General features: G+C 34.5%; 1 protein-coding gene, 1 long non-coding RNA gene and 8 other non-coding genes across 15 annotated transcripts; 5 read left to right on the top strand and 5 right to left on the bottom strand.

Moving 5' to 3' along the window:
* Window positions 1-6: 6 nt before the first annotated feature.
* Window positions 7-471, top strand: LOC108366802 (uncharacterized). Its single transcript, XR_001848158.1, has 2 exons — window positions 7-243; window positions 306-471. It is a non-coding gene; the product is annotated as an uncharacterized LOC108366802 (long non-coding RNA).
* A 530-nt stretch (window positions 472-1001) lies between these two features.
* Window positions 1002-5467, top strand: Camp (Cathelicidin-like antimicrobial protein). Of its 6 annotated transcripts, none has more exons than XM_017621281.1 (4): window positions 1002-1556; window positions 3674-3776; window positions 3832-4629; window positions 4711-5467. In XM_017621281.1, the coding sequence occupies exons 1-4, from the start codon at window positions 1410-1412 to the stop codon at window positions 5262-5264; spliced, it is 1602 nt and encodes a 533-aa protein (XP_017476770.1). In that variant the 5' UTR covers window positions 1002-1409; the 3' UTR covers window positions 5265-5467. The 6 variants fall into 6 exon arrangements, with proteins under 6 accessions (XP_017476770.1, XP_017476771.1, XP_017476772.1 ...); XM_017621282.1 differs by lacking the exon at window positions 1002-1556 and adding an exon at window positions 3226-3304; XM_017621283.1 differs by lacking the exon at window positions 1002-1556 and adding an exon at window positions 3306-3388.
* A 12486-nt stretch (window positions 5468-17953) lies between these two features.
* Window positions 17954-18025, bottom strand: TRNAD-GUC (transfer RNA aspartic acid (anticodon GUC)). The gene has a single exon. It is a non-coding gene; the product is annotated as a tRNA-Asp (tRNA).
* A 342-nt stretch (window positions 18026-18367) lies between these two features.
* Window positions 18368-18439, bottom strand: TRNAD-GUC (transfer RNA aspartic acid (anticodon GUC)). The gene has a single exon. It is a non-coding gene; the product is annotated as a tRNA-Asp (tRNA).
* Window positions 18440-18912: 473 nt separating this feature from the next.
* Window positions 18913-18984, bottom strand: TRNAD-GUC (transfer RNA aspartic acid (anticodon GUC)). The gene has a single exon. It is a non-coding gene; the product is annotated as a tRNA-Asp (tRNA).
* Window positions 18985-19427: 443 nt separating this feature from the next.
* Window positions 19428-19499, bottom strand: TRNAD-GUC (transfer RNA aspartic acid (anticodon GUC)). The gene has a single exon. It is a non-coding gene; the product is annotated as a tRNA-Asp (tRNA).
* Window positions 19500-23119: 3620 nt separating this feature from the next.
* Window positions 23120-23191, bottom strand: TRNAM-CAU (transfer RNA methionine (anticodon CAU)). Its single transcript has one exon. It is a non-coding gene; the product is annotated as a tRNA-Met (tRNA).
* Window positions 23192-23556: 365 nt separating this feature from the next.
* On the top strand, window positions 23557-23628 carry TRNAM-CAU (transfer RNA methionine (anticodon CAU)). The gene has a single exon. It is a non-coding gene; the product is annotated as a tRNA-Met (tRNA).
* A 982-nt stretch (window positions 23629-24610) lies between these two features.
* TRNAM-CAU (transfer RNA methionine (anticodon CAU)) lies at window positions 24611-24682 on the top strand. The gene has a single exon. It is a non-coding gene; the product is annotated as a tRNA-Met (tRNA).
* Window positions 24683-25766: 1084 nt separating this feature from the next.
* On the top strand, window positions 25767-25838 carry TRNAM-CAU (transfer RNA methionine (anticodon CAU)). Its single transcript has one exon. It is a non-coding gene; the product is annotated as a tRNA-Met (tRNA).
* Window positions 25839-59580: the final 33742 nt, after the last annotated feature.

The raw sequence follows: 59580 nt of genomic DNA, 5'->3' as shown, positions 1-59580 counted from the left end.
ACGTCAAAACCGTCTGGTAAGTGTGTTCACAAAAATGTTTAAAACCGTGTACAATTGTTTCCAATAAAAACATATGTCGTTTTAGGGTATTATGTACATGCAACAAGACGTTTATTCCAAAATACTAAGCAACATTATGAACGGCGATAACAAGACTACAAAAATGTATCTTAGGTTGTCCTCTGCTTCGTTTCGAAAAATTGTAACTCACATTCCCATAAAGCGCCACGGATGGTCAGTGGAGTACGAAGTCATTTGCTTAATAAAGTCTTCAAATTATTTATATTGTTCTTACTCACTTCCAGCCTTCGTTGCTGTTGGCGTTCTTTGAACTGAACCAAACATCCTTGTCAATGCGCTTTTCCAGAAGGATTCTGCGTTCTGAACTGCTCCCTGTAAAATAGTATTTTTAATTAAAAAAATACATAACGCCTTTTCATATGTAAATCTGAAATTAAATCTTACAAGTTATATAGCTTTTATTTATTTTTTTTGCCGGCGGGACCATGTTCTTTTATTTCCACTCGCTTTTGTTTTCTTTAATTTATGTTTATACGTGCGTTGTTCGTTTTTCTTCTTGATAATGCTTGCTGTCAAATTTTTCACTAGCCCTGCCGTATCAAACATTTTTATTCACCTCATAGCTGTCAAAAATTTACTATCCAGAGAACTTTTCTATCAATTGGCACAGGCCCTAAACTTATTGATGGAAATGTCTTATTTACGCAACTAAGGGCCGGTTACTCAATGTCTGGTTAGTACTAATCTGCGGTTGAACATCGTTATCGACGTTACCGACTCCCTGTTATATGCATGGAGTCGAAGACGTCGATAACGATGTTTAACCGCAGATTAATGTTAACCAGACATTGAGTAACCGGCCCTTAGTGCAAATTCGGCATTTAACCGTGGTTGCGCATATTTGACATTTCCATCAATTATAGTTTAGAAATAAATGAGACTCATGATTTGATCTGATGCATTTCTGAACGCACCCGTATTTGTAGTGCATTTTGGTTCACCGTCCTAAAATTAGGAGAAATGTCGGTACAGCAGAGCAGCAGCTGCTGGTAGTGCAGTGGAAGAAGCAGAGCATAAAGTTTTTCGGTCCTAGCAATGTGAAATTTTTGGTGAAACAAGTGGAAAAAGAATTTGCTACAATTTAATTACAAATTAAATTATGGTTAAGTAGCCGCGATGAACCGAAAAGCCAAAGAATTGTGAAAATCTATTAGTTTGTGCAAAAAAGTGTGCAAAGTGCTCTAGCTGCAACAAAAGAATAAATGCATTAATTGATAGTACATACATATTTTAGCGCTATAGCTACATACATCTTTGTGGCTCTATTGAAATTCTAGGGCATAAAATCCTCTTAAAATATTCATATGCACATATAAATTATCTAAAAAATGGCGTTGACTGTAGTGAAATATAGAAAACCTGCGGCGGGTGAAAGCAGCGCGTCGGCGGCAGCACCAACACCACATCCTGCGATATTGATAAAAAGTAAATTGCAACCAGAATCGCAGTCGCAACAGCAACAACAACTTGCAAAGGTAAATTGGCCGCGACTCCCAATCACAAAAAGGAACACAGTGGATTTAGGAATGGGAACTGCTAAAGTTTAAAATTAGGAGATTTTTCTTAAATTTTCATTGCTAAAAAATTCTCATCGGAATGAGATTACATATGCATATTTGCATGTTTGCTATTTTTAAAGTCGCGAAAATGCCCTTGCTGAAGTAGCAAAACATGGTTTGAGTCTTTGCTAAGTTCATACGCAACAGAGTTGCCGCTCTACATAAAAGACTATTGATTTTTTTTTTTAATCATACCGGTCGAAATCGTAATTTTTTCTGTAAAGCAAAAGTTTTGACAAAGTGGTAATTGATACGCGATACAATTTTATAACATTGAAATTACTTTTAAGTTTATTTTTGGTAATCTGAGAAATGATATTCCTAAGCAGCTGTTTCGTTGTGTTGGATAGAAAAATTAGTAAACATAACGAATTTTAAATAGCAAGCTAATGAACTTAGCCCCAAGTTTCGGTAAAAACATCAAACAGCTGATTGCAGGCAACCGCCTTTCATACATATTATCAAGCTTGCCACCACGATACATTTTGTTCCAGTCACGACATAGTCTGTCCAAAGAGTAGCAATTTTTATGGATTATAGGGCCCTGTCTCACGATCAATATATATTGATGTGATGCAAATATCGCGATATTTACTGATCATGTAGCATGCAATATTGATGGATCTTGATCTATATCGCAAATTTCTAGATATTTAGAAACGTTGTTCTTGGATTGCAAAACCGTCAATAAATATTGAACGTGTAGCATTTTCAAAACGCGACCCATTTCGTCAGTACATCTACTCTCATAACGCCGACATCGAAAACGTATGCATTCTGATTCGCTCTCGCCGCTTAAAACCATTCAAAACAAATTGAAAATATTTAAATTAACATTGGAAATTGTTGTTGGATTATGGAATGCATTATATCGTCGCTGGAATAATGAAATAGTGTAACATGAAAAGTATAGTTTTCAGAAAAACGAGTTGGAAGTTTTTATAAACCATTACAAACCATACAAATACAATTTCGTTTTTCGGGAATAAATTAGTGAGCCAAAGATATATTTAAGAAAACTAAAGATTTTTCAATGGCTGCGTTTCTTTATACATTCCGGATAATCCCATTTCACAGCCGGAATAAACAGAATGCGTTTGAAATATACGTCAACATATCATCAGGAACGTTCTAAAGAATAAATAAACAAAAAAGTTTATTCCAAACGTTCAGAATGAATAAAGAAATACAGCCAATATATTAAAGGATTGTCTATCCAATGGCGCAATTATCGAATAATAGTGTATGTGGCATTTACACTGTTTCTTTATTCGAGCGACGATATATAAATGATTTGGTAAAAAATTAAAGTATGTTCTTGCGATAAATATTGAAGGTGTAGCATAGCAGGGGGTGGATCATGAAGCATCAATATGGATCACGACACTGGATCGCGATCCGTATTGATCGTGAGACAGGGCACATAATTCAATCGGATTCCAATATGGTTTCCATTTGATTAGATTCGTTAAAAGATTTTGGAAATTTTTCTCCATCCGGCAATCTCAAATATTTTATTCTAAAGTATGGCAACACTGTTTTTTTAACTAAAGGTGTGAAAGAGAACATTATATACCTGAATAGAATTTAATTCACAAATTTCGCTGACAACGCGTTGCATTTTCATTTTTTCACAATCGTGCTAATTCCAGTCTTTTAGCAAGGTGATTATCAGTCATAAAAATATTTGGAATGCAAACACTTTAGCAGAAAATAGTTAATATTTAATATAACAAGAAGGCTAGTTCGTAAGTAGTATTTAAATCTTGTGAAGATATGTGAGGCACTTGGTTAAAAAGCGTGTAACTTGTTGATGGCGCCCATTTGTAAAAGGCGAGGCCATGGCATAAAAAGCATTGAATGATGTTTTATTGAGATTATAAAAACGATACAAATTTGATTGGATAATTTTTGGTGACGCCAAATTTTGATAGCATTTCCTGGGGTAACTGCGCTCAGAGTGTAACAAGTTTTTCTCCTCAATTTCTTGTATAACATATTTGATGCTAACTAGCTTTAATTTCGACTTACAGAAATCTATAATAAAATTGGGAACTGGCACAAATTTGATAATCAATAAAATCCCAGCAACTATAAAGCCTGCAATTATGAAGCGTAGCAGCACATCCTCAATTGGTAAGCTTTTACGATATGATATCTATAGTTTTTATCTACAAGCTCTTACTTTCAGAAACTGCATATAAATCGCCCAAATATTCATTGCAAACTATTGCTAGCGCGGGCACGCCACTCACCAGCTTTCAATGGCAGCAGACTATTGGTGGTCCCGGGGGTACAACTATTACAACTACACCAAGTAAAAAGCAGCAAATTGGCGCTGCCATTAGCTCGCTGCCGCCCAATACAATTATACAGGCGACCGGCGGTGGCTCATCATCGCATAGCAATAATGTCCAAACCAATGGTGGCATTGGTTCCACCATTACATCGGCTAGTAATGCAACCACATTTAATGCGGTCACTTCGCTAGGCACAACCTTGCAGGTGCGTCGTCCCACTTTTGTTATAAAACGGGAGCTACCCAAACGCACTATACGCTGTGTAACGCTTGAATTGATTGAAAAAAATCCATATGTACACTTGGGTGTGCTTTCTAATCGTTTGCCATTGCTGAAGAATGTTATCTGTACTACGGCTGATGTGCCACTACTCGATTGTTATGTCACTCTTAAGAAGCTACGTCAAAATGAGGAATTCGCTTTACTATCCGAATATTTTGAGCTAAGCGAAACTGAAGCTCAGCAGATTTTTGCACGCACCATTGTTAAGTTGGCTCGCTATTTGCGTTATTTGGTGCGTTGGCCCAACAGCAAAAAATACTATGATCGTCATAAAAATTTGCCTTTTGCATTTCGTCCAAATTTATCGCATGTACAGTCGTTGATAGAATGCGTTGAGACGGATATCCAGCAGCAAATTCAAAATGATTGTAGCAATTACAAATTTATTCTAAGCATTACGCCAAATGGTGAGTATAAACATACAGACATGGTATGTACATGTTTTGAACAAATTAAAATAACACAAGTGTTAACCAAATTTTCCACAGGCATTATTTCATACATTTCCGATGCTTTCGTCGGGCATCATGATGATTTGACTATATTCACTGCATCAAATTTTCAAAATGTCATACCGAAATACCTTTCATTGGTCGCCGATCCCGGCAAAGGTATCCGCCGCAAGCGAAAAATGAAGCCCGTATCGACAAACACCAACAACTCTTTGCAATCGACTAGCAATGCTGAAACCGATTCTACAACCGATTCAGCAGATGAGTCAGCAGAAGATATAGAAATAGATGACGATGATGATGGGCAAACACTCAGCCGATATGCCGCATCGCGCGTGGCCGCTGAGTTGGCCTCCCACCAGACAATGAGCATTGTAAATAGCGAATTGACTTCGCGTAAGGTAAAAGACTTCACAATTCCCACGATGCGGGTGCGTGAGCCGGTATGTCGTCTGCAAATACGACACATGATCTACTGTCTGAGAGAATTCAAAATGCTGCAGCCATATGCCATACAGGAGCCAATTATATTTCAATATCTTAATGAGGTATTAACCGTAGCAGCTGCACTCACAAATCTTCAGAGATAGAAGTATGGCGAAAAAATGATTGGAGCGTAGTTAGAATATCGGTTAAACAAGAAAGAAAAGAACGATCCAAATAAATGACAGGCGTCTGCAGGTGAAAGTTTACTGCAACGCTTCTGAATTTACGCTTAATGGTTTAGAGAGAGTAGCTTGTCGAAACGCATGCGTTGATGGAAAAGGTAAAATTAAGTGAATTATTTGAGAAAGCCCAACGCTTTTCAAATTAAGTTTTGGCTTAACGACAAACTTAACTATCTCGCCTCATTAAAAAGAGTTTTATTTTAAGGTATCTAGTTTTTAAACTATTTCTGACGACTGCATTGTACATTTGCAAAATTGTCGATATTCATTATAAAGAAAAATATTGTAATATCAGCGCATATGTTTGCTATCGCTCCTATATTTTCATATACATATTTAAATTATATAGCACCTTGCAATATTAACAATGTAACGTCAAGAGTAAGCAATACGCAGTCGCATTAATAATAAAATATAAACATTAAATATGTATTAGTTACGTATATGTATATTAATTAATATAGTTATGCACATAAAATAATTGTGTTTTTGGATTATAATGAATCAATTAAATGAAGAAAAAGTTTTCAAGAAAACTCTGTGGCGAATCCCTTACATTTGCTATTTTCTAGTTAGTACATACTTTTTTTTGTAATTAATCTGTTTTGCGTAGTATATTAGCGCATAGTCAAAACCAGACATCAAAGCATTGTAGACCCTTTTTATTTACTATTTTATAGTTTAGTTCATTAAACATGCATATTTCATTTAGTTCTTTAATTTCATTAAATTGATTCTATTATTACTTTTGTGGCGTAATAATAATGGTGATTTCGTTTCTTCCAAAAAATGTTGCTCTTACCCGGCGCAAGATGTGTTTGATGTTACACTCAACCCTGTAAAAAGGTATGATTTTGCCTTCCTGTCCTTGTCTAGCGGCCTTATTTCATAATATTGTCATTTTGAACAAATATCTGATTTTCAGGTCAACCATCTACCCTGACGAAGCTTCAGAGAAGCTTCGACAGTCTGCTCTCCTTCTCTGCGCATGCAACCGCTATTGTCAACAACGTACAGAGCCGCAACAAGGTCCTCAAGTCGCTAGCCGGCAGTACTTGGGGCAAAGACAAAGAAACGTTGCTGGTAACATACAAGGCAATAGGCCGGCCGGTTTTAAATTACGCAGCACCAGTGTGGTCGGCGGGGACTAGTAGGACGCAGTGGATGAATCTGCAGACGACGGAAAACACCGCACTTCGGACAGCGACCGGATATGTCGCCAGAACATCACCTGCATAATGAGGCGAAAATGCTCCCCATAAAGGAGCACAACACAATGCTCTGCAAGCAATTCTTAGTAGGAAGCCACAGACGTAGCCATATCTATAAAACCTAACGGACGAAGTCCAGAGGTTCATTAAACAACCACTGGACCCGTCAGCTTGTCGACAGGCTTTAAACGGCATTCACAGGGACGAGACGGAGCTTCATCTGCCTCGGGAGACTAGAAAAACAATAGCCCAACTTCGCTCTGGCTACTGCAGCAGGTTAAACTCGTACCTGAGCAGATCAGACACAGATATGCCAAATGAGTGTCAGGCATGCGGAGAGACTACCCACGACTCGAAACATCTCTTCGTATACCCGGGCTTCCGTTGGTTGAGGTAGACAACAACGACTGAGACCGATTGACCGGGTTGTTGTAGCCGCTACAACAACAACGAAGCTTCAGAGGGCAGAGAATGTGCCTTTTTTGCCTTAAAAGAGTGTGACATTTTAAGAAAAGAAAACACAATTTTTTTCACCCTTTACCCTTAATTTAGAATCGAACACGAAGTGAGAAAGGGGCAATCAAAAAGCGCAATTTTTTGGTAGAAACGAAATCACCATAAGTATTTATTTTTAGCGATGTTTTTGAGCTTTGAACCACCATTTGTTTGTTAGGAAAAATGAAAAAAGCAACAAAGACCAAGCGGTAGAAGTTTGCGATGTGAAAAGTCAGTAACGCTAAACCAATAATTTAATTAGAGTAATTTTCTTCATAAATTGTATTTTTATTTAATTTTTTATTTTCTATTTATTTCTTATGTTTATTATAATTTTTTTTCCAACTAATAATTTCGATAACAGTCATCATCTACTATTTTTTTACAGCATAAACTCATTCATCTCCGAGTTCTGCTAACAAGCTGTAACTCCTCCCCATAAACAACACTAACAACAACATCAAAATTCATTTTACTAGTTATACGAACGTTTTTGTTATGACCGCGAACGACGCTAATTTTCCCAAGAAAAATGTTGCAGATTTGTTTGTAATTGTTTGTATGCCACCCCAGCCATTTACGTAAGTTTTTGTTGTAGTTGTTGAGAGTAGATATTTTATATTTTTTAGATAGATATATACATATGGGGTATTCACAACGGTGCCATAAGTGTCGTATTGCTGTATGTCGTAAACTTACTGTTAAGGAAACTTAAAATTTAACAGTCTGAAAATTCATAATATGACTTATGGTGTCTTGCGAAGCTCCTAAATTTATTTTTAGCCGTTTAAAGTTTACGACATAAATAGTACGACACTTAGGACACCGTTGTGAATACCCCAGTAGCTTTGCTTATTTTTGCTATTGGAGTAACCGGGGTATTTTAATTTAAAAGAACGAACATTTCATCTGTTCTGAATAACTGAATTATGTGCAATACAACGTGCTGTTTATTAATCATCTTATCTTATTATCATCTTAATTGCTATTTACCTAATTCAGCTTTATGAAATTAAATTCAGCCGCTCCTAAATGTAATTCAGCGGCGGTAAGCGCAATTTAGCTCATAATGGAAGTAATTCAGCAACATGAAATTCAATTCAACCAAATATAACCATATTTTTTAACATGAATTATTTATATAAAACTTTGCGAAGCTCCATAACATGGAACTAAGCTTCATAAAAACAACCCTATGCAGCTAAAATCAATGCAGCGCAGCTTAATTCAATTCAGCGCTCCTTAATTCAATTCAGCGCAGCTAAATGCAATTCAGCGCAGCTAAATTCAATTCAGCGCAGCTAAGTTCAATTCAGCGCAGTTAAATTCATTTTAGCGCAGTTAAATTCATTTCAGCTCAGTCGATTTCAATTCAGCGCAGCTTAATTCAATTCAGCAACTTAAATTTTTAGTTTGAAGACCCCTTATATTAATTTATATTTGTTTGCTTCCTATTTTTAGTACTTTTGTTTTGCCATCACTTTCTACGGATAACAGCACAACGTTACTAGTCCTCTTTTTCTACTCGATCTCATTTGCTTAATTACTGCAATATTACGCAAGTATTTATCTACTACATCAAGTGCTCGCAATTTTTTTTAATCTGATATCTAAACAACTGCTTTAGCCTTAACTGACTGTCGCCATTAAGCAACAGTCGCCGATTTGGACATCCCTTCGCCATTTGCACAGTTTCGAAAAGTTTTCTTTCAAGTTATGTTCGCATGTATGGCTCTGCACGGACATACTTGCATTTAGAGTTCAATATGCGGGCGATTGTTTACCGTTTGCGAATGCCGCTGCAAATCGGTATATTCGCAGAAAAGTTTTCAAAACTAATTAAAACGATAAGAAGTTCAGGAGGGAAAACATTAAAAATAATGGGACCGTTTACTGATTTCTTGGTCAATCGGTAAAGTTTTTTTTTTTCAAAAATTATCATTCATTAAAAAGACTACAGGTATCTAAAGTAAAAACTGATAGAAAGGATAGGAAGTTGATTTGGATAGTTGTTAATTTTAATATAAATTTTTAATAAAAATTAGATCTTAAGCATCAGTAAATAATTTTAGTTGAATTAGAATGCACTTAAATTACATAAAACTATAAACTGAAAGTTTGGAACAGTCGCGATTTCCTTACACCAAATTCAGTTTCGCTACAAGCATAATTGAGCGCATCAGAATAAATTTAATCGCATTTCAGTTGTTAAAAAACGATGAGTGCAACTTCTAACTATATTCAGCCGCCTAACAATGATATTCAGCAATGCAATATTGCAGCAAATCAATATTTTTTCGCGCTGAATTGAATGGAAAACGCAACGCTTAGCGCACCAATTTAGGGACGGCTGTAAAGGGTAACGCAGCTGCAGCATTCTGGAACTGGATTCGCTGACTAGCGCTTTATGCCCCTATATTTGTAATTAGCTGCACTCAACTCAAACTTACCAAAACCAAAAGAAGTTCAGCTCTCTAAGGACCCTAAACCACATTCAGCGCATCGAAAAAATTTAGTTTAATGAATTCGGTTGAACCTTATACATATACATATATTTGCGCATTCAGCTTCATTTCAAAATAATTCAGCTTTTTATATACACAATTCAGCGCAAATATTACATACGTAACTTCTATTCAGCTAATTAAACTCTTAACTAACTGCATTTAAGTTCGAAAAAATTTAAGAGTAGTAAGATTTTCAGCCCTCTTTAGGCTTTTAAGTACATTCAGCTACACATTGCATAAGCTGAATTGAATTCTGAATGCCTGAAAAGCGGTGAATATCTGTTAAACCTGGTAAAGTGTCTGCCAAGGCGAATTAATATAAGGTGATAGCAGGAGTACATAAACTGTCAAAATCTGTAAGAGTGTGTGTAGAAATTCAAACAAAATTTTTCAATTTGATATCAGAAGCCGTGCGGCGAAACACATACACAAAATCAGCTGAGCTAGTAACACCACCTTATATAAATTCGCCTGGTGTCTGCCTTAAATTGCTTTTTCGCAATTTCACTAATTTTTTTTATAACTTTTTAAGTTAAATTACTTGCACACTTCGTTTAATAAATTTCCCACAGCATTCGCCACACAAAATCCTTTCTGAATACAAGCTTTACCTATGTATCTTGATATGCAACTGCCGCCATATGTATGTATGTATATATATCCTTACAAATACGTATGTATGCATGTAGAATATCACAAACTTCACCGAATTCGCCATTGTATAGACCGGAATTCCGCGTGCGTACACATTTCACACTTTGTCTTCGCTGACGTTCGTCAACTTGCCACTCCATTTTGTATGGAGTTGAAGGACATTTAACAATTTCATTGGTTTGCTATGGAAATTGGAAGATATTAACCATACATATGTACACACATAAGAGCATGTTATATATATATATATTTATTTATTTATAGAGTCCATTGTAACTGTTTATCGCGTAGGGAATTTCCGTGCGAATGATTTTTAATCCTGTCGAGGCACAAGAGTCAGGATTCACTGTATATTTGTACTATATACATATTTACACATATAGAAATATGTACATATGCACGTGCAAATATTTGTATGTCTCCGCATACATTCATCCTTTTATTTTATTTTGCATTATTACCACGAAACAACAGACATAAAAGCTTTGTCACTCGCATCACAATGCAATGAAATGTCGAAATTCGTCAACTTGTCCATTTGACGGGGAAGAGAGGTACAAACAAATACAGTGACTTTATTCCCACTTTTGTTGTAAAATATCCTCATCCGATCAATATGCCATGCCGCCTAAAGGAATTCACCTGTTCGTGGCATAACAGCGTAGAGGACTGTTGCCTGCAAGTGTCGTCGGTATTTTGGCGTCGTCGGTTATAGCCTGCATTCGTTTCTGAAACAGAATAGGGGTAAGGGCGATTGACGTCCGCTTTGTATGATTTGAAAACGAAGAGTTCACAATGTCTTGGCTCAAATCCGCGTGGAGAACTGTACGAATGCTTTGGACTAGGACCTGTCGCAGCATCAACGTGGATTAAGCCCCACTCTCTGCGCTCTCATGATTTTAAATGTTGCGGAACGCCCGAAAATTCCACGTTTCTTTTCTGTGTCTTTATTGTGTGCTTTTTCCTGGATCGGGGTTTCTGTAAAGTGTTTGGTACACCTCATCTTGAATACTGTTTAGACTATTCTGGAAGAGGAAGTTTTGTATTCCTAAGCCGATACAAAGTCAAATCATATGATTAACAATGACGAAATTTTAATCTATAAAAAGACAGAAATTGTGAAAATATTAATATCGATAACGATAAGAATGCCGTATAGTATATTGAAAAATAACAATAAACATATTTGTAACTACAAAATGTCGGCAACGGTAATAATATAGACAAAAAAAAAATCGATGACTATAACAATATCTATAACAAAATAATGTTATCGATTAAAATACCGATAAACAGAAAAATGCTATCGGGAATATTAGTGCGACATCGAACCTCAGCATTAGAAATAAATAAAAGCTTGTAAAAAACATGTTGGCATAACTATGTCGTCCTTCATTCTTTGCAAAGTTAAATAAACTATCTACTCTCATTTGAAGCTTTGCGCGTATTCTCAAGTCTCTTTTACTAATTTTATGCATTTGTCCAACATCTTTGCACACTGTCCTAGGGTTCGTTCGCTTGTGCATTGTTTCAATGAAGTTGAACAGCAAAAGTGCCGATTGCGAGGTGGTTTAAATTCACATCCCTATGAATTTGATAGCACAGATTACATTGTCCATTGTAATTACGTGCGTTTGTATGTAACCATATATGTACATACATATGTACAATTGAACATATTCATTTATCTTTATTCATTCCTTGTAGCGAAATTTGAACAACCTCAATTGAATTTTTTTTACATGTTTTAAATCTGGTATAAAACTAATCCGGAGAAATGTTGGTTAACAACAGCAACGATAAAAAAAAATCGAATTGGAATACAACTTGATTTTAAATTATACTATTGTTTGTACAAATAAACTTTGTTTCCATTATTAATACTATATTGACACCTGAGTGGAAGATCGATCTATCTCGGCAGTCAGTTCGAAAGCGCCCTATCTCAGAATTTGATCGAAGAACGTCTTACCTCAGCTGGCGATTCAAAAACGCCATTTTTTTCACCAAATTTTCAATACATAGGGTAGGGTGTTTTTCTATAAAATTCTGGAGTAGGGCGTTCTTGAAAAAGTTTTTTGATATAGGGCGTTTTCTAACTGGCTGCCGAGATAGGTCGATGTTCCACTCAGGTGGCGATATGTAAGTTCATGTACCTGCTGGGTATACATATGCTCGTAAACGCATCTACATATATGTATAGGTATATCTCAGTGTGAATATCCGAGCGGATTAATACCGATCACCACCAAATAACACTTCACTGCACCTCGCACATGCAACTGGCCAAGAGGAAATCCATCTCCTCCATGCGTTAATGCAAGTGAAGACAGTCAATTGAATTAACGGCGCTTAAAGTATGTATGCATGTGTGGTACATTCGAAATAAATCAAAATATAGCTGATATTGTCTTCTGCTGCTGATTTGCATTAATGAAGTTTGAAATTAATGAAGTTATTGCAAATTTTAGCGAGTATTATTTACGGATAGCTGTCATCAATATTCTGCATAGTGTCGTTTAAAAAATAATATTATTGCTCGTGAGAAAATGTCTCTCAATAGCCATTGATAGTTGGTTCGTGCTGTTCAGTTTTCACACCACACCAAGTTATTCAGGCTATGCGACTTTCGGTGCTCAAGCCGTAATATAAAACTTATGGCTAAATAGAGCGCTGAAAGCCTGAAAACCGGTGGACACATAAAAAGTTTGCTTTCCAAGCTTTCACCGCTTTATTCAGTAGTTTTTAGTTGTAGAGAGTGCAGACAGAATTTCGGTCGCAAAAATCTCATATGTAAATCACGTTTACTCGAAAATATGAGAAAGATATTTGCACCTCTTAGCGTTTCATTTTGNTCGCAAAAATCTCATATGTAAATCACGTTTACTCGAAAATATGAGAAAGACTGCCTTCCCATCTTCCCCTGGATTACATTTTGCATCTCTCAGCGTTTCGTTTTCCATATTTTTAGGCGTCTCTATTAGTGTAGAAAGATTTTTGCGATCAACATTTAGCGTAACGATTTCTAGCATCGCACTGACGCGCATACGACATTATATCTTATATACTCGATCGTTTTTAAGTCAAACAAATTAAGTCAAAGAAATCGTCAGTTGACTCAACGAGCTAAAAGCTCATTCCAGCTTGGAGGTATGCTGTCCATCCTAATCTTAAATATCCGGATCTATACATATGTTGCCGAGTCACCGAACTCGAATAAAAATTCTTCTAATAATATATTGGCGCTTACACATATGTTAGTGTTTGGCCGAGCTTCTCCTCCGATTTGTGGCGTGCGCCTTGATGTTGTCACACAAAGCGGAGGGACCTATAGTTTTGATTGTATTTTTATGAATGTGGAAGAGCGAACTGCTTACCACTACACCAGGATGCATACATCCTACATAAATATATCGATAGGTATAGCGGTGAATAGTGATATTGATAAAGAGAATAAACAATTAATTAAAAACAAATTTAAGACAAGCTTTTATTTATTAGTGAATAATGAATAGGAAAATCGACCCGGTACCATCTAACGGCTAAATTTTTTGTTGACTTATTTCTTTTCTTTTAAGTAATATACGTTCTAAATATGAACCAAATCGGACCATAAATACAGATTTTCCCAATATCTCGACTACTGCGCCACCTATCAGACAAGATTTTTAAATATGAACCATATTGGAACATTAAAAGTTTTTTTTCCCAATATCTGAACACCTGCGCCACCTAGCGGACTAATTCATTTTCAATATTGCATTGTCATCGGGTTCTGAGCTAAGTTTGCTCATCGGAAAATTGGTTGAAAATTGATTCCATAATTTGATTATACACAGATGAAACTTAAGAAAAGCTTGTAAAAATACCGATGAATCATAAAGCGAAAAAATGCTAAATAATAAGGACTTTGAACAGCAGCCAAGGTAAAGAAGGATTATCTATCTGGAAAAGGTAGCGTGAAAACAAACCCGACTGTTAGTAGAGTTGCCACTTCAATAAAAATTTAGATGCTGTTTTCTCTGTAAAATTTGGTTTGGAAGAAAAGTGCTGAAGTTGGAACAACTCTGCGCTCTGATGTTCTCAACTTGTTGGAAGGATCAGCCATAAAAATATAAAAAAATAAATTGGAATAACAATTTATGCATTTGCGCACGCATTATACTGCTATATGGATTGCTATATAGTATATATATACAGAGATATAGTCGTACGATAAGACTTTAATTCAGAATGTAATTCAAAAAATTGTGAAGTCAAATCTGATTTCATTCGCCTACACAGTCCTACATACAAATAAACATAAAATGCAATTTATATGTAAATCGTGAACTTATTCAGCTGCAGGTGACTCGAAAATCATTGCAATGAATGCATACAATTTCATTTAAAATACAAAAGAAAAAAAAAACGGACACCAGCTGCTGCTTTAAAATGCAATTAATTCGTTCACCTTTCCACGTCACTGCTTCTGCCGCATGCACACCTACACACTTGGCCCCAGCGCCAAAGACACCTTCCGCTATTAAAATCTACGACGTATAAAAATGTTAAAAAGTATGCAAAAAGGCAGCAATTGCAAAATCGAATTCAGCGCTGAGGAGGAGCTTGCATTTCATAGCATACATTTAGGTGCAGCAAAGCACATGAAAGGCTAATCTCCGACGGATTGTGCGAAGGAGTTTTTTAATTTAAAATGGGACAAAGCGCTGACCCATACGACTGACGGCACGGCACGGCACGCCTTAGAATATGCTACAAAGTGTCACACAAAGCGCGAGCGTGAGCGCGGGCGCTGGCATTGCATGCAATAGCAGATAGGAGTATAATGCATATTTATAGGAGCGAGATTGTGAAAATAGCATTCGGCAAATTGAATGCGAATGCGAATGCTAAGGAAGCTACTGTATGTATATGTATTTGCATTGAAAAAACACAGGCCAGCAGGGAATTGGGTGTGGGAGATAGCGTGCGGCGGAGCGGTCAGAGCGACCAACCGGGACAGCTGAGCAGATACAATGGCGATAAGCGTTTGTAAATATTTAAAGGCATGCAGCGAAGTAGCAGCGTAAGCGAAGTGACGGAGGTGTATGTGTGTGTCACTTTGCCATTTAAAGCAGCAGAGTTCAAGGTGGAATTGTAGGAAATTTCAAGTTTTACANCAGATACAATGGCGATAAGCGTTTGTAAATATTTAAAGGCATGCAGCGAATCAGCAGCGTAAGCGAAGTGACGGGGGGTATGTGTGTGTGTTACTTTGGCATTTAAAGCGGCAGAGTTCAAGGTGGAATTGTAGGAAATTTCAAGTTTTACGACGCTGCCGCGGCGCCGTGCTCTCAGACGTAAAACTATTTTGTGTGTAGCAGCTCACCTTAACGTATTTATTTTTCTTCGCCTTATATAAAGATTTAGCATACCATCAGGCGCATGAACGCGTAATCCGCCGCATTGGCAGTAGGCGAGCGGCGTTGGTGGCAGGGACATACTATAAAACTTTTGTGCCAAGTTTTTGCATTGCTGCCGCAGCCCTTTTTCTTGCTGCCTTTGCTAGTTTTTCCCTCCACCTCTCGATTTCTTTTCTTTCGCTTCCGTGTGCTTTGTGCAAATTCAGGTGCGCGCTGTGCACACGCTAAGCTGCGTCTGAAAGTCAAACTTGCATTTCGCTTTCTTTTACTTTCTTTCCTTTATTTGCTTAAGCGCAAGTTTTTAGCTTTTCTGTCGTGATTTTTTTCTTTCCATTTTTATTTGCATTGGGTTGCATTGCACTTTTTTCATCCTTCACTCCTCCTCGTTGAGTCGAAATAATCGCATTTGAGGCAAGTTTTTGAAAAACTTTGCCATCAACAGCGATGCAAAGCGAAGAAAAACTAGTGCGCCTCGGGCGCAGCGCGCGGTGAGGCTGCCACTGTGCATGTAAAGCGTAGGAGGATGAGCGCAACTCTTTGCGCTCTTCACTTTTTTTCTACAAGCCAAGAATTGGCTATTTTCGTCCGAGATAAATTCACTGAAAGCCTAATAAATTTACCTGCTTAGCTGATTAAGGCATGAAATAGCGCGTAAGTGCTCGTTGAGTATATTTTTGTACAGCTCTACGGTGGCGGCGGTGCCGCGGCGGACGCGCGCGTTTACTTAATGCATTTTCGCGTAATTAACAGGGCAAACGCAGCGCTACAAAATGCAACCAATGCAGCTTTATGCTTGTTTTCTCTACTCGTCTGACACGCTTTCGCCTCTTACGCTACCTTAGTGGTCCAGTTTGCTGCCGGCTCGTGTACGCGTCGCTTGTGTTCGAAACAAATTTCAATTGCGTGCATGAAAATGCCAAATAAAGTAGAATCAAACATCCCAACCTTCTTCATGAAAGTGGCTGCGCTCCAGCTGCCGACCTCATCTGTCCACCTGAAATTTTAAGTCGCAGACAAATGATCCGAATATATATTTCAGCAAATTGCCAAGATAATTGCAAGGCAACCAGTAAGGTTATGCCACTGGTTGGTTACGTTGGCATCGTTTATGTCATTAGAGTGCTTGTGCATAAAATAGCATCAGCAGCAAACTTGTTAGTCTGTTGCGGCAACCTTTTGCCCACTCAATAAAGACAGCGGCTGCCTGCTTTCGTTCGAAATAGTTTTTGTTTTTTCTTTTTATTTCTTCAATTTTATATTAGTCTACCCGCCATATTATCATGCTGGTCCGCTTTCGCCGCACGTAACTGTCAGCTGCGCGCCCGCGTTACTCTTACACACTTCCGCCGGAAGATGCCAACACTAGCATCGACGACAGCAATGCCAGCTTCCTACACCATTGTAGACAACAGCTGTTATCGTCCTCACTGCCCTTGCTATCGGCCTTGCCGTAGCTCCAGCGCAAGTTTTTTGCCAAGCAACTCAATATTGTGGCTGCTGCATAATTGTTGTGTCCAAGCAAACCCTCCGCCGCCCCATCAGTTGTTCGGCGTGGAGTAGCAGCGCGCCTGAATTTTTATAGCTGCTACAAACTAGCGCCAGCAGCAGAAGTTTTCGCGCTCTTTGCCTGCCGTCAGCCAATAATTCTGGAGCACCGCATAACCCACGCTACTTTGCTTTTTCATTATTTAAACGTCGGTCGGCGAAAACTTTATAATCTGTTAATTATTTGTCTTATGCCAAGTTGGCGAAATTTTATTGCTTCCTTCTGCGCGCACTACGACAACAATACCTCACACTCGTAAAATGATGTGGGTAGTAGTGTAGGTGCAAATTAAAATTACGCAGCGTTGGTTTGGTTTGGTTGACTGCAAAAGTAAAATATCCAGCCAATCAAGAAGAAAAATCGGTACATTAAGACCGTAAAGCGTAAATAATTTATGGCATTTGGTGGGGACAGTCTAATGTGAGCATATGTATCAAAAATATTTTGTTTTTAATTGTGACGTTGACTATGACATCCGGTTTTATAAATACGGTATATTCATGCATGCCGAATTTCTTTGAACCCCGGTCTTTCGCGTGACAGGCGAGGATACTAACTACTATACTATCGAGGATTATTTAAAAGTATTCTCTCAAAAAAAGCCTCCCCCATCATAGCTGAACATCAAAAGGAATTTTCATTTCAAAAATTTAATTTTTGTAAGATACGTAAATAAACTTAAAATAAAGAATTAAACTTTCATATTTTTTCCTTCAGAAAATTTTTAATGAAAAACCATAAAATATATGTGTATTTAAAAAAGTTTACAATCAAAATAAAGTCACCAATTGGACTCCCCGACGGGGAATTGAACCCCGGTCTCCCGCGTGACAGGCGGGGATACTAACCACTATACTATCGAGGATTATTTAAAAATATTTGCTCAAAAAACAACACATTTTATAGCTGAATATCAAAAGAAATTTTCATTTCGAAAGTTTAATTTTTGTAAGATGCGTAAACAAACTTAAAATAAGGAATTCAAATTTCATTTTTTTTTTCAGAAAATTTTTAATGAAAAACCATAAAATATATGTGTATTAAAAGAAATTTTCATTTCGAAAGTTTAATTTTTGTAAGATGCGTAAACAAACTTAAAATAAGGAATTAAAATTTCATATTATTTTTTTCAGAAAATTTTAAATGAAAAACCATAAAATATATGTGTATTTGAAGAGAGTTTACAATTAAAAAAAAAATCATCCTTCTCCCCGACGGGGAATTGAACCCCGGTCTCCCGCGTGACAGGCGGGGATACTAACCACTATACTATCGAGGATTATATAAGTATACTTGTTCATAAACCCACAAAACATTTTATAGTTGAACATCAAATGACATTTTCATTTCGAAAGTTTAATTTTTGTAAGATGCGTAAACAAACTTAAAATAAGGATTTTAATTTTCATATTTTTTCTTCAGAAAATTTTAAATGAAAAACCATAAAATATATGTGTATTAAAAGAAATTTTAATTTGGAAAGTTTAATTTTTGTAAGATGCGTAAACAAACTTAAAATAAGGAATTACAATTTCATATTTTTTTTTCAGAAAATTTTAAATGAAAAACCATAAAATATATGTGTATTAAAAGAAATTTTAATTTGGAAAGTTTAATTTTTGTAAGATGCGTAAACAAACTTAAAATAAGGAATTACAATTTCATATTTTTTTTCAGAAAGTTTTAAATGAAAAACAATAAAATATATGTGTATTTGAAAAGAGTTTACAATTAAATAAAAAAAAAATCATCCTCCCCGACGGGGAATTGAACCCCGGTCTCCCGCGTGACAGGCGGGGATACTAACCACTATACTATCGAGGATTATATAAGTACACTTGTTCATAAACCCACAAAACATTTTATAGTTGAACATCAAACGATATTTCGTCGCTGGAATAATGAAATAGTTTAACATGAAAAGTATAGTTTTGAGAAAAACGAATTGGAAGTTTTTATAAACCATTACAAACCATACAAATACAATTTCGTTTTTGGGGAATAAACTAGGGAGCCAAAGAGATATTAAAGAAAACTAAAGATTTTTCTAATAGATTAAAGGATTGTCTATCCAATGGTGCAATTATCGAATAATAGTGTATGTGGCATTTACACTGTTTTTTTATTCGTAAACTCTCTAAATAAACTTGAAAGAATTAGGATTAAATTATGTACATATTTTTGCCTTCAGAACATTTTTAATTAAAAGCAATAAAAATATGTATACTTAAAAAATTTACAAATAAAAAATAATTAATCCACTTGGACTCCCCGACGGGGAATTGAACCCCGGTCTCCCGCGTGACAGGCGGGGATACTAACCACTATACTATCGAGGATGTTGCCGGAAGCGTGTTCAAAGCAACACTTGAGCATTTGCAGCGATTTAACAACAACAAACTAGCGAGCCAAACAGAAAGAAGAAGAATCTTGATAAGAAGGGATGCTTGTACGTAAGCATTTTTCAAAAGCAAAATAGCAAAAGTTAAAATTGTTATTAATTTTTTAAATTATAATTAAAAACGTACTACAAATTTTTCGATAAAGGTTTGGACCTGCCTAAATGCTTCAGAAGTTATTTGCTTTTTGATATAAGTTTTATAAGATTATTTTGATTGGATTTCTGCAAAATGATAGTGAATCGTTTTGAGGCATTTGAATCAAATTTCAATACATATTCTTTAATTAAAGTGTTATTAAATTTAGGTATGTCACGATAAAAATTATGTATGCCCTAGCTGTGGTCGATGCTCAGCTGTTTTGCTGGCATCCATTTCCTATGGAAGAAGCATTCTTGTTGTTGCCCTCATTGCCCTCGTGCGCTTACTACAATCATTCAAGAAAATGACGTATTCATGCTACCTCGCCTGCATTTCTAAACCAAATAATAAATAATAATAAGAAAAATAATTGAAAATATGGCTGCGATCAACAAATGCGACCATTTTGTTTAAAAAATTTATTTAAAAACCGTGCAAAAATCGTTCAATCATTTCAGTAAAATACCAGGCGAACAGAAATACACAGCGAGCGCTGCTTGAATTTCGTTCAGTTGAAAAAATGCCGCCAACAATAGCCTATAGCTGGCTAGCCATAGCACGAGCAAAGCAAAATTCTCAAACGAATGAGCTATAAATAAGCACCAACAATAATAATGCACATGTATGTAGGTATGCATACATTTATAATACATACGTTTTGAAAAATTCTTTACCGCAGAGGCAAGCAAACAAACACTACAAAATTCATCTACTCTGGCCAATGGCGAGTTTTGGTTAGGTAAACGTGCTCTCAGAATAATCATCTACAAAATGACATGCGGCCGCGCTTTGTTTCTTGTATTTTTTTTTTTGTTGACAGATTTTAAAATTTCCATTGCTGTTTCATTTTCAATAACGAGAGCGTGAGTCACGTTCGCTTGTTGCTGCTATTTTTTAAGTGTGCTACTAACATTTTGTAACCTTTGGTATTCGCCCACCGTACACTATGGAGTAAAAGTAAAACAAAATTTCCACGTGAAAATCGTACTAATAAAAAGGAAAAATGCATTGTTCATCACTTTCTATCCTCGAAAGATAACTACATGTTGACACAAAAGACATATGGATGTTTATTTAAAAGGTTATAACTATTCAGTACTCCGAGGAAATCAATTTTCCATGACCTTTTCTTAAAAATTTGGCTTCCAAATCTAGCTACAATATCCGAGGAACGATCAGCATTAGTTGGCTTAGGTTTATTTTCGAAAATTTAGGCGACGGTATGCATACATATACTTCTTCTTATTTGACTGTAGAACTGTTCGTTGTTTTTGGCCAAGACCTAAAACCTTCTCCAAATGCCTGTCTTCTTTGCGAAGTTGCTCCTTCTGTACTTGGTCCGCTCATTGTGTTCGTGGGCGCCCTTTCTTTCGCTGTCCACCCATGGTTGCTAAGTTGAAGGATCTTTTCACCGGAGCTTTTACTTGAAACATTACATCAACAAATTAGAAGAAATATGTTGCTATCTCATTTCCACGACAAGTTGGGAGTAATAAATTTTTTATTACTTAATTTTAATTATTCTTTTACTAGAATATAATATATTCTTTAATGAATACCGTGTAACCCAAAATTTAAAATTTCGTGCAATATTAAAAACAAAAAATCAACAAACTTACATTTTTTAGAAAATATTTTAGTATGCAATTTTGTAGCTCATTCAATTTTGAATTAGCTAGGACTTAACGTCCATCATGCACGATGATTTTTTATATGGAGAAAATGAGCAACGCTTTCAACAAAAAAAAAAAACAATTGCCAAATCTGACAATTTCTTTTCTGGATCTCCAGGTCTTCAGTTTTTGATTTTTCGCATTGAGATATTTTTTGCAGGTTTGCAGGTTGGTCCGCCGTGTTTCAATTATTGGCGCGAATTGTAAGTGTATTTTTCTTTCTGTCTCAATCACTCAGACTTGTTAGCTTTTTCTCTCGGCTTCGGATTCATCAAGAGATGCTACAGCCCCCTTATTACCGTATATGTTCTATGAACGGAAAGCGGAAGTGATATGTCTAATTAATTCGTCTGTCGAGGCAATCTTTGCCTCGTTTGGAAAGAGCGACATCCAGCAATTCAGAGAACAACCCTGCACCCACATCGTAGTCCATTTCGGACCCGTAGTATAGATTTCCGCTGAATTCTTGTTGATCACGCTGCCTCTATTCCAAGGCTGTCACGATAGGCTGCTGCTATAGGAGTTTTTCATCTATATGAAATAAGGGAAATGCGCTGAAGACACCGCGTTTCTCAGGCACTACCTTTGTAGAGCGTGGTTTGGTTTCAAACTGTACTATCACGACATACCCAGGTGGAAACTTATCTTGAATTACTAGAAATCTCGGAAGTGTGTTTATAGGACTATCTATTATGAAATGTAATTGGAACTTCCGTATCAGCATCGTCTGAACATTAGATCCTAATGGTTGTTTTCATGGCGGAATGACGGTCGATTTTAAGACTTATTTGCAAACTAAGATCTTAGATAAATCGGTTTTGTTCCTAAGAGTAGAACTCCACCTAAACTTTTCAGACGCTCAGCGCAATGTAGGTTTTCAACACTCAATTCAGTTTATAAAAGTTATGGCTGAATAGAGCGCTGAAAGTCTAAAAACCGCTATAACTCCAAAAAACTTGGTGAGGAGATCTACTCTAAGTTTCTCATACAATGCAGGCCAGATCATTCACTTTCGCTCCGTAGTGTACATTCAAATTTTGTTGTTTTGATTAAAAATATACGCTACGTTTTTAAGTGCAGCTATTGGACGGCCTCTCACTTTCGCCCTTGTTTTCGACCTTTTTGTAAACACATGCATGCTCGTATTTGCTTTGCACGTTACTACACACATGATCGTAATTAATTTCCCCTTTTCGTTTGTATTTTGTGTGCAGTCCATTATTCACGTGGCTCTAATTCTCCACAGCACGCAGCTGCCAAGTGATCAGTTGCTATCGAATATTTCTGTTTGCCTGTTAGCAACGTGGATCAATTTATCGATTTCACGTTTTGCGGATCATGATCATCATTGTTGCTCCGAACGAGCCGACACATTTTCTTGGTACTGTAGAGAAGGAAATGGCGTCGCGTCATCGGCGATCGGCGAGCGAAGAACCTTAAAAATATGAGCGATTGCGATATAAAGCGTTGAGTATATGCAAATGAAAAAAATTCACACGACCTAAGAAAATTAAATTAAACAAGAAGAAGTAAGCTCAATTTTAGAGCTGCTTAATAACATGCTATTCGACAACTTTTATATTTCGTTTTTAGTTAACTGAATTTTGCTTTTTCGATAACAAAATAATCTTCACGAGAAATGCACAACAACAGTAATCATACAAACTCATATTCATAGCAACGTTGACTTCATATGCAGTGAGTGTATACAAAAATTTGCTTAATGCCCCGCCGGGAGCGTTCTTCTAGCAGAGCAAGGTTTCGATCCTCGGACCTCTGGGTTATGGGCCCAGCACGCTTCCACTGCGCCACTCTGCTGATTTGCAGATATTGGATTGCGTCAGCTACATTGTACCAAAATATTTATTGATAGATTCACACAAGCCTTCTAAGCTGACGAGGTTAGTGATGCAATACATGTAATTTTTGCAATAACAAAAAGAGAAAAAACAGCACCAGAAATATATATATTATACACTATCTAGCCAAATTAAAATGCTGAGCTTTTATTTTGATAAAAAATATTTATGTATGAAATAAATTAAAAGTAGCCTTTTCTTGTAAAATATTGAATTTAGTTTTTTTTTGTTCGTTTGTGTTAAAATTATAGCTCCATGCACTCGCTACTTTTTATTTCGTCAGCCTTGTGTTTATGTGAGTCATTTGACACTCGCTGCATAACAAGCAGAGTGGCGCAGTGGAAGCGTGCTGGGCCCATAACCCAGAGGTCCGAGGATCGAAACCTTGCTCTGCTAACAAGTCAAATGCGCGGGTGGTTAAAATAGTAAGCTTTGATTATTTTTAATTATTTATAAGCAAAATGCCATAATTAACCCATTGACGAAGATGGAAAGAGAAGGAAGGTGTTTGTAAAGGGGAAACATTATTGTGGGTTGAACGAAATCTTTAGGCAACTTAGTTATTTGTCGTTATTCTTCTATGTTGCGTATTTGAATGTATAATTCCATTGTGATATGATGCATACATACATACATATATACATATCTACTGCTGTCATACATTTCTTGCATTCGAACATTTTTTTTTGTGAAATAAGAAAATTTATTTATTTTTGGTGCCCAAAGTATGTGTACTATGTATGAATGTATTTAGTATTCAAACACTCATTATTTTGCCTTATGATTTATTAAATATTGAATATATATTTTTTGGGGGTGTATTGTATGCCATGAATTGAAAAAATATCATAATTTCAGTTAATTTTTTTAGAGATGAAAATCAAAACTTTTATTAAAGCTAAAGAATTAAAAAAAAAAATATTTGATAAAAACTGTTTATAAATTTTATAATCAAATGATCTNTCGGACCTCTGGGTTATGGGCCCAGCACGCTTCCACTGCGCCACTCTGCTGATTTGCAGATATTGGATTGCGTCAGCTACATTGTACCAAAATATTTATTGATAGATTCACACAAGCCTTCTAAGCTGACGAGGTTAGTGATGCAATACATGTAATTTTTGCAATAACAAAAAGAGAAAAAACAGCACCAGAAATATATATATTATACACTATCTAGCCAAATTAAAATGCTGAGCTTTTATTTTGATAAAAAATATTTATGTATGAAATAAATTAAAAGTAGCCTTTTCTTGTAAAATATTGAATTTAGTTTTTTTTTGTTCGTTTGTGTTAAAATTATAGCTCCATGCACTCGCTACTTTTTATTTCGTCAGCCTTGTGTTTATGTGAGTCATTTGACACTCGCTGCATAACAAGCAGAGTGGCGCAGTGGAAGCGTGCTGGGCCCATAACCCAGAGGTCCGAGGATCGAAACCTTGCTCTGCTAACAAGTCAAATGCGCGGGTGGTTAAAATAGTAAGCTTTGATTATTTTTAATTATTTATAAGCAAAATGCCATAATTAACCCATTGACGAAGATGGAAAGAGAAGGAAGGTGTTTGTAAAGGGGAAACATTATTGTGGGTTGAACGAAATCTTTAGGCAACTTATTTATTTGTCGTTATTCTTCTATGTTGCGTATTTGAATGTATAATTCCATTGTGATATGATGCATACATACATACATATATACATATCTACTGCTGTCATACATTTCTTGCATTCGAACATTTTTTTTTGTGAAATAAGAAAATTTATTTATTTTTGGTGCCCAAAGTATGTGTACTATGTATGAATGTATTTAGTATTCAAACACTCATTATTTTGCCTTATGATTTATTAAATATTGAATATATATTTTTTGGGGGTGTATTGTATGCCATGAATTGAAAAAATATCATAATTTCAGTTAATTTTTTTAGAGATGAAAATCAAAACTTTTATTAAAGCTAAAGAATTAAAAAAAAAAATATTTGATAAAAACTGTTTATAAATTTTATAATCAAATGATCTTCCGAAAGCTACTTAAATTTATAATAAGTTGTTAATAAATCTTTCTTTAGGGAATTCCCGCAATTTCTTCCGCGCACACAAAAATGCTCTTGAAAAATTAAATGCGGGAATTCCGGTAATAGCGGGAATTCCCGTAATTTGTTCACACTATTTAAAAAATTGATCCTGTAGAAAAAAAGCGGGCATTCCCGCTCTTCAATTTTGTATGGAAAATTAAGTGATTCTCTGGTAGCCACCCGCAAAATTTAAATGAAGCCGAACGTGTTAATTTTCTAAACAACGAATAGCATAGAATCCAAAGGAAAATACATCATGAAAACTCTGCGATACTTATATGGCCTGCCATACTTGCTCACAATGCCATTTATTTCTAAAAATTGTAATTTTTACATCCCCTGTGTTACCCTGTGTCATGCGCATAGGGTGCTCTTGCGTTTAGTTTGAATTTATTTCGATTTTCACAAATGTGCCATGCTGTGCTTGTGTTTGTATTCTGCATTTGCCACACTCACGAAACAAGCAGAGTGGCGCAGTGGAAGCGTGCTGGGCCCATAACCCAGAGGTCCGAGGATCGAAACCTTGCTCTGCTATAAAGTGTTCAACACCGTTGGCTGAGTGTTGTTTTTTTTTAAATACTAGTTTTTTTAAATTTCTTAGTTAAAAAAAATATTTTTGATTACCAAATACTATTATGCCAATAAGGAAGTTCACGTTGAACTTTAAATGGCATTGAGCATTAAAAACGAATTGATTAAAAAAAATAAAATAAAACAACCAATTTATTAAGACCTTCCTCACGACACATACAATATGTACACTCACCAGAATGTTTCCCTATGTTTCTTTTTCTTAATATTTGCGAGGTTTTCCGTAATGCAATTTTTTCGTTAATTTTTAATAGAAGTTAGTTCATTTCGCATCAAATGGCATTTGGGAAAATTCGACAAATTTTCACCAAAATTTGTCCACAGCAAAGCGCAATAATCCCATCTTATGCTACATATTGAAATCTATGTAACCAATTTTAAAAGTTCCATGGTGAATTCACACCATTATTATTATTATTATTATTATTATTATAAGAAGGTGGTAGCAGTAGTGAAAAAAGCAAGAATCTCATTTATTTTGTTTGTGCATTTTCGTGGATGTTAAAATACGACACTTCTATTAGAAATTGCTTTAAAATAAAAAACAAAGCAAGTCGCTTGTTGGACATACAAAGCTAGATATGCATATGTACACATAGTATGCACATATTGTAACCTTAATTCACAAAGGCCCCAGCCAACAATTTTTTTTAATATAAAGGAAAGCAAAAATAATATCAAAAACAGTTGTTACAATCTTATAGATCGATGTTGCAACAGCTATCGACATTCTAGAATTAAAAAAAAAAAATGTCACAATAGATATTTTCTCCAAAACTGAGTCAAATGTGCACTGAGTGGTTGTTCTATTAAGCTTTCCGAATTCTGAGATAGGGCGTTATCGCACAGGCTGCCGAGATATGTAGGTCAATCTACTCAGCCATCGATATGTACAAATGTATTAAAGAATTTTTTCCGTGAAAACTAAGCCTCCAACAGAAAAAAATGGTTTTAACACTATCGACTCAAAATTTTGTGAAAGTGACGATGAAATTTTTTATTTTTAGAAATTTTAAATTTGTATGGCTTTGTCCGCTATTTAACTTTCTCAAAATCGGTACTGTCCCGTAGTGATGTGCTGAGTCGATAATTTTAAGTATTGATCGATACTCGGTACGGGTTTAAAATGTATCCAATACTATCGATACTCGTTACCGAAATGTTCAGATTTCAAACAAGAGCACACAACAGCTGAAAAAATTAAATAAAATCAGTTCAGGGAGGATCCTGGTCTATCAATAGCGGAATGCAGTGGCTAATAGAGCTTTTTATGCTGAATAGAATTATAAATGTAGATATACATACATATACATTTTCCATAGACCTTTTTTGACAGCTATGACAAAAAAAAAAAAACGGAATGGGGGTATTATTTAAAACTTTTTACAGAGGCCTCCCTAATTTTCAACTTCTGTTGTTCTAAAAATATTCCCAAAGGATGTTCTGCATAAAAATAATGTAGTACATACCTATATACCCAAAAAAATATCCTGCAAAGATTTTAATGCTATTTTCAATAACTTTATTATAAAATATATATGTATATCGTCGATAAGTACATATGTATATGCGATTGTTTAGTGTATCGAATCGGTATCGGGTACCGAAAAGAAAGTATTGGGTACCGAATTTTTTTTTAAGTTTGGATATCGACAATTCAGCACATCACTACTGTCCCGCCTAAATCGGTACGAATTGCCACCGTAATGATATTGCTAATATATGTCTTAAGGTGCCAAGGATAAATATTAAATAATTTGACTCTCCAATGGCCTCTTTATAGTATAAAGTTTCACCAGTTATTGGTCTAGTGCGTTTCTGTGCGTTTGACAATGTCATTAGTTTAGTCCATTATTCTATATTTATATTCGCCGCTAACGAACTTGGCCAACAATTTTTCATAAGATATTTCTTTCGAATGCCTGCAAAAACTTTCTTCTCTTTGTTAGATATCGCCTACGTTTATGTACATACATACATTTAAAAGGACTGTGATGAAAAATATTTATAAATCGTGAAAAAGACCTCTCACAGTNTTAAAAGGACTGTGATGAAAAATATTTATAAATCGTGAAAAAGACCTCTCTGTACGCAGTGCTCGACTAAAAAAAAATTGATATGATAGAATCTGGTAAAAATGTGTAGATTTCAAAAAAATTTGGTATTTAGGTATCAGTTTTAAGATAGTTTGTTATTTATTTTTCTTTTTGTTTTATATATTGAGTCAATCCATACAAAATCGTCTGAAAATAAACATAATCGTTTCCAAACCAATTTAGATTTTGCTATAACTATGAGTGACTCTTCTCCAGGGTTCCAACAATTTTTAAATACGATCGTTTTAAGGCATCTGTATAAACTACATAAAATATGTTTCCAAATTTTTTAGTATTTATTTATGCTTTTGGGTAAAATTTTTCCTCAAATTATGTACATATGTACAACTTGAAAATTTAAATTTTACATCCCTTCTTCTAACTCTCGCGCTATCAAACTCTCTAACGATGCAACGAAAATCCGTGAACGAAGTGCAGTAGCTTAGCCAAACTGTCAAACAAGGAATACATATTGTAGACAAAATTATCGCATAATTTTAAATTAAAGCGGAAAACAGAATTACAAGTGGGCTAACAAATTTGAAATCAATGATGCAGCAGTAAGCCTGTTCCAGTAGGCACTTCAGGATTTAGTCAGAAATAGTCAGATTTACTAAGGAAGATAGTACTGAAGATATTAAAAAACTTCTGACTAAATACTGTAGTACTGGAACAGACTAAATACCAGAAGCGCTTCCAACAATAAAACCAAAACAACCACCTAAGAGTAAGTTCATAGTTGGAAGCCAGTGCAGTACCCAACTAAATAGTACAGTGGAAGGAAGAAAACAGCAAGGATAAGTGTAGAAAAATCGCAATAAAAAGTGCAAAAGAGAAACAACTAAAAACTACTGAGTGCATAGCCGAAGGAAGGAAATTGTCAGCTTATTCGGTAGCTCTACAAGCATACAAACATACATATAACAAAAAAAAATGAATGAATATTTACAAGTGAAAGACAACGTTCATGGCTTGTGAAAGTGCTATGTAACGTAGCGTTGCCAACGACTTACACACTTTTTTTCTCTGGCTGCTAGCACTACTGCCTTGCTGAAGCGAACAACGAACAAATCGTTCATTGTTGTTCTTGTTGCTACAATACGACAACACTCGGTCTCAATCACAGGATAATCGTTGAAAAATCGTAAATGAAATAAACAAAAAAGCACTACAAAAAAATAAGTAAAAAATCAACGCTAAGCATTGAAGTGATCCGCTGCGAGGCAGTGCAAGGAAGTAAGATTTTGCGAATAAACGTTGCGAAAAAACTCCAATAACAAAAACAATAACAAAATATCAGAAAGTTAAACAAATTAAAAGAAATAGTGAAGAGACAAGTAAGATTTCTGTTGGCATTGGCTGGCTTGAAGGAAATATGTAAATACAAATTTCGATTTTCATGATTTTTTTTCTATATTTCGATTGCCGTTGTCGTGGCGTGCCGTATCATTGTTGCCTCAGATGCTGGCTGATACAAAAATACCGCCTGCAGGCTTTCAATTGCATCAAATTGAATCAAATTTTCATTTGCAACAAAGAGAGAACAATTTTTTCCTAATATATCCTTATAGTGCATAGAAAAAAAAAACAAAAACAAAAAACGAATGCGCGTGTCGGCTGTTGAGCGCCAAAATACATAGTAAATGCAGAAGCCAAGTGTTGTTGACGACAAAACCAAGAAAATTACATACAATAGTTTTGCCATAAGACGCGAAAATTTTCGGTAGCAAAATCGAGCACAAGTGAGAACGGTGACGTTTAAAGTGAATACTAAATGACAATAGCAATGGCAAGTTAAATCAGATATCGACATACAAAACGGAAGCGCAATTTCTACAAAGACAAAAAAAAATCACAAATCATAAAAAATAAGCCACAATCTTAGATGGCTGAATTCCAAATTACCTTTCTAACCATTTTTGTCGAAAACTCTCAGAAACTATCAGAAGAGCCCCAAAAACCAATCTCATTAACAAAATTAAAAATTCAGAAGTGGAATATAAAAATAGATTTGAATATTTTTGAGATTGTCTTCATTATAAATTTAGTTAGAAATATGTCAAAAGCATAACTACAAATTGAGAAGTTGAAAATAAAAGTAATTCTCATTCATTTAGCGAATGTATTTGATTTGTGATGACGGTGAATTTGAATTCGTTAATTTCAACTAAATTGTTGAAAATATATTTTATTTCTAAAATATAACAATTCGGAGTCGCTGAGATTACAAATAAAATAAGATTTGTATCTTTTTCTGTCGAGATTTGCCTGAGATAGCAGGAACCTGCACGATTCGTGGAGTCGAAAAACAACAAAAAAAAAAAATAATAAAAGCTCAGTCAATTTAGACTTAATTTCTGTAACTTAACTTAACATTTTGGCCGCCCTGATCTAAACCACTTGTGATCTAAAAGTTTGGTTCCCGACTCCCATTTATAAGATCAAGAAAGAGAAGCATTCAACTCTTCGCCAGGTACTATTGGGACACGTATACGGCCTTTTTTGTAACCCAGACCTGACCAATAAATTAAAAAAGATTTCAATTGATATTAATCTATAAATTTATTAAGTAAAAAAAAAAAAATATTATAAGTTCAATAAATTAAAAAATAAATCTAGTTTTCTGGAGATGAGTTTTGGGAAAATAAATAATAGACTCTCTCTCTAATCTAGGCATAACTTTTTGACAGAGACCCAGAATAATTATTTCATGGTGGAGTTTTAAAAAAGTCATAAAAATTTTCGTATGAATTATAAAAGACTTTTGATAATAATTATGTGTGAGATAAATTTTTTAAGTCATCGATAACTATTATTTTGAGACTTATATTTATATTATAAAAGTCTTTGATAATAATTATCATTGAGATAAATATTTTTAAGTCTTCAAAGACTTTTATTTTGAGACCTATATTGTAAAAGTCTTTTCATAATAATTATCATTGAGATAAATATTTTTAAGTCTTCAAAGACTTTTATTTGAGACTTATATTATAAAAGACTTTCATAATAATTATGAGTACGAAAATATTTTTTAAATCTTCAAAGATTTTTGTTTTGGGACTTATATTATAAAAGTCTTTTCATAATAATTATGAGTACGAAAATATTTTTTAAGCCTTAAAGAACGGACCACGACGGTGGTAGTTGGTTGGTTGGTTGGTTGGAAGACAATGAAGGGCAAAATGTTTCACGTAAAGTGTTGACTGGATTCAATAAAATCGAGACATACAAGGCTCCGCGAACTGATGTCGCAGTAGATTTATTTGAATACTAGCAGAACCGGTGAACTTCGTCCCGCCTAAAATTAGATTTTTAATTTAAACGTTTTATTCCAACATTTTCTCCTCCAATCCATATTTACGATTTGTACTGGTACATTCATCGGCTAAGACTATGGTTTGGTGGTCGTTAACCGCCATAAATAACCGAACGAAAGTGTTATGTCCATGAGAAGTTCCCTGGTGGCAACAATGATCCGGATCTATGGTGAATCTGCCCGTTCTTTAAGACTTAAAGAATATTTTCTAACTCATAATTATTATGAAAAAAATTTTATAATATAAGTCCCAAAATAAAAGTCTTTGAAGACTTAAAAAATATTTTCGTACACATAATTATTATGAAAGACTTTTATAATATAACTCTCAAAATAAAAGTCTTTGAAGACTTAAAAATATTTATCTCAATCATAATTATTATGAAAAGACTTTCTGAAAATAAAAGTCTTTGAAGACTTAAATATATTTATCCCAATGATAATTATTATGAAAGACTTCTATAATATAAGTCATAGAATAATAATTATAGATGACTCGAAAAATTGTTATCTTACTATAATAATTATTGGTCAACTTTTATTCTTTTCTCTTACAATAGTTATGTCTCTGCTTTTTGAGCTACTACCATCAACATTAAAATTCATTTGCTGATAAAAAATCGCGGATGCTTTTTTTTTTTGTTTATGAAGAAGTTGATTGATGCGCTTAAAATCAATCGAAAAAGTGGTATATAACAGACAAAATCTGATAAATCAGTGAAATAAAGGAAGTGAACAAATGAAAAAAAATTTTAGTGAATGCCTTATTGTTTTCTCCATTTCTATCAACCAAATACTGCACAACATAACCTCATATTTTCACTTTCTCTACGTGAGCTCCACGTCTACCGTCAATAGTCTACCGAGCTATTGATGCATTTTTGTTCTTCCCAACGGATTTGTATGCTTCGAGTATGCAGCAAATCTCGAGATAAGCAAATTGAGCGGCCATTGAAGCGAAACGTTGAGTGCAATGAGGGAACAAGACAAATCGAGAGCTATGTACGTACATACGTATGGACGTCGATGTCTTTCTGCAAAAAGGAAAACGAGCCTGGCAGGAATTGTGCTAGTTGGTAATGCACTGAGAAGGTAAGCAGGCAGCTTCTACATATTTTCAGTTGTTCTTGCCGCTATTGCTGTTGTTAGCTGGTATTAGCAGTAATGGAATGGATTTTCGATTGGATTGGATTTTTGGCATAACCAAGCGTCGCCACAATGGCAAGTAGCAGCCTGTGGAGTAAACTGGCATAGAGTAAAGGCAGCAAATCTAGAAGAAGTGCTTGTTGGCCGCCAACCGATGAGGCATGCCAAACAACCAGTCAAGCAAACAAGCCAACAAGCATGCAACCAAGCAACGCAACAACGAAGCAGGCGGCGGCATACAGCAAGCCATTTGAGTCAATTGTCGGCTAAAATGCTCGGTGGTTATGGCCGCTGCTGCTGCTGTTGCTTATTTGCTTGTATTGTGTCTCGAATCTGGCAGCTCCACTGCTTAGTCCTTTTTTCCTCGCCTTCCAAAACACACAAACACACACACACACACACACCAATGCGGCAAAATTTTTGCATTGTATTGTACTTCATTACTGTGCTTTTGTCAACTTGTCAAGCTTGAATTTTCACCATTTTTATCCATTTTGCAATGTGTTTCTTTTTTTTTTGCTGCTGCACTGTTATTGCTTTTGTTTATTGTTGTTTATTCAATGATATTCGCTTGTATTTATCGTTCTGTCAGGTATTCTTTTTCTCGTACTTTGCAACAATTTTCGCAAAACGTTGTTTTGCTGTTGCTTTGTAATTCGCTGCAGGCTATTGCCATGGCATCAATTGCACTACAATTACAGTTATTGCATGGAACTTATACAGTACATAGTTATTGTTGTTGCTATCATTGACTGTGTCTCTTGTTGTCGCATTTGTTTTTGCACTTAATTAATGTAATTATTGGTAATTTGTTAACTGTATTCACAGCTCGCAGTGCAAATAAACTCAATTTCATCGCAATGCAGTTAGTCAATAGGTTGCCATTGGTTTTTGTTTGCATTTGCAATGAAGCCATGAAGCCATGCCCGGGAGTTGTTGTTTTATTTGCAAAGAAGGAAGTATACAATTTGCACAATCGCCTGGAAATATGTACTCGTCATTACATATTGCGGATATTGAAGTAGAAGCAAAGGAGCCGTACTAGACTCATGCGACTTGTGCTGCAGCGCTGAAAGAAGTTTTGGCTCACAATTGGTGGGAGAGTAGCTCTTTTCTATCTGGCTGTGGCCAAATGTGGTTAATGTTAAAACTCACTCAATACTTATATTGTTCTACTGTATGTGCAGAAAATATTTTTTGTCCGTTTCTTGGACCAAAACTAGAAACAATTTAAATGAAGTTAAAACTTTAACAGATATTTAGATATTTTTTAGTTTAGAAAGGTGGCCAACCTATTTGAAAATAAGCTGGAGCCAAACCTTTTCATAGCGCTTCAATTTGTGGGCAATATTGTTTTGAATTTCATGCCAATTTTTATCTTTTTGGGCAGGTGACAACCTTTTTGAAAAACACTTATGAAAAAAGTATTCTTAAACACCTTTCGTCGGGATCGGAAATTATGTTATTATTGCCCCCTTTTCCCAAATTCTAGAATAACCTTATTTCTATTTAAGGGATTGTTTTGGGCATCAACTTTGTGTAAATTGGCGTCCTTAAATTTCAAAATATCGAAGCCTCCGCATTTATTAAATTTAATGTTATATGAAAAGTCTGGCATAATTTTAGTGTGATTTCAGACATTTTCAGTATCTTGTGTTTTTTTGTGTCAAGTACGGTTACCGAGATAAACATACACTGCCGGCAAAAAGTACTGGCACAGAAGCTTTTTTACAATATATGCAACAATAATAAACAAATAAAAATATAATTTCTAAACTTTTTGCAAACCTCGCGAAAGTTCAGCAAATTTTCATGCAAATTTTAAACTTTTTAATCGCTTAAAAATTGCCGAAGTTAGGCGACTTTTCTTAAATACGGCCTTGAATTTGTTTTGTTTATGTACCGAACTTTCAGATTTTTTGAGCAGTGTGGCTAAGGAATTCATCAATATTTATTCAAAATTGATATTTACAATCGCTCTTTAGCAAAGAAGTGGCTTTTCCAGAAATTTTAAGAAAATGGGGTGGCACCGCCCACTTACTCTGGCGGTCATTAGAATAGACTCGCCTTACTTTGAAGAGTTTTGGCTATATTTTCATGGTTTATTTTATGTTTAATATTTTTTTTTTAAAGCCTAGCTAAAAAAAATTATAAATAATTCGAAAAATTTTCACCAAATTTTTAAACTTTTGATTCAGAATTCTTAGAAAATTATCAGGTATTCTGTTTTGTAAAGTGCAAATTTCAAGTGGCTAGAAAATACTGTTGATTTTTGACAATTTTTTTTTGTTGACGGTGCTAGGCATTCTCTTCCATATAAAAAAATTGTCGATCACACTTTGTATGGGAAAAAATTCGTGACATCGTCAGCAAAAAATATTCTTAAAAATCAAAGGTCAACTTGGTGAAAATTTGTCGAATTTTTATAATTTTTGTATAAAGTTTGAAAAGGGGATTTATATGGTGCTTGTTGTATAGCTAGCCAGGCTTTTATAAAATAATATTAAACATAAAATAAACCATAGAAATATAGCCAAACTTCTTCAAAGTAAGGCGAGTCTATTCTAATGACCGCCAGCGTATATGATATAGGCGTATCTCAAAAACTACTTGACCAATCTCGACCAAATTTGGTATACACTTTGTGCTTAGCCTCCTTAAGTACCGTCTTGAATATTTTTGAAATCCGAAAAAACCTACTTCCCCTTTGAGTTTTATGAAATTACCGTTACGTTGGTGGATCCCGTGACCTTTAAAAAATCTATAAAAATGGGAGGTAAGGTCTTGAAATTTCCAAAAAAAAAATTTCGATTGGTGGTGGACGCGTGTGCGAGTGTCACAATGCAATCGAGCAAGTGTACCTAATGAATGGCGAATGGACAAGGTGGAAAAACAAGTATGCAGATCAGCTGACGGACAAACAGGCTAATCGCATCCAATGAGTTCAAAGGCAAAAAGCGCTGCGAAGAACAGAGCAAATCATGCATAGAAAACCTGGCATATGCTGAGATTTGAAATTTGTACGCTACACCTCGTCACTAACCGTCCGCCCACTCACACTCCCCCATTTGCAGGTCACACGTTTCAGGTATAATTAATCTTGTTTAGGTTTTGTTTATAAGGAGTCTATCACATGCATGTGTGCGTGTCGCCGTTGCCTCGCTAGCCGACTGTGTGTACTTTGCCAAAGCTTGACTTTTTGTCCATGGCGCTAGAGTCAGTTGGAGATCTCATGCTGGGCGAGCAGTTTAATTTGCACAGCAGGACATTTTTTACTGCTTCCACGAACTTATTGCCACATTCTCTCCTCCTCCTCCTCTCTGATTCTACATAAATAGCACTTCATTCATGCTGCTACTAAAACTGTTGCTATTTTTTATTGTATTTATGCACAGTTTTGTTATTGTTGCTGCTGATTTCTTGGTTGCTTTCGAACCAAAACTGCTGCGTCATGCCTTTGGTGGCCTCAGGTTTTCCAACTATTAATTTTCCTCAAGGCAAGATTAACGAGTGGATGATTGCTCGAAATGTCCAAAAAAAACCTTTGGCAAATAAATTCAAAATGTATGCGCTCGAGCGGACGTATGTATGTATGTATGTATACACATGCACATGCGTATGTATATACGGGTAAATGGATATAAATATGTACATATGTATATATGTTAGGATCTATACAGGCTCATTGCTTGACGAAACTTTCGCCGGCCAGTTGTTGGCCTGCAACTTTTAGACGACTAATTCGCCTAACTCCTTGACGCTTCAAGCAACTTTCGATTTGCTGCTGTCAGAAAAGTTGCATTTTGCCATACTATTAGCTAGCATGTAAGTATGTCTGTATGTACACATTTGGGTTAGTGTGTGTCTGCTGCTGTTTTTAAGTAAATTTTCCAATTTTTGAACTTTTGAATTTTGATTGCCCGGCTGCAGGAGCTTAAGTGTTTGTTTATGTGTGTTTTGCGTAGTGCTTTCCGCATTGAATGAAGTGCAATTAATTTTAGTATAATGCACCGGCTTAATTTGGGGTAATTTTTAAAGCTTAAGCTATCAAACGGCTATATTCTGGGTCAGGTAAATTACATATTTGATTTTTTATTTTCTGTAAATTCCCGTATAAAATTTAAAAAATTAAATTCATTTTTCGCTTAAATTGCTTGGAATTTAATTCTTTCTTGCTTGCTAGACTTTATATAATTTAACTCTAAAAATATCTAGTGAAACACCTAAATTTCTTTTTTTGAACATAAAGTATAGTATATATTTTTTTTTGTTCAAACATAAAATATTTGATATCTGTAAATTTCTGTCTGTATGTTTGTAATACATCAAATTGGACGGCGTTTTCACCGATGTATTGCTAGAGGTCTAGCTTAAAATAAAAAAATAAAAAAATAGAGAGTTGCCACCTGTTTAAAAAATGCAGTTTAATCACATTGGCAAGATGAGGTAAATATTGCAATATGGCTATCAAAAGAAGGAGATTGAAGAAGGCTTAGAGCTGAAAATATTTTTGTTCAACGTTGCCACCTGTTTGAAAATTTTAATTCAACATAATTGATAAGATAAATTGGTGCAATATGGGTATCAAACTCAAGAGGTTTAGGAAAGTTTACGGGCGAACATATTTTTGAGGGTTGCCACCTGTTTGAAAAATTTTATTGAATTAAATTGATAAAATAAATGAAATATATATAGTACAGTACGGATATCAAACAGCACACAAATTCTTTTAAGGTACAGGCATTTGCTAGTATGAGATAAAGTAAAATCTCATGTTCTGATGATCGAAAAATTTGGTAGTGTTTAAATCGATTTCGTAGGCTTTTGGTAGCTTTTGTTAGTATTTTTGGTGATTTCCAAAAGCAAAATTTTAAATCAAAAATTTGTTGTCAGAAGTTACTATTATTTACCAGAAAGCCCTGCATTTTAGAGTTACTCTCGCTTTGAACGAATTTTGATTTTTTGACAGTTTTAATTGATTTAATTCGAGGAACACAGGATCACACCTCTTATGTTATGTTATTTTAAGTTATGTTATGTTATTTTATATTATGCTATGTTATACCAGTTTTTATGTGGAATTTACCACCAAATCTATTATCTTTTTTCACGAAAACCATTAATTTTAGTTAGCAGTGTACTTACTTGCACTTCCCTCGGTATCGGCTTTAGTTGCTTCCAAATCACGCAGTTTATCAATTCCCGAATTGTTCTTCTTTTTCTTGCTTTCGGTTTCAAAAAATTTTCTTTTCCTACTTCCATTTCCTGTTGATTTGTTAGAACCTTACAATGTGATTTGAAGGCAGAAATCCGCCCACTCGCTTTTAGATTGACACTTTCACTATCAACTGTAGTCTTGAGTTTAGATTTTTTTGTTTAATGCTTCTCATTTTTTATTGCTACGAACAATTTTTTTTTTGCCCCTTCCCTCTTTCCTTTTTAATGCGTTTTGGAATTTCTGTTTTGCCATTTTGCTATCTGCAACTTTGCTAACGGATGCAACGGAAGTTGCCCAGATTAAAACGGTAATTAAATTACTCAGTTGGCGAGCGCCAACACAGCAACAATATAAATGCTGCCACTGAGCTTCGTTGTAGCGTGTAAAGTGTTGGCGATGTCTATGAGAGTGTGGAATAGACGAGGAGGCGTGTATTGTTTGGCTGCTGATGTTTCTGTTCACTGAGCTAGCTAAAGGAAATGAATGAAAATAAATTCCTTTGTAAATGAAAATGGAAATGTTTTTTTTTTGTTTCCGTTTTTTTTTGCAATATTTACAAATGAAAAAAAAAAATTAATAAAAATACCAACAATATCAATACTGTGGATGCTAAATATTACAATAAAAAGGGAATAATTGCAACTAAATTTTCGGCAGTTTTGCGGCAAATGTGTGCCTAATAAGTGGCTGTTGGTAGGTTTTTCGGTAGCTGCATATATTTTTTTTTTCTACCTAGACATGTATGTATGTATGTATTTGTACAAGCCTTCAAACAGGTTGTGTTTTATCTTACTTTTTTCAAGCCATTTTAGTGCTCATAGTGTGCTTGCTTATTAAAACATAGATTCCCTAATCTAAGGCCCCTTTCGTGATTGCCCACGTGTTGATTTTTTTTTTAATATTCATAATGTTTTTTTAGTACATTTTTTTTTGTTATTTTTCTATAAAAATATTTACCAAACCTACATAAATCACAGTTTCAAACTTTATACAAAACTTGAGGAAAATTCAACAATTTTTCATCAAAATTTCAGCTTTTAAATCTAAATTTTTAGAACACAGTTTTAAGTCCATACTGAAACTAGCAGCTATTTTTTGTTTAAAGTCAGCTTGGCCAAATATTTATATAAAAGTCTTTTCCTAATAATAAACAAACCGCTTATCCAAATTAAACAAGTTTGATATCAAATGAAAGAGGACTAAAGTAGCTTTAACACTGAAATGTCTAAACGAGAAAAGCCACCTATTGGAAAATATTTGAAAATTTTAATTAATTACCATAGAAAAAAGCTTGGGTCGGGTAAATAAATTTCTTTTGTATTAAATTATAAAAAAAATATAAATAGAGCTAGTAACCTTCGTTCGTTATCTCTGTATAAAAGCTATTTCCGTCCTCTTTCTTTTGATACCAAATTTGTTTAATTTGGATAAAACCGCTTATCAGGAAATGACTGTTATATAAATATTTAGCCAAGGGGACTCAAAAAAAAATAACTGTTGTTTCCGGTCCCTGGTCCATAAAATTTTAGTCTGATGAAGTGCAAGTTTCAAACGGCAAAAAATCCCATTTCTTTTTGAGAATTTTTTTTGGTGATGAATTTTTGAACTTTTTTCCATATAAGCATGAATTTCTTATGAAATAGAATTAGAGAGACCGTTCGCAACAAAATTTCAAAAAATTAACGCCAGTTTTTATATGTTGTACTTGCTATATATATTAAAAAAAAAAAAAAAATATTTCCCAAACCTACATAAATCACAGTTTGAAACTTTATACAAAACATGAGAAAGTTTAAAAATTTTTCATCAAAATTTCAACTTTTAAATTTAAATTTTTAGAACACAGTTTTAAGTCCATACCGAAACTAGCAGCTATTTTTTGTTTAAAGTCAGCTTGGCCAAATATTTATATAAAAGTCTTTTCCTAATAATAAACAAACCGCTTATCCAAATTAAACAAGTTTGGTATCAAATGAAAGAGGACTAAAGTAGCTTTAACACTGAAATGTCTAAACGAGAAAAGCCACCTATTGGAAAATGTTTGAAAATTTTAATTAATTACCATAGAAAAAAGCTTGGGTCGGGTAAATAAATTTCTTTTGTATTAAATTATAAAAAAAAAATATAAATAGAGCTAGTAACCTTCGTTCGTTATCTCTGTATAAAAGCTATTTCCGTCCTCTTTCTTTTGATACCAAATTTGTTTAATTTGGATAAAACCGCTTATCAGGAAATGACTGTTATATAAATATTTAGCCAAGGGGACTCAAAAAAAAATAACTGTTGTTTCCGGTCCCTGGTCCATAAAATTTTAGTCTGATGAAGTGCAAGTTTCAAACGGCAAAAAATCCCATTTCTTTTTGAGAATTTTTTTTGGTGATGAATTTTTGAACTTTTTTCCATATAAGCATGAATTTCTTATGAAATAGAATTAGAGAGACCGTTCGCAACAAAATTTCAAAAAATTAACGCCAGTTTTTATATGTTGTACTTGCTATATATATTAAAAAAAAAACAAAAGCAGCCTCCAAAAATAAAATTTAAAAAAATCAACGCGATTTTTTAGCCGGTTAAAACTTGACTGAAATCAGACTGTCAGACGGAAATTGTATGGGCTATAAAACTGCATACTTAAAAATGTAAATTTGAAATTTTGATGAGAATTTGTTAAATTTTCCTAGACCTTGTATAAAGATTGAAACCATGATCTATATGGGTTTGGTTAAAACTTGTGCGGTATGTTATAGAAAAATAGTTGAGTAGAAAAAACAACACAACTTAGCTCAGCGGGTAGACCACTTGCCTTTGTAATCCGAAGTTGCTGGCGGTTGAAGAAGTCTGATGAAACGATGTGATGATCTCTGAAATAACAGATATAACTTCTAACTTTGTGTAAATTATTGTTGTTTTCCACACAAATTTTTCTCATCAAAAATGACCTCAAGCTCAATAAAATTGTTGAATAGAAAAATAACAACATAGCAAATTTTTATCAAAATATTGAACTCTTTAATCAGAAAAAAATGTTTGTCTCTTAAAACACGCACTTGTTTTACTAGAATGTAAACAACATGTAAATTCATAACAAAAAATTTTATAAAAAAAGATTAAAATGTTTATGAAAATTTGTTGAATTTTTCTAAATTCTATGTAAAGTTGGAAAGTTTGACTTATGTGGTTTTGGTTAAAGCTTAAGCCATACTGCTAAAACATTCCAAATATTTTAACAAAAATCACCATTCACTCACTTTTAATCGCTAGTATACATTCTGTTCTATATAGTTGTTTCGTATTCATAAAATTTCATATTCTCCCTCCTTATTCTGTTGTAAATACTTTGCAATGCTTCAATTTTTTGTTGTTCTTTCCAACCAAAATTCGTAAATACTCCACAAAAATTACATATTCACATTGAAACAATTTTCAGTTTTTCGAATTACAATTGAGTGCACAAAAATCAATGCCATGTTGCAAGCTACAAATACTGTTGTTGCAACAAATAAAATCGCAATAGGAATCGCAATCGATTTGAAATGGTCATAGCTGTCATTGTGACATGTGAGTTCAGATGTGCATACATACATACATAAGTACATACATACAAACATGCATACAACAGTTATTACAGCAAACAATATACAATATCAGGAAAAAACAACAACAATAATCACAACTACAAAATCAACTTTCAAATTCTGGTATTAGTGATTGCAACTGCAATCACAACAACAAATACAACTGCAGTAGCAACTAAACAAATCGGGTTGCAGTCATAGATTTGTATATGCATGTGTACAATAGTGAGCACTCTATCCGTGCTGGACTGCTGGCTAAAAATGTATGAATAACCTAACAACTATTGGCGAAAAGTTGGAAATGTGGGCTTACATAAACACACACATACATACATACATACATATGTATTTATATAAAAAGTACACCGAATTGAGTGTGCGTAGAAAAGGTTTGCAGCAATAAGAACAACAATTTTTGTTTTAGTCACAATAACATTTATTGTTAAATCATGCCACAAGCGGATGTGGCATGACACACATACCAAGTGCTGGCTGCCTGTACCAGTACATACCTTGGTAGTTTTGTGTACAAAATGTACTCGTATTTGTATGTTTTTGAATGTGATTTTATTGTCCAACCTCTGCATCAACATTACTATTACTGCTAACCATATGCCACATGCCACATGCCGCATGTCACTTGTGCGACAATGTTGCATAAATTTGTGTGCAACATAGTGCCATTGATGGGACATTTTGTCGATGACGCAGTTGAAAAATATAACTGATCTACATAAATATCAAGAAAAGTAATTAAACCAAATTTTTTAACAATTACCTTGGTACTTTTGAATTCTTGAATTCTTCGGGACTCGGAGTACTTAATATGAAATTCGTATACCTAAGGGCTTTAAGAATTTATTTTTTATAACCGGCGATAGGAGCATAAACCTTATTTGGATGCAAAAGATCTTTCAGTAAACTATACATATGTATATGTCTTTTGTTCTAAGGCCATAAGGAAAGTCTTCGAATTAAGTGTTTGATATTGCTTTTTGGCTGACGATAGATTGTATTATTTATTTGAAATTTTCTGCAAAGTTTTGGAAATACGCTGAACTTTTTTTTATTATTTATTTATATTTTTTTTACAAGCAATAACTTTGATGACCCCCACGACTTCTATGTTGTTTTTCTATATTTATTTATATTGTTACCGATACTTAAGATTAAGAGATACTTATTTATTTTCCGTTAACGATTTGTTTTTCTACATCTATTGTTATTGTTACTGATATTTTTTAAGATCGATATTTTTTGGTACCGATATTTTTTTATATTTATTGTTGTTGTTTCCGATGTTCAACGGTTTTATTTAGATATACAGATTTCATTTTTGCTGACGATATTTTTCGTTATCAATTTTTTTTTATCGATATTTTTTTGTCGTTTTTTCGATATTTTTTTATATTTATTGTTATTGTTAGATCCTTGTGGATTGTACAGGTTTAACGCAATTAAGACAAAAACGGATATAATACTAGTTTTATAGTTAGAGATACAAATAATGTATAAAAATGATTTGCTTTAATTGGAGATAATTCTTACAAATTGATTTATGCTAAAATATCGACAAATCGTATTCGTGCTCATACTCGTACCCGTTTCCGTACTCGTAATCGTATTCGTATTTGCATTCGTATTCGCGTTTGTGTTGTATTGTATAGATATTCGACCTACTAGCCTTGCAATACGTATGAGCAGAAATTTGTACTTAGAAAAAAAAGGGATTACAGCCGTAATTTGGCTATTAAGCTCACACTTCAATTCTTAAATTTATATTTCCCAATTTATGTAAATGCTTATCTTTAGCTTACTTCCCGAAAAAGCCTATTCTCACTCCCACCTAACTGCTGGCCTTTCAATTTGGTTTCAGTCAACCAACCGCACATGTGCAACCACAATTGCCTCTCCATTTGCAACAATTGCATGTTGCTGCACTGGCAATTGCAATAACGGCAAATCCCCATTTAATCACATTAAAAACATTAAAAATTCTCTTTCACACAGAAGCACACGCACCCACTAACCTACAAACTATTTTACTCACTCACACCTTCTGTTCTCCACATACTATGTACATTTGCTGGCGGCGTTAACGTCCAACGCCTAGTGGTAGGCAATAGAAATTTATAACATGCGATTATTGTGTGTGTGTGTGTATGCATGCGTTTGCGAGTGTTTTCGTAAACATACATGCATACATAGACGACTGTGTACGAGCTTACGATTACACAACAAATATTATTCATAAGTGAAATTGCAAAATGCACTCAAAATCATAAACGAAGGCACAAAGTGGATAAGGGAAAGTAAACTGCAAATTTTTTTGAGGGCTGAAAGTGTGTGGAGAGATAAAATGTAAATGGCGAAGGCACTAGAGGCGGAAAAGAGGTATAAAAGTAAGCCACATTGCATTAAATTTTTATTTAAAAATTTATTTATAACAAATACTAACTAAATATACCTACATATAAATATGTATGTACATATGTATGTATTTGTACATATCCATTTGGGTTGTAGAGAGGTGGTACGCATTAAAATTCATTTCAAATTCAATATTCGTTGCATTTGCGTGCAAATTCAATTCCCAAAAGCCCAAAGGCATAAAGCAAATTATATCAATTTAAATACTATACACAAATGCCCAACAAAGCGAGTGATATTTCAAGCAGTAGTAGTATGGGGCAAGAAATGTACAGGAAGAGCGGTCCTTTAGACCACATTCATACATATGGAACGAAGTATTTGATTGTAAGTATTTACAGTAAAAAAAAGTGCTGTTGGCACTATTCATTGCCCATGGCGAATTTGCTGCACGTCTAAGTGTCTATACAAATGTAAGTGGCGTGGACTGCATGCAAGTCCTGCATTAGGGTGGTACAGAAATACACAAGATGTATGTGGCACAATAAACTATTTTTATTATTTTCGATAAGCGGCAATCCTATACAAGTTCAGATAGTTATTAATAGCTGCCAACCCTACATGAAGAAATGCTAGTTCAAAGCTTATGCACACAACTGCCTTTTGATACCCATATTCGGGTATTAAATAAGTTTAAAATTTTTAAAGAATTTTTAGCTTTAATGCAGCAAATTAAATTTTCTATTGGGCTTTTAAATATTTTTATATTTTCAAATAGCTGGCAACCCTAATTTTCAAATTTTTTAACCACAAACCTGCAGAGAACAGCAAGTAGTATGCAAAATGAAGTTAAACAAATCCGTTGAGCTGTTCGTTTGTTACATGGTTACGAACACATAAAATTCCAAATAAGATAATCGGCTTAGAAAAAAAGTAAAATTTTAAAATTAAATATTAGCAACGCAGTTTTTATTTATTTTTTTTTAATTTCTAAATGGAAGTATTTTTATTTGACAAAAAATATTAGTTTTAAATGATTGTTGTCCATATATAAAAATTCGATCAGCCTAATATACATATTTATGTACATAGATAGACATATGCATTTGCTTATAAGTAGGTACGTACTTATATATTATATATGTACATGTGTACGCATGTGTGCTCTACATGTCAAAGCGCCCTAAATGATGCATGGCCAGCAGTTCAATGCGATTTGCTCGACAAGTGGGAATAATAAGAAGTATAAATCGTTGTTGTATCTCAAGAAAAGCCTTAAAGTTCTCGTCTGCATGATTTTATAGACAAAATTTGCTTCTATCATGCACTTATACTACATATTTTTGACCCGCTTGTTGCTAGAACTCTTAAAATTCATGCACTAGAAAATGTTAAAAAGATGGGGAGAATAAAAAAGAATGACTACGATGAAAGGTGGGAAGGTGGAAAGAAGCAAAAAGAAAGCAAAATAACAGTAACAAGCATATAAAGTAAGGTGATAAATGCATTTGAATTTTTATTTTTATTTTGCGAATAAATCGAAGTTAATTTTTGGATGCTAAAGATATCAAATCTCGTAAAGTCGGGGACCAGCACAAAAAGTATTCCGCCGTGTCATCCTCTTCAAGGCAGGTGCGAAAATCAATTTTCATATACTTGTACAAGTATCTACATTTTTTCCAATCACAGTCAGTTGTTTGTGTCAGAAGCAGATGTGACAGTCATTAATCCCAAAAGTTGTCTGCACTACCCTCTGCTCAATGAAAGCAGATATGTACCTACATAGGTAGAGCTTCTGAGATCGCAGCCAGTATGAGATATATTCATCTGCAGGCCCTTGGTGACCCCCAGGTAGTGCAGGCCAAAATATGTATAAATTTTTTGATGGTGGCTTCATTAGCGGAGGTGGGAGTTCCACAACTGCTTGCCGTCACTATACAGATACTGGCCCAGTGTCCGATCCACCTCACCTCATATGCATAGCTGGTGATAGTTTGGTGTAAGCCCATAGGATTCCTATAGGCCACGGACTAAACTTAGTTCTAGTGATCTGTTTACATTGCCAGTACATGATGAGCCGTCTCCCAAGGGGGAGGGGTAAAATTGCTAAAACCCTGCTTACATTATACTTGAATGGCCGCTTACCAGCCACGGCTTAGCTCTTTCTCTAAGTACAATGGGCACAATGTCGTCTATTACAGGTGATTTGCACCTGTCAAAAGATTTAATAGTATATATTATGGCATTTCCATTCTTCACAGTTCTGACAACAAACCATTTGTATCTAGACATTGTGGGTCTCTCAATATCTTAAACTACTCTCTCGAGGGAGAGGAATGTTCAATAATTTCTGGTAATATGAGTCAATAAAACTGAAAGAGTTTCGCTCCTTGTCTACGTTAAGAAACTATCGAACCTCTTGAATGAACCCAGCTGGGGCGTAATGGGATTATCAGTGAACATTTATCGGTAAAAGTATTTTCCACGTAAGGGGTCTGAAAAATTCTTTCAACCTCGGATTGAAACGAAACTGCGCACCCCTGGTTAAATTTTGATATGTTGAAGAGTTTATTGGGTTCTGAGCTTTATAAAAATTAAATATTTATATATCTCAATTCTTGATAAAACCGATTCTCATATGCAAAACGGGTTGTAATATGAATTAATAGATAAATATTTTTTCTAAAGATATCGAAAAATGGTATCGATAACGCTTTTTAAAAATAGTATTGAAATAAAGATTTCGATAAATATTTTCGATAAAATTATCGATAAATATTTTCAATTAAATTATCGATAAATATTTTCAATAGCATTGGCAATAAATAATTTTGATAAGATTATCGAGAATTTCATTGTTATATCGATGGTTGAGTGGAAGATCGACCTAACTCGGCAGCCAGTTCGAAAACGCTCTATCTCAAAAAACTTTTCGAGAACGCCCAATTTCAGAATTTAATTGAAAAACACCCTATCTCAAAATTCGGTTTAAAAACGCTCTATCTCACTTCAAAATGTATTGAAAATATGCTGATATAGGGCGTTTTTGAATCGGCAGCTGAGATAGGGCGTTTTTGAAACGAATTCTGAAATAGGGCGTTCTTGAAAAGTTTTTTGAGAACTGGCTGCCGAGATAGGTCGATCTTCCACTCAGCCATCGATATGTAATAAAAACCATACCGATAAGGATACTGAAATTAATGTGTTATCGACAGCGATATGATAATAAAATTTGTAAAAAATAGTCATTACTATATGTATATATACATACATATCGACACATACACACAGCCAGTTTGAAAACGCTCTATCTCAGAAAACTTTTCAAGAACACCCCACTTTAGTATTTGAATGAAGAATGGCCTATCTCAGAAATTGGTTTAAGAACGCCCTATCCCCAACGAAAATACATTGGAAATGTGCTGGGATAGGGCGTTTTTGAATCGGCGGCAAAGATATGTCGTTTTTGAACCGAATTCTGAGATAGGGTGTTCTTCAACCAAATTTTGAAATAGGGCGTTGTTGAAAATTTTTCTGAGATTACGGCGTTTTCGATATGACTGCCGAGATAGGTCGACCTTCCACGCAGCCATCGATATGTAAATACATACATACACACATACATACATCTCTTCGTACATTTGTATCAATTTCAATCAAATCAATTAATAAAGCGCTTCAAAATTGAATGCCTAACAAAGCTGCCGTAGCCTCAATAGCGAAAACTAATTAATATTAAGTATACGCACTGGTGGCGGCCAGACGCATAAATATGTATGTTTAAAGCACATACACCCATACATACATATATTTGGGCTTTGCTGCATGCATACATATATAGGTAATTGCATATGAACATGTCTACGTACTACTTATGTACATATACATATGTATTAGCACATAATGGACCAACAATCATAAGCAATGAAAATGGCCACATGCTGGGTTAGGTCATTGGCTATGCATTAATTTTAAACATTGACAAATACCTACACAAACATGCTAACAGTAAGTTTGAATGTAAAAGAAAATGCACAGCCTAGCTGGTGGGATCAGAGTATGAGCGCCTCAAAAGTACATACATTAAGCTAATACCAGGGGACATACATAAATGTGCGGTTTTCAATTGAAAGTTTTAAACAAAAGAACAGTTTGAGTTAAAATAATTACAAATATGTATGTTTGTATGCATAAGATAACATGCAGTGCTTTGTTGGTGAATGGAAAGCTTCAAGTATGAAATATGTATCTATGTATGTATGCCGAGAACTCAGTTATTTTTTCAAGCAAATATGTGTAAGCAAAAGTCGATCATAGCATTTATGCATAAATAATTACAAACTCAAAATTTTCTTCTGTCAACCCTTGTTTCTTACATTTTGTGTACTGTGTGTATGTACATACATATGTGCGCTTATGCAAACATATTTGAAAGTTGTGCAAAACTCGCCTAATAATATTAATTACAAAATTTTCTTAAGATGACCACTCTTCACTTCATTATGGTTAGCCATTAGTAAAGCTTGTTTTTGACACATGAATTAAGCATTAGCTTACACATACATATGCATACAAGCGCACATACATATGTAAATATATAGGCAAACACGCCCATAGACGTGTTGGTTGGTGGCCATTGGACTTTTCTTGATTAGGAAAATAATATTTATTATACATAGTACTTATGTAAATATGTATGTATATATGTAAATGTGGTAGTTCATTAAGTTATATGCCTAAAGTTGAGTAATTTCGTGTAATTCAATCGCTCATTGATTGCGAAATTTAGAATTAATTACTAAGAACTGTTTGCACCATGTCTGCGCTAACTCAACTCAAAACTTCGTTATCGACTACCTGCTTTATGCATGTGATCGATGAAGCAGGCGATGTGTTTAACTGGAGGTTTAAGTTAACCAGACACGGGGCAAGTGGCCCTAAATAAATTTAACTTAACGGATGAATTTATTTTCTTAGGCTCGACGGACAGCTAATGTAAAGGGGTTTGCAAAGGTTTTTAAATTTGCACTAAATATTATTTTGTTTAAAAAAAAACTTTTCTATTAACAGTTTTGTATATATATTTGATTTAGTTCAATTTTATTGTATTTTATTTAGTTTGATTGTATTTTGTTTCCTTTTATTAAATTTAAATTTTTTAAATTTTATATTAATTAGTGTTACTTTAGTTCATTCTATTTTTGATTTTTTATTCGAATTTTTATTTATGCTATTTAATTTCATGTATTGTATTTTAAATTATTATATTTGTTATTTTTTATTTTATTTTAATTTATTTAATTTTACTTAAATATATTTTTTTCATCTAAATTTTTATGCAATAAAGATTTCTATGCAAATATTATTTTAATTTCATTTTATTTTATTTCGATATTTTATTTTGTTTTATTTCATTTTAGTTAGACTATATTATATTTGGTTTTATTTAATTTAATTTTATCGTACTTTTTTGTTTGCCGTAATTACTTTTATTTAATTTTATTAAATTTTAAGTAATTTATTTTACTTCATCCAATTTTATAATTTTTTATTTGAACTTTTCGCATGCAATTTAAGTTTTTATATTGTTTTAATTTACTGTATTTCATATTATTTAATTTTATTATATTTTTTATTTTATTTTATTTTAATTAATTTTATTTTACCTAAATAGGTCCCCATCCGTTTAATTATGCAATTAGTTGCATTTTACTGTATTTTATTATATTTTTTATTTTAATTTAATTTTACTGAAATATAATTTTTTATTTACATTTTTAAGTAATACAACTATCTATTAAAATTCCATATTATTTAAAATTATATATTATATATTATTTAGTTTTATTTTCTTTTAAGTTTTAGCATACTTTTTATTTAAATTTTTATGTATCAAAATTTTTAATTTTGTTTGATTTCATTGTATTTGATTTTCTTTTATGCTTCTTTTTTTTGATTTGTTGAATTTATTTTATATTTTATTTTAGTTTATTTAAATTAATTTTAATAAATGCAATTTTATTTTATTATTTTTTTTATTCTAGTTTTTTTGTAATACACTTTTTTATTTCGTTTGATTTTATTTTAGTTGATTGTATTTACCTTATTTTTGGTATTTAATTTAGTTTTAATTAATTTAATTTAATTTATATAAGTTTTTGTATTTTAATATTTATGTAGTTTAATTTTAATTTCTTTACGGTATTTTTCTTATTTAATTTTTCTTCTTTTGGTTTTAATATATTTCATGTTATTTTGTTCTGCCCCAAATTTTTATTATTTGCTCTGTTTTCTTGAAACACCCAATCGCTAAAAAACATAACCTCAAATGAAAACAGTTGTGTAAGCAAAATCCTAAATATTGTCAACAACAAAGTATTAACCGAGTAGTATCTTTAGCAAAATGCCTTGAAAATAGTTTTGTAAATAAGTCACCGAGTAGCAACAACAATAACTCTGTTGAATTGTTTCAAATAGTTATGCAAAAGACAACTGAAAACAGCAAAAACAAAAAATAAATGGTTGGAAACTCTTTAGAGGGGAAGAAAGCGAGAAGTTGAGTGTTAACTGGACATTTACTGCAGCAATCGCAATATTGGAATGTTCAAATGTATGTATGTATATGTACTTGTGACATATCGAGTATACCACTTAAATATTTAGTATGTTTGGGATCGTAACGCGCCCGAAAAGTTTCAAATCACTTGAAATACACAATACTTTGTAGATACGTTGAGGAAGCCATTAGTAGAAATGAAGGATGGCAAAGGATTTAGTTGCCTGATATCTTCCGCATTAGTCGAGTAATGATGAGCGGGATATAATTATTTCGCCTCCCGGAGCTTCATGGTAAACTAGTGAAGAGTTCTGTGCCTCACAGGGAAGTAGGCTTTTAGGTTGCTTACTATATATTGCTTTATGTATTGTTGCAAAGTCTTGGCCGATGGTGAGTTGAGTTGCCCTTTTTTTCTCGCGATTCATTACTGTACTCAATATCGATGTGTGATGGGATCATCGAAGTGACTATTTAATTCTCATCCTTGTTTATTTAATAGTATACTTGTGTATGTGTACCTATCTATCTCTTCTAACAACTCAGCTGCATAACTTGGTATTTTACTGGGAACTTATGTTTGAACTATTCAGATACAAATCTAAGACCTCTCCCTTTCCTCTTTATGTAGGTCAGTCCAAAGTTACCCATACCAAGTAATGATAGGTATTTCGATCCTTCTGTACTTGAGTAGCACATGCTCCTCGCCGATACACCTCCGAGACTTCGAGAGCTTTGTTGTTTTTAAGCTGTCTTATCGCTGTCCTCAAATCGCCTTGGTACTTATGGGGGGTTCTTCTTCAGTAAACGATACATAGTGGTCGCTATTCAAAAAAGTAGAGTAGTGATACCTCTATAGCTCTATCGGTTTACGGACGTCCAGCCCTACCCCGAAAAAACTATCACTTATAGCAGACCCTTAGATTTTTTCATTATTTTCTAATAGAATTTTTAGGCTGAATTCCAAGTTACCTTCCGGCATCGCCAGCCACTAATTCTTCCTCGTGAAAATACTAAACCCACCCTTCTTTTGTGGTGAGCGTCACAAAATACTTCAGAGTGGCTTCCTTTACGATGTATTATCCCCATCCCCATCCTCACTACCCTTATCCCAATAGAGATCAACATAGGTCCGTTGTGATGCCACCCAACTACCATTCAGTTTTAATTTTGACAATGCTGTTATTCCCATCTGCGGGTTTTCTGCAAAAAAATTTTGAACATACTTTGCGAAGTGTGCGTAGCCTACCTCTGCTTAAAGCCAGGCAGTGGCATGCAAGATGTACATTTTGCTTTTCTACTTCTTTGTTCTTGCAACTACAAATATGGTACTAGAATGGACTATAAGCTTTTTTACCACTTCGTCATTTTCTGTGCCATTACTAGGGCTTCGTTCACAAATATTTTCGGGCGTAGCAACCTGTGCCTTTCCGAACGATTTATAGATCCAAACTTGGATACTACGCCAACTGTATGCCGTCTTGATCTTCCCGGGGTCCTCCTTCGAAGTCAGATCCGGGACTTTTGCTGTTTGCGTTTCAGTTTCTTCCACTTTAGTCAAAGCAACTAGACTTGGCCAGATATAATTCTGGGTCTTTCCGGTTACGTAGAACCGACTATCGTGGGAATCAGCGCCGGACGTTCACTTTAGGTTATATCAGTCTATTATTAGACTCACGAGGGCGGTAGCTACCCGATCCGAGATCCGCTGCAAGGCTTAAGCACCCAGGCACGGCCGCTATTAATTTCAATTTGTTTAACAAGAAAGCCTTTTTATAAAAGTTAATATTGTTGTTTACTGCTGAATAAAATTTGGCCTTAAGCTTATTCATTACATCTTAAAAAGATTGTCTCCATCTTTTTATTCCCAACTTTAAACAGCTGCATTCGGTTTACCAAAATCTCTTTACATTCGAAAAGTCTCAACATTACTCTACCGACTTCACCAAATCCACATTAATTGCATTGATAAACAATTTAATTGACATAGCAACGCACATTGACTTGCAATCTTTGCTCGCACGGCAAGCATACTTCGTTTTATTAAATAAATATAATAAACCGACTTTCACTCCTTTTCACATTCGTCCTCGTCCCATAGCATTTACGTTCGCTGTTATAATTTATTAACATTGACCAGCTGCTGCTATGCACTTCTTCTTCTTCTTCTTGCTCTTCTTGATCGTCTTCTTTGGTTGAGTTGTAGAAGAAGTAAAAGTTAGTTATGCTTCACTTAATCGTTGCTCATCTCTCGACTATGTATAGATAGACGGAGCGACGGACATACAGACCAGTGAGTTGGTCGGTCTGTCGGTGGGCCAACCAACAAACAGCTGCACTTGATAAACTTCTTCCAAGCTGTTTAGCATTCAAATTAACCTCTCTGACGACTGACTATGCGGTGATGGTTGCGGCGATCAGTGTTGCCGTTGTGCGACTAAAGGGGCAATTTGATCCTTTTTATGCGCCAATACCCTTTGACCCGACTTTTTGAAAATTTTAATTTTTTGACTCTTTTCCAAAATTATGTGCGACTTTGGCCCCTTTTCAGAGATGTTTTTTTATGAAATGTTAACAGAACCATGCTATTAAAAAATATTTCCTCTTGTCAGTACGAAAAAAATGCATCACTTAATACTTTTAATGGAAATGCAACTTTCTCCCATTTATGTGTGTGCTTGCAATCCTGTTTTGTGCAAAGCTTGTCCCGCTATTTTCTTTTTAAATTCAATGGATTCATTCTTTTACTAGTAAAGAAAAGCAAAAATAGTATGGTGACCCTTTTTCTGCCAATTACCCCTTTTTGCAACTTTCTGAAAATTCTCAACGGCAACACTGGCGGCGATGAGCTTTGTGTGATTGGGTGCGTGCGTGTGTGTGTGACTCGCAAGGTGTGAGGTTAAACTGCAGTTATGCACAAACATATAGCACTTGCAAAGCGTATGCCTTTAATAGTTTAAGCAGAAACAAATTTTACTTTACTGCTAAGAAGTCTTCAAAGTGCTTTAGAACAGGAGTTATGCATGTACATACATACATACATATTTTGAGACAGGAAGTGATGGTAGTCGGGATGAGCGGCAGACAAGATTGTGCTCAGTGTTGAGTGCGAAAACTTTTGAATGCCAGTTGAATGCGGTCACTTTTCGAGTGTAAACTTCCGAACGTTTGCACACAAAATGTTTACACACTTTGTTTTGCAGCATGAAGATTGCTGCAAGAGCGAAGAGAGTGGAGTGGTCAGAGCGGGTAAGAATGCAGCAACTTTTGCTACTCCATTGTAGAGGCTTAATAGCTAACTATTCCAAGTCTTACTATTAAACTTTAGTATTTTCAATTTTTGACATTTTATTCTACCTCTTTGACCGCTTATCGTGAAGAAGACTTTTAAATGAATTTATGAAATTAAAGTTGAAGAAAGTTAAGTCTGCAATTATTGTGTGAGTTTGTTACTTGCAGCATTCACCTAGAAGCTAAACCAATTAGCTTGTCTTGCAAAGCAATGGAAATCACAGATCATCGTGAAGCTGCTGCAGTCCGGCCGACAGTAGCAAAAGTATTGGTGGGACAACACAATCTTAGTTTAGCCAAGTCAGGGCATTGGGAGAGGAAGTGCTCGGACTGCGGATTAACTTCGTGTCTTCCGAGGTATAACGTCCCATATATCTTCTAGAACTTTTCCCTGAGAAAATTAGCTGACACAGTGAGAAACATAAACTTGGTCTACTGATGGCTCCAAGGCTGAATCAAGAAGGAAGCTCAAAATGACTGAACAAGTAGGAAAAGTAGCAAAAAGTCTAAGAGCGCGGTTACCCACGAACGTGTATGTTTAAGTCCTTCATCCCGGAAATATCAACCAGGAAAACCGAAGTAATACTTCAGCTTAATAGGCACGAAGTAAAAATTGTTACAGACTGTCCACTGCGGGATTATGAACCCCTTGTTTATTCTGCAGGTTGTGTCGCGAACAGAAAACAGCGGAAGCTCGTGAAGCCCTTACTATGCCCAGACTTCGCTTCATATGTTCACCCTTCCTAGAATAACATAACCTAAGTAGGACTCAGCAAATCAGTAAGAAAATAGATCATCCTTGGTCGAGGTCTTTAGGTGGCCTGCTTGCTGCTCTAAATATTAATCTCATCTTTTATAATCTTATGCCAGGTCGCCATAAAAATGTAAGTTTTCGAACTAAAAACAGAGTACTAAGAGATCAAGATTTCGGCGAACGTTCTGGATTTGGTACATCGATCATTCATAAGCTCCAGAAAAGGTTGAAACCAGTCTAAATTGTTGGCAATAGAAATCAGTGCCCACTCTTTTTCGCATAAGCGAAAAGAGATATGTATTAAGATTTCGCCTAAGAGAAAAGAGATACCGGCATCGCAAAAAACGGCATCAAGGCCTAGATACATACAGCGGTAATGCTCTGTTGAATCAATTAACAATCTTCGCAAGAACTATTTATTTCGCCCAAAGTCGCATGCGCGACCCTCAGATTTTATGTATGTATGCGGAATATTCGACAAATAACCCAAGAACTACATACTAAAAAGTTGGGAAAAATTTGAAGTTGTCGCTAGCTAACATAAAATAAAGGTAACAATGCGGGCTCTTACTTTCAGTGAGAATTTCTAAAATACTTTTGGAACTTAGCCAGGATCTAGAATCTAGAGTCTTTTAACTGATAGGGCATCCTAAGTTAAGGTACCAGCTTCATAAGATGAGACTTTCTGTGTGCACGGACTATCGAGGTATTATCGATAAATGTATAAGAAACTACATACATAGGTATACATACAAACATATGTATAAATAACGACATTGATAACAAATAAAATTACATATATGAAAAATGTATATTCGATAAAATTATCGATAAATAAAAATATCGATAAATTTATCGATTGAAACGAACGTATTAAAAATATATCAATAATTACATTGTTAATACATAAACCGATAATAATGACTTGAAACTTATCGATTGAGTCGATAAATACATCGATAAAAAAAATTTTCATCAAACAAATTTAAAGTTACTCATAAGGCAAACTCTTTTTTGCAAAAAAAAATATATAAATCGATTTTCTAACATTTTGCAAAAACTTTTCGCCTTACTATTCAAATTTCGTCGTCCTCTATGTATGTGTGCCTATAATCGTCCCTTGCTTGGTTGCCTTTGCTTCTACATATTTACCCTGCAGGGAGTGACGTTAGCTTATACCTAACTTTAGTCTGTTTACGCGAACACTAGTGCTAACTATTAACTGTGTATTTTGTTCGAAAAAAGCTAACTACTTTTGTGGGGCGATGGCCGCAAAAAAGTCAGACCTGGATACCTCTGCATTACATGTCAACTAACTTGTAACTAACTACTTTTGGACATAAAATATCAATAAGAAAAACAAAATATTTTTTTGTTTTTTTACTTTTTTATTTACTTATTTATTTACTTTATTTTATTACATTTCATATTTGTTTACATATTCTGCTCTGGGTGGCCCCATATTCGAACACCGTCAGACATAACTTCAAAATGATAGTATAAAATTTCGATCTTCCTTTTATTTGTCCTGAATATGAAAAAGAATCTGCGAAGTTCAGAAAAAAAGTGTATTGAAAGTAATTTTTGTATGAGGATATTTAATAGAAACTTGTAAAGAAAACCAACTCCCGACTGCGTCTGCATGACTCCTGCACGACTTTACAATTCACTTTAAGTTGGTTTTGTCATAGCTAATTAAAAGTGAGGTATTAATCGAAATCTCGCCAAAAAGCTTACTATAAGTTGGTTAGTTTTAACAATTGATAATTTTTCACTGCGGGTACATTGTCAGAGTCAATAGCTTGTGCTTGCTTGCTAACTTGCTTATTAATCTTCTACTGTTGTCTGCATTGTGGCTTAAATGGTTTTTTGAAGCTCTTGCATTTTGTATGAATCCACAATGGCCGCATTAGCTTTCTTAAAGTTGCCAGAAGTGAATTTCGTAAAGTTGCTAGAGCTAACTAGGCATCAGTGACAGGAGCAGCAACACTACTGGCAGTAGTAGGAGCGGCGATGCCGACGAATGCAATGCAACCACAACAACAACATTAACAGCACCAACATCAGCATTTGGATAGCTGTCTTGGCGCTGACAAACTTTTTGCCACTTTCAATTGTTGCGGCAAAGACTTTAGATGGGCACTTTGTGTGTACCGTTCGTCGAACGCTTGCGCTCTCTATGCTGTAGCATTATTGCACTCCCTTTACTGGAGTTATGAGCTGTGGGTTTGTTGCATTTTTTGAGATGAACTTTTTGTTCTTCATTCTAAAATTTGCCATTTGCCTTCTCGAGTTCCAGTTAGACTACTTTTATAGCAATCCCTGCTTGTTTAGGTTGCTATCTGCAATACATAGTGTAGGTTTGAGGTTTGCGCTGTCTTGCTATCTTCCTTATCTTGCTATACACACTTGATTTGTTGTTGTATTCTTTGGTTGTAGCTGTTGTTTTGTTGCTCCTTTGACTGCCTGAAATCGACATAAATAATTCATTATTGCCGCCCAGTTGCACATAAATCAAAAAGCCACATCAGCATACGCTTTGAATGGTGGTGGTGTTAGTGCCTATTTATTGTGGCGTTGTTGCTGTTGCTGCTCTTGTACTTACTTGCATACTGTCACATGTAAAGCATTACTTTAAGTTGCCACAAGGAGTGTATGAAGGTTTTGCATTATGCGCTTCTATTCACATCTATTGGCATAGGCAATCGAGTTTGTGAGCATGCATGAATATATTTATATACACACATATGTATGTATGTATATCTACACATATTGACAAGGAACATTGTCACCAGAGACACCTGCAACGACGCTGGAGAAATGGCGATTCAAGACTAAGAAAGAAGAATTAGTTTGAGCTAGATAACCAGGTAGGAAAAATTACAAAAAAAAAAAATTATTCCAAATTTCCAAATATGTACGAAAATGTGTTTTGTTTTAGGTGCTAGCTTATCGTGAAAAGTTTGAAATTCCACTTTTTATGCTCACTCATGTTTTGATATAGGAAGCAAGGATAATAAAAATGCATCGTTTCGAAAAGGATTAAGGTATTTGTTTTATTTTTGTTGGTTTGTATTCAATGAAAGGCTAATTTGCGTAGTCCAAAAGAGGCCCCGAAAATCGGACAAGGTCAAAATAATACGAAATATTTTTAATTAAAAATTTTTAAATAAAAAAAATTTCACTCCGACCTAGCGATATATTGTTTTATATTGTTTTTATTACGAATTTAAATGCATATTAAAATATTTTTTTTTGTTTTTTTTTTTAATAAAAAAAAGCGCGAAATTTTTTATTCCAAATTTTAACTAGATATTTTATATTAAACAAAGGGTGATAATCAATATCGAAATTTTCCGATTTTTAAGGTTAGCTTCCAGCTCTCATGAAAAATCACAAGAAATATTTTTCATTATTTCTGTCGATTGAATAAATACTTTTCCCTTTCCTTTAAATTTTCCTTAAGAAATGGGTAAATATTCCAGCATTTTTTACTCAGAGCTGCAAACAGGCTTAAGAAATTTTTGTAGAAAATTTCCTTTTCATTTCTTGAGCGAGTTTTTATATGAATTTTTTGTTTTTCTTTAGTGTTGTAAGTCTAAGGTCTTCTTTCAGCTTACCCCAATGATTTAGTTATTTTCGAACTAATTTCGGTCATACCTTGTCAAATTTGATTTGAAGGCGCCGAAACCAACGTTATTACTTTTAAGTTCTTATATTTTCAATTCAATTTAATAATTTCCTCTTTATAGGCTAACGTCACCATTAAAAGTTCTCAAATCCAAAAGATACATTAAACAAAAATCCCTTTCCTGCAGGAAAGCTTAAATATTTGTTGGCAGATAAGCTTTTTTATATGAATCTCATTGATTTCTTATATAGTTAGATAGATATAAACAATTAATCGCCGCGGGCATTAGTAGATGACTAGTCTTATCTATCATAAATGTACTGTTATTTTTATTTATGTATGTATAAGCATATTTTCTACATACATATCTGCATACTATGTAGTGAAATTTGCTGGTCACTCAATAGCAGCCCCCATCAATGGAATGCATTCGACCATATCAAAGATAAAGGGCGAGCTTAATAACGCATGAGCACGTATTTGGCGCGCGAACTAAAGAAAAAATATTTAGATATCTATGTATAACAGCAACCTAAAACTCGATTCTCAAAAAAGCAATAATGACAATAAGAAAACTTCAGTTATACTTTAACGGCAATTACTAAACTAAATAGGCACATTTTAGCTCGGAGATGGTTTGGGCTTTATGGACGAAAATGAGATTGTAATATCTCTTTCACTCTACTAGGCAATAGTCTGGACCCAAGGATTATGAATCATGGGCCAGAGTCCATCAACATATCGAAATGCTCCGCCTTGGAACTCACCTCAATCATCCTGCTATTCAAAATCTTGGAGCAGCAAAAATTAGCATGTAGCTTGCAATGAGTTAATAAAAAGTTATTAAAAATATGGCTAACGACAAAATTTTGGAAATCAAATCTAAACACACAAGCTCTTTCTTCCTGCATGTATTCCCAGAAAGCAGTGACCATTTGAGGAGCATGAGGGGGCTGGGCCTATCCTTGTCCAGTCTAGGCTAGATTTGATCTATTACCTCACATGTTGGTTCCTTGCACCATTCTCTGCTAGTCAAATGTCAAAGCGTTACTAAAAAAAAAACGAATAATTTTTANAAAACGAATAATTTTTAGCAAAAAACCGACTTCAATTCTCACATAAAAATATATATATATATATATATCTCATGATCCACTGATCGGATCTTAACGAGATTAGTATGGGACCACCTCTGAGACACTACCTTTCCGATGCAAAAAGAAATCGGTTAACGTGCTCCAAAGTTATGCGGTAACATACATAAAAAAAATATATATATATTCCGACGAAATGATAACCTCCTCCTTTTTTGGAAGTCGGTTAAAAATACGATGAATATAATAAACGAGGCAGCTAATGAGATGGTCAGGTATGGCTTTGAGTTGCCAATAAGACAAGATATAGAGTTGTCATATCTATTATTTTGAGGATTCAATGTTTTTATGAAGCTTAGCAGATCTTAGTAAAAGGTGTTATCGCGGCACCAGTGGCCACTATGTTATAGCATCGATGCTCCAACGCTGATGAACACCAACAAGTTCTCGCCGCAAAAGCTGCCGTGATGAGAGTGAGGATACATCAACAATATCCGAGCCTGCAGTGTAGGCGGCTGAAAGACCTCTAGTCGTGACTCTTCTCCAGTTAGGCAGATATATTTTGGAGGTAGAGATCTTGGACCTCCAAGATGCCAAGCAGTTTTCTCTTTTTAGAGCAACGCCTCTCCTCGGCACTC

This window comes from Rhagoletis zephyria, unplaced genomic scaffold (assembly GCF_001687245.7).
Source record: "Rhagoletis zephyria isolate East Lansing unplaced genomic scaffold, Rhagoletis_zephyria_1.1 Rzeph_scaffold_02405, whole genome shotgun sequence".
Taxonomy (NCBI): Eukaryota; Metazoa; Arthropoda; class Insecta; order Diptera; family Tephritidae; genus Rhagoletis; species Rhagoletis zephyria.
This window is presented reverse-complemented; position numbering and strand designations above follow the sequence as displayed.

Coding starts and splice junctions, on each gene's coding strand:
- Camp (XM_017621281.1), top strand. CDS start 1,410: ATGGCGTTGACTGTAGTGAAATATAGAAAACCTGCGGCGGGTGAAAGC. Junction 3,777..3,831: donor TAGCAGCACATCCTCAATTG/GTAAGCTTTTAC, acceptor TCTTACTTTCAG/AAACTGCATATAAATCGCCC. Junction 4,630..4,710: donor TCTAAGCATTACGCCAAATG/GTGAGTATAAAC, acceptor AATTTTCCACAG/GCATTATTTCATACATTTCC.